The following is a 60,948-nucleotide window of genomic DNA, read 5'->3' as shown; positions in this document are numbered from 1 at the left end:
GAATAAGGCTCTGGTGGAACTTAAGGATGGCTTTGGCTCTGCAGTTGGTGGTCACCAGCTGGTCTCCAGCATGGATAGGACTTCATAGAATCATGGAATGGGTTGGGTTGGAAGGGACCTTAAAGCCCACCCAGTGCCAGCCCTGCCATGGGCAGGGACACCTTCCACTGTCCCAGGCTGCTCCCAGCCCCAATGTCCAGCCTGGCCTTGGGCACTGCCAGGGATCCAGGGGCAGCCCCAGCTGCTCTGGGCACCCTGTGCCAGGGCCTGCCCACCCTGCCAGGGAACAATTCCTGCCCAATATCCCATCTAACCCCAGTGGTTTGAAGCCATTCCCCAGAGGGAACAATTCCTTCCTAATATCCAAGCCAAATCTACCTTCTTCTGGGTTAAAGCCATTCCCCTTCTTTCTGTCCCTCCATCTCTTCTTCCAAGTCTATCTCCAGCTCTCCTGGAGCTCCTTTAGGCACTGGAAAGGTCTCTAAGATCTCCCTGGAGCCTTCTCTTCTCCAGGCTGAACAATCCCAGTTCCATCACTTGTCATCACCCAGATCCCATGCAGAGATTTCCTCCATGACCACCATGTGCAGCTGAGGGACAAATTCCCATGCAGCCTGTGAAACCATTGAGGACCATGTTTTAGAGAGTGACATCCAAAGGTTTGCAATATAAGCCTGGATAAGTGTCTTTAATCTGAATTTGGTTAATTATTTTGTACATTCCAGCTTGGTGTTCGCACCCACTTAGACAAATCTTTCTGTGGTTTCAGTGTTTCAAGCAATTCCAAGAGGATGGTAGAGGGGGGAAGGGTAATTCCACCACCAACGTGGAGCTGCTAATGGGCTAAAATTATACTATCTGGAAAAAAGTCTTTTGCTTCAGGACAAAAAGTATCTGAAGAAAAAATGCTTAAAGTAGCAAGACTGAGGCTTGGACTTTGTACAAAAGAAAGAATAAAATACGTATAAAAAGCAAAATCCAAGTAAAAAGAAATATTCTGCATAGTCATGTTAAAAGGGAGGTGAGTAAGGTCAAGGATAAGTTTTGTTTTGAGAACTGTGCAGCTGAGGAGTGCAAAAAATAACAAATAAGAAAAATGTGCCTTTTTTTCTATCTCCTCCTGAATGAAACACGGCATTTTGTGGGAAGTCAGTCACTGGGAACTGATCGGGGATGACAGAGGCAGGTCCAGGCTCGGCTGTACAGATAATTTCGGTCCCTTTCTGTATGAGCAGTGGGAATGAGGCTGTCCCAGCTTTATCTCCGGGTGCATTTCCATCTCACCCGGCGCTGCCGTGTCTGGCGTGGGAGAGCTCATCAAGCGCGTTGTGTTAGTGCAGGGAAAGGGGGGAAGCAGCAGCCTGGCCAGCGGGGCACTCCCAGGCATTCAGAGCAGCCCAGCCACCCTCAGCTGAGACTGATCAACTGCAAGAAGTGGGAAATGGCATTTTTTCCTTCCTAGGAAAAGCTTTTATCCGTGTGTGTGTGTGTGTGTGAGGCCGTGAGGGGGGAAAGGAAGCACAGCCAGAGCTCTTCCACCTGCCTGGGGCAGTATGGCCATGGATCCTCTGCTCTGAAACTCTCCTTGTCACCTCCCAGGGACATCTGCTTGGTCTGCAAAAGATGGAACTGGTGTCTCCACACTGCAATAGACTGGGAGCAAGGTGGGTAACACAGGAGGTGTAATTAGAAATGACTTCTGAGTCATTTCTCCTTCTCCAAGAGGAGTGTGGAAAGGCTGCTTGGGGGGGGCTGCTGTGGGAATAAATAGCATTGTGTAGATGATGGTATGGAAAGTAAGCAAAGAGTAAGATGGAAAATGGAGTTGTCTGGAACTGGATGATCAGAAAAGTTGCAGTACTAGAAATGAAATTGCAGAATCACAGGCTGGTTTGGGTTGGAAGGGACCTTAAAAACCACCTCATTCCAACCCCTGCCACAGGCAGGGAAGATGGGAGGCAACTGCAGAGCTCTGGATATCTGCTGATGCTTACTTGAAAGAGAGACAAGGGAAAAAAAATTAAAGAAATCAAAAGATATGATTCTCATTGTGAAAGTCAGACCAGTCCCAAAGTGCTTAACTCAGACTTCAAGTCCCTCAACCCCTCTTGAGGGCAGGAGGAAGGAGCTTCCCACGTATTTTGGGAAGGACAGGACCACGGGAGCTGTGTCTGTTTGCCAGGCCTGTAGTGAGCACCTTGCCTGACATTAAGCAGAGGCAATAACTTTGTGATGACCTAAATTCATTTTAAAAAGAATTACTGATGTATATATTCAGGTCAATAGCACTTTCCCCAGGTTTCAATAATCGGATCAATTATCTGAATCCAATAAAATCTTATTAAAGAAATTCAGAATTATCTTTAGAATAGCTGGCCTTGTAGTCCCTGAGTAGGTTACAAAAACTGCTAAGAATTACTGTGACCTACTTTCTGGGTGGTACAGATATCATTATCATATCAGAGGTGCAGGCTGATAAGGCTACATGACTTCCATCTCTTATTGAAGAGAGTTTGGCAAAGAACTCACACATAACTTCAATCTAGGTCTCCAAATTATTTTATTTTCCTAAATATTAACTGAAATTTGAAAAGTCAAAGCATTGCATGTGAAGAAGCACCAAGTGAACGAAGTGCACAAGGTAAAGCCAACAGGGTGATCAATGTTTGAAGCACCTGGGGTGGGGACAAATTGTTGTTGTTGCAGGTCACAAATGCTTGATCAGCTCAGGCAGAGCCACACTGACCCAGGGGCACTTTGCACCTCCTTCCACAAGGTCAATGAGGACTTGAATCCTGAGGCAGAGGAGGAATTACAATGTTTTATTGCAAAACACAATGGAAAACCTTCCAGCCTTCTCTCTGCCAGGTGAGATGTTTGGTTATTTTATTGCTCCTGAGACAACCGCTTTGTTAAAATGTGGCTGGAAACTTCCCTGTGTTTCTAAGCTGTTCTCTGACAGGGCAGCATGTGCAGATCTGGGCAGGGGAATGAGGTTGTGCTGGGCAGGATTGTCCCAAGGGTGGTTCTGCAAAAGCAGCCCATTGGTGTCTGGTACCTCTGAAGTAAATCTGAACTCTGTGCTGGTTGTTTCCTTAAAAAATACCCTGAGATGTGTCAGGGGTGGAGTTTGGAGCTGTGAAAGACAGTGGGGGTTTAACTGGGATTGCAGTGGGCTCAAGTGGTCTTTGCACTGCTGTTTCTGCCATGGCACCCCTCTCTCAGGCAAAGGAGCCAGTGGAAGGAAGGGTAGGAGGTACCTGGCCAGCTGGTTTTACCTCAGCTCTGCCCTGTGCCCATCCAGCTGGAGGTGTGGAAGATGCTGTGCTCCTGTGAGAAGCACCACTGTTCCCACCACAAGTGGTAAGGAGCTTCTCCGAGCTGTGCAAACACAGAATCCCCCTTTCGTGAGGTTACAAGAGAGGTGATACCAGCGTGTGAGGTTGGAACTGCCTTGTGCAAACCAATGGGGTGGCCTTGGGAGCACTGTCAGGGGTGTTCACGTCCCCTCCTGTGCCACTCAGGCCACTCTCAACCACCTGGTAAAGACGGGCATCCCTCACCAACCACCCACAGCTTCAGGGGCGATCACAGCAAAGGCGGGAGAGGCAGCTGTGGGACCCCCACACCACTGGATCCGTGTGGGCAGCGAGTGTGGCCAGGACGATTTTCCATGAGTTAATGAGGGAGCCGAGGCACTGGGAGCCTGTTGGAGAGCGAAGAGCAATCCCAGCTGCTCCGCGGGCCCCGCTGGCGCGGAGCAGCCGGCAGAGCCAGGCCCTCCTCCCTCCCAGCCGCAGGCTTTGATCTCGCCCGTATCAAACCAGTTGGGCCCCAGTAGGGTGGTGGGAGGCAGCGGGAGCCAGTGGTGGCGTGTGGCTCAGGGCAGCCACCTTCCCTCCACACAGGCCCGCCGGCCCCCAATCGGCGGTGGGACTTCAAGGCAGGGCCGACTGACGAGCGCATTAATTAGGAGGCTGAAATTATAATGTTATGTTAAAGAACAAAGAGTCTCCAAAGGAAAAATATGTGCCGCATATCTGACAAAGATAAATTGGATTATTCAAAATATTCCTGATGAAATGCTACATTTTGCAACTAATTATCAATCTGTTTTATCTCTGGACCAGCTGGGCATTTTTGTGCATGCAAGACCTGCCTTACCAATGATCTTAAGATGTCAGTGTAGCGTTTACATCTTTTATTTCAAGATTTAAATAACTAGGAAGTAGCTAATGTAATTCACTGCTGAGAAGAAAGGCTAGTTAGTTGAATGCTTTCCAAAGTGATCTTCTCCTAATGAACTTCTCTGGACTGTGAGTAATGAGACTTTATTCAAATAATGTTTAAGAAAGGTTTTTATAATGTAATTTTTTAAAGAAAGAGCAACATTTAATGCATTTAAAATATCTTTATTAATCCTATACTGTCTCATGTAGCATTAAAGGATTGTGAATGCTTGGTTTTGTTCCTTCTGAATGTTCCCTTAGTGATGAACTGGTTGTAGTAGCAATGGAGCTATAGAAATGGGGCAATTATCTTGTAAATGTTCAGTGATATCTTACAAATTGAAGTCTGACATGATTACAGAGCCATTTTGCTGTAAAAGCATTTGTTGTTTAAGTATCTTTATATACCACAGTGGTCTGTAGCTCCCCTGGTCCCTACTCCGATTCTACTCCTACGTGCAAACACTGAGCTTTGCTACCTCTGCTATAGCTCAGCTTTGGGACAGCTGTGCTGAGATTAATCTGCCAGAGGTGTCATAAAAATTTTGAGTGTGATTTTGTGGTACTTTTAAACTGGAATAGGAGAAGATATCTCGTAGGTTCCCTTCAATAGCAGTGCTCTGCAATATTTTGGATTCTTTGAATGGTTATGAAGTTCTCCTGGAAGTGTTCTGGCAGATTTTGCTTTTGTGGGACTCAACTAACAGGGTGGCCAAAAAAAAAAAAAAAATTAAGAAATTAAATTCTTTGACATAAGGTTGCTTGGCCAATTTCTAGGAAGAGACAACAATAAATGTATTTGAGAAAACCTCCCTGTTTTTGATTAACAAATGAAGTGGCGTCACTGAGTATGGGCTGACCTCATCCTCCCGAAAGGTTGACTCCCACTGCTTATGGGACCTGACTGATACACTCTGTGATTACACATTTGTGAAGTTGCCTTTATTTATAATACAGGATCAGGTCAAAAGGACTTCACTCTAGAACTTGAATTTTTCTTCTTCTATCTCCCAGTAGTTAAATTTTAAACACTATATCCAGCCTATATTCAAAGTTTTCCCAGAGAATAGGAACTGAACGTGGAGACTTCAGCCTGTGGTACATGGAATAAAACAAAGTAGTTTGCTCAGCCCATCATTTATTCCTCCCCCATCTACAGAGTAAATTTTGTCCCAATTAGTGATAATTTTAACTGTTCAGGGCAGGTTCTGCTTCATTGTAGAAACGAATTCTTTCTGCCTTTCTAATCAGGATCTTCCCAAAGCTGATCAGTGCATCCTCTGTCTCTCTATGCACTCTCAAGGCCCAATCCTGCAAAGAGCAGGAGGTGCTTGGCGCACTGACCTCCTCCCAGAATTCCTGCCAGTTAGGAGTGGTCAGCACGTGGCAGGATTTGGCCCTTGCTTTGCTCGGAAACCTCCCTCAGCCTGAATGTTTCATAACGTGTGTTTAAATAGTCGCGGCTAGCAAAGAACTTTGATGAGGCAAAGGGGTAATTGGATTTTCTTGTTCTATAATTAAAAAGGTATATATTACATCCACATTAATACCAAAAGAGTTCATCATGATCAGTGTTATTACAATGAATACCAAAGGATTTAACAGTGATTGGCCACTTAGTTTAAAAGGGTACCTGAAATCATTAAATTGTTTGCTGGAGGGCTTTTGAAGGCCTGTTGGATCGCCTGCCACTCCATTTTTTTTTAACTCCTGGCCTGCAATGTGAGGTTTACTTTTACAAAATAGGAGCAACAGGGTGATCATTTTCCTTTATTATTCCCTTATTGACTTCCAGTTAATTTTAATCTTTGCATTAACTGACCTCTATTAAGCTTGCCAGGTATCTGATTACACTGCCAAGGTTGAGACCAAAAGGCGACCTATTGCACCACGTCAATTGTCCTTCACAGAAGCCCTTACTGTTAATCAAGAGAGGAAGATTAAAGGAGATCAGAACTATCAGCCTGGAGTGCGTTTTGCATTTGAATACACCTTTCTACCAGGGTGTGTGTGTTGTCCTAGAAAGAAACAAATATGAGCTCTTAGGAGTAGCTTCTGCTCAAATCTCCACCGAGAGAAGTTCTCAAGACAACGTGGTATCTGCAACCTTAGCTCTGCTCGTAAACACTTTGATATGTTTGTAGAGTTCTAAATTAGATGCATTTTAATTTATCTATAAAACCCCTAATTAAGTTTTCTCATATTTGGACGAACACAACTTTTTTTTCTGCGATCCTAAAATGCTCACACTTAATTTTGTTCAGTTCTACCCAGATATAAATGAGCTTAATTAACTCGCATCATGACTTAGAATCATGGAATAATTTAGGTTGGAAAAGTTCTCTAAGATTGTCAAGTCCAACCATTAGCCCTGCCCATTTTGGGTTGTTGGATAGGTTAGAGTTTACTCCTCATCAGCACATGAATGTTCACACTTTGAGGCAGCTATTTGGGCGTGGTTGGTCTTTGTAGAATTCCCTTTGCAGAATTCAGAATTTAGGGTTTGTAGAATCCCTACATTTGTATCAGTCTGTGCATTTCAATGAGCTTTTAGCCTTCCCACATAAGTGAAAGTCAGAGTGGGGTGAGTTATACATTCCTGATGTGGGAATGTGTGAATTTTTACAGATGTGACTTAGGTGAAATCCAGCCAAACTTTTTGTCATGGTGTTCAGTCAGAGGTTGTTTGGCCGGATGTTATTTTCCTGCTGTATTTCACCTCACTACTGCTAGCCTTTTCAGTGCTAGAGCAATTCCAGAAGAACTTTTTCCTGTCATGAAGAAAAGGTACAGTATGACCAAAAAAACCAATATTGTTACCTCAGCTCGTTGGAGTCACACTCAAATTAATAGCCGTAAGTGAAACTTTAAATAACACTGCTTTTTGTAATATTTTCATCTGACTTCATCTATTTCTTGGCTTAGCTCACTGCCAGTCCACTTCCAAAAGTATCTTTGCGAGGTGAAATAATTTTACTGACGAAATCTGTGGAAGCAGAAGGCAAAACGGATGGAAGAAGACATGAAAATATATTAGTTCTAAAGTCTTCTCCATGAAAATAAGATACTGAATAATTAATTGTCAGGTCTTCAGTAGAAAGGTAATCTGTCAATAACCATGGAATTATAGAGCTTGGAATTATAGAGGTTGGAATTTAAGGTTGGAAAAGACCTCTAAGATCCCTGAGTCCCACCATTCCCCAGCACCGCCAAGGTCACCACTCACCCATGTCCCCAAGTGCCACATCCACATGAATTTTGAATGCTCCCAGAGATGAAGGCTCTACCAGTTCCCTGAGCAGCCTGTTCCAATGCTTGGCAACCCTTTCAATGAAGAAATTTTTTCTAATATTCAACCTAAATGCCTTCATTTACTTTTTTATTAACTTTGAGCTATTGTTCTGAGGGTTTTTAGAAAAGGCTCTAAAACTCGTGCAGAAATCCATGGTTTTAGCTCTTCTGAAAGGTTTTGCATCCATAATAATGAAATTTATTACTCTCTAGCTCTTTGGAAACACTTCCTAGATCACAGGCACAGGTAGATGCTTTTGCTGCCTCTCTTGGAGGTGAGAGCAGGATTTTCTGGATGGAACTGGGAAATGTTCCTGAGCACTGGAACCTGGCAGGATAATAAACAGCCGTGTCAGTATTTAACACTAACCAAAAGCATTGGAGACCAGACTGAACTAATTTTACCAGTAGTTACTGCAATTAAACATTTTCACCAGGATGGAAAGTCATGGTTTGGTTTTGAAGTCATTTGCTTGACAAATATCAGATGTTAAAATAATTAAAGCTTGGCCATTTCTATTTAATCTCAAGTGGATCCATGAAAACAAGCAAATTATATCAGATCCACCTATTAATTGACTCCTGGATTTGAAGACCAATAGGGACTATTATGGTCATCCAGCCTGGCCTTTGCATAAGCAGTTATGGCATTCCACCAAGTAATTCATGCATCCAACAACTATTTTTAGGAGAAATCCATACAAATTGAAAAGCTTAAGGTGACTTCATGGCTGTTGTAATCTTGTTATATAAAAAATCTGTAGAAATATGGAAGCTGTTGGTGAGCACAGAATGGGTTGCACAGGTACAGCTGTTAGGGAGTTATTGCCCAAATTTTTCCAGTCTTCTCGAAGTGATTTTTAGTATTTCTAAAAGGGAAAGCATCAAATTTGCTCCATTTTACTAAATAATTTTACTAAATTACAATGCATAGTTATAAAACACAGTAATGTGAATTTATTCTTTTGATTATCCCCCCCCCCCCCCCCCCGTTTTTCATGTGGTAAATCCCAGCGACTGCAATTAATTAAACCATAAATGGATTTGTACAGGAAAAATTTTGGTCAAAAATGAATTTTCTTGTATTTGATTCTCTTAATATATTCTGGAACTTTGTCTGAAATTGTCAGGGACAAAAATTCTGAAATTATTGTTGAAGGCTACAGTGTGGGTCTAGAAAACATATTATAAATGTATGCAAAAATAAATATATTGATTGATCCCTGATGAAAATTGTTATTATACATTAAAATCATATTTTAAAAATTTAATCTTTTCTCTTCAAATGATCTCATGTATATGACTTCACCTTTGATCATCTACAGAAGAAAAAAACCACCTTGAAATTAAAAAAGAAGGTAAGTTGGTGTTAAAATCAGAGTTTTAGTGCAATCAAGTACTTGCAAGGTCAACTACTGCAGTCTAAAATACTCTGAACTAGGTCTGAATATATCAAATTAAGAAATCTATTCATAGAGGGGAAAAAACGTGAAAATAAACCTCTTTCTAGCTAAGGAATTCCACAGGTGCTTTAAGAGCTGATCTTTTTGGAAGATATTTTTCAAAACCTAAAAATCCTCTTCTCCCTTTTTCCCAGCATCCCTATCCTGCACAAAGCCTCCCAAGCTTGGACAGTTTGTTTAGCTTTTCTAGGAGCTTGTGGAGCTTAATGTCAGCGCAGGGGATCCCAAGAGCTTTTCTCTTTTATAATCAATTCTACCTGCACAAACTTATTCTTAATAAAAAAATGACTGCTTGGAACATGAGAATGTCATTTTATTGGGATTCAGGTCAATAATGATATTTATTTTCTTGACAGAAGAGTCACCTCCAAACCACTCCAACATCCAGGAATTTGGTCATTGTGCTTAATTCATAGCAAAATCAGACTAACCCAACTCAGAAATGCTTTTGTTCCATGGTTAATTCCTGTTTTTAAATAGTTTTATCGTATGAAGGCTTCTATTTCCTCCAATTAGACAGAAAAGTTTCCCAGCTCTTCAGGTCTCCAAGGGAAATTGGGAATGATTAAAAAAAATACGTGTAGATGCATCTTTATGACTTAAACCACAGCAAAGGTATTTATAACTTTTAAGGCATCGAGCATCTGTTCTTCCGCTTGCAGGCTGTGTAAACAAGAGTGCTTTGGCTTCCCCTAAAATATCCTTTTTTTTTTTTTTGCAAGTCCAACAGATGCACCGTGGTCATGACAAGGCATCCTGGAGCCCGGCAGCTCAGCTCGTTCCAATCCGCTTCTGCTGGAGCGGGATCGCCAAGGGATCGGCGGGAGTCGGGAACAGCGTTTAGCACTTTGCTGACCTTGAGTCCACCTTTTCAAAACTCCTTCTGGAACCAAGATTTTTTCCAGCCATTTTCAAGTGATTTCTTCCACTTTCTCCAGAGACTGAAACACTTGATTGACCCGTGATGTTCAGTGAAATTCTTGCATGGGAAAAGAAAAAATGTTGGTAGTCGCAGACATGAAAACATTGGTGAACTTTTTTAATTAGGGGTTTGAATTAAAATCTTCAAAAAGTTTTCCACATGTCTGTCCAGAGTGTTTAACAACAGGTATTTGGGATTTCTTTTCATTGTGAAGGAAGATATAGAAGCAAACATGAAAAATAGATCTTTAATTTTAAATATATGATTTTTACCTGTATTATACCCTTGTAGGTACCACTTTGTCTCATTTGAGAGCTGCTAATAACCGGGAAATGATGACTGAGAACTTCTGAAATGACATCAAGTAAAAAATTAAAGGATGTGAGGAGACTTTTTTTAAGAATTAAAAGCTTTTAGAGCTGAGATCATGATAAATTATTTCTCAGCATTCCTTAGAAAGAATAATGGAGCTGAAGTTTGTACTGTGTGGATTGTGTTACTTGATAAATCTCTGGCTCACAGTACCTACATGAAAACAGGATTTCCCAAAGACTTGCCAGGACTCTATGCTAAAGAAGTTCACACAGGGAAAGAGGTTGTTTTTATTTCTAACTCACTGTTACGTCTTGTATTTTTTGCTTAAACTTGGTAGACTTTTTGTGGCATCAAAAATAAAAAGGTCTTCCAGCTTTAAATTTTGAATCAGTCCATGCTGAATCAACTGAATGGTAAAAATGAGTCATGACTGACCAGTTTTCTCTGTTAGAAAACCAAGGAAAAGGAAAAAAAAATCATTTTTTTAAACTAAATTACTCAAAAGTACTTTTTAAATGTCTAAAGTTTAACCCTACTTTGAGGACTTTACCTATTAATTATTTTCCAAATGGCATCAGCAACAAATATGGAAGATAAATACACAAAATAAGAAATTCTACAGCAGTAAAAGTTTCAGTAGTTGTATCATGGGTAAACATTTTGATCTTACCCTGCAAATTTGCTCTCTCAGCTCTTTAGACAGAAAGTTTCTCTGTTGAAATATACCAAACCAACATCCAAAAATGCAACTTAAAAGCACAATTTTCTAAAATTCTGCATTGTGAAAGCCTAAACTCTGTAAGTTTCCTCATATTTCTCTTTATAATCATCCCCAGGATAAGAGTTAGGTTTTGCTTTATTTTTTGTGTAAAAAAAGTGGGACCAAACACTGAATTAATGAAAGTTGAAGATGAACATTTGGAAGGTAGGTATGTAGGGCTTCATTTCTTTTAAAAATTATATTTGGGGCTCCATTTGTTTATTCTGGCTATTTATCCTGGCTGGATGAATTATTGTTTCCTAGGGATCCATCCAAGCCCTGTGGGTTGCCATTGGCCTCTGGGCACTAGTGAATTCCAGTGTTAATTTTATTGAGCCTTGGGATTTCCTCCTCCTGGTCACTTTTCCCTGGAAATAAAAGTGTGGAACATGTAGGACCCAGCTCAGCCCTCAGCTGCACAAGATCTCTCCTGCAGCACATGGAGCAGGGCATGGCATCTATAATTTAATTGTACAGCCTGAGTGTTATTCTGTAATCCCCTCGCTCTGCTGTGCCAGAAAGCAGGACTTGATGGTCTGGCTGAGTTTCTGTGTTCCAGAGGTGATACTGGGTCAGTTCTTAAAAAAACACATGAAAAAAAGGAAGCTGTGCTGTTGCAGAATAGTTCTGTGCTACAGGCAAGTTCAGGGTGGTGGAGAGAAAGAGGAGTTTTATAGCTCAGGAGAAAATCCTATATCCATCCCAGCCTCAGAATAGGATTCCAGTTTAAGACCTCGTGGTACAAAAGGCTGTGCAGCCTTTGGTTTGCTGTTTAATCTTGTTGCCCATCTATCAAATGAAGATATCAATTCCGATCTCTCACCACCTCCAGCAAGATTTTTAAGGGTATATATGAAGAACCTATAGATCAGTGAGCTCACAGAGATGCTTTAGAGTGCAAAGTGCTTTTAAATGGTGCAGCTGTCTGCTGTGCTGGGCTGTGTTGGAGGGTTGACTCACCTAACGCTGCTCCCTGTTTTGGGCAGAGGTGCTGGGGGCTGGCCAGGCTGCCTTGCAACAGAGCTGGCAGAGCCTGCTGGAAAACAGAGCTGGAAAAGTCAATGCAGCTCTTGCTCAGGTTAAAGGGAAGATTGCATTGTTATACCTTTCGTTGTAATTCCGAGGACCACTCCAGTTCAATGCAGGCTGTATTAATGTGCATCACTTATCCATACACTGAGTCAGTCAATGACTGCATTGATCCAGCGCGGTGTTTTCTTTCAGAGGATGCTACAATGAGGCAATAGAAATCATTAGGGCTTGTGATATTGAAATCCTCTTGGTGCTGGCAGACCTGGAGCTCGCATTTCATATACTGTTGCAGCAGCACAAGAGCAGTCATGCCTGGAATTTCGAGTGAAAGTTTCTATTTTTTTGTTGAGCGAATCTGCTCTGTTTTGTTCCTTTCTTTTGCACTCAGGTTATTTTACTGAGATATGTTGTGTACCTGACAAGCTGCTCTAGGGCAAGGTGTCCCTGCCCAAGGCAAGGGGTGGGACTAGAAGGTCTTGAAGGTCCCTTCCAAGCTAAACCATTCTGTGATTTGATGATTTTATGTACAGAATGCCATCTTTTCTTCATGTGTTGAACATGATCCTGGGAATGGCATGGCTTGGGTCAGAAGGGGCCTTAGAGATCACCTTGTTCCAACCTCTTCCATGGGCAGGAACATCTTCCACTAGACCAGGTTGCTCAGAGTTCTGGAGCTTCCTGATAAACCCCTCTGAAGGTCTCAAACAGCTTTTCCAAAACCTCAACAATATTCAGCATCCTCTTCTTGAGGACTCTCACCCTTTTAGTTTTCATCACAAACATTTTTGGGTGAGCCATGGTTTTTGAACCTTCACTTTTCCCAAGCTTCTGCAAATGGCTGGATGTTTAACAGACTTCCAAAGTTGATACCTTGTTCATTAATAACAGAAATTTGGTCATTGCAAAAATGGTTTTGAGCTCTACAGAGGGACAGCGCAGAGGCACAAAGAGGAAAACAGTTCTGGTTGCAATCTAAGTAAAAAGAGCCTGTTACAAGCAGAAAACAGAAGGAAATAATGTGACCCTGGTTAACATTATACAGGGCAGTTCCAGCAATCTGCAGGCTCATTATTGTCACGTTCCTTAGGATATTCATACAGGGAGAAGGGGGATAATGACCTACACTCAGAGGCATGAATAAGACAACATTCAAAAAGCTGCAAGTTTCATTTGGACAACATGGCCAGGGAAGAAATGGCAGCAAGGAAAACAGAGAAGAAATTTGGAGAACACCCTGCCAGCCACCCAAGTAACCCCCCACTAAATACACCCAGTAACCTGCGCTCATAAATCCGTGTGCAGGAAGGGCAGTTTTCAACAGGTCGTTCCAATTTTCAAATAAGGTTTGTCCTTGCAGGTTTTCTTCACACCTCTCCTGATGGCTGCAGGATTAAGACTATAAAAAAACCCAGGTCATGGAAACAAATTGGAAAATGCCAACCCTCCCTTCAGCTCCAAGTTTCCTTTTGAAATACTGTTCTTAAAAAAATTCTCCCAAGGAGATCGTTGGTGACTTGAGGGATGGAAAGATTGGAGTACGGATGCTTTAGGAAATGTGTCAGGCTTTTGGGAGGTTGTGGAGCTGATTCAGCTAATCTGGATGTATTAGGGGAAATCTCCCTGGTCTACCCCACCTGAGCATGGCAAATATTCATTTCCTGCAGCAAACCTGAAGACGTGTTATGAGGTGGCTTTTTCTAGATGATGCTGAGATAAACAGAAACTTTATAGGCAAAGCTGTTCTTCATGGAAACCCCACTGCAATCCTTTTGGATAAAGTTTTGATAACACTGGTAAGGAGCAAAATGTTACTGAGGGCAGCACCATTCAGGTGGAACCCTAACCCCAAATCTTGATCATTTGTTACTATTAAAGACCTCTTGGCACTTTTCACAAGAGCAGAGGTGTGAGCCCTGGTGTCCTGGCTAAATTCCAGCTTGGGTAATTAAATTCTGCTCTCCTAAAATCCCCCCTGTTGTTTCAGCCGAGTCCAGGATTCCTCATTTCCTCCACGAAAGAGAGGCACAGAATTGCTTTGTGCTGGTAAACAGCTGCCACAGCTCACCCCAGAGGAATTGCTGCAGTTCACTCCTGAAGCTCTCTCTGTCTCTCTCTCACAACACGTTGGGCACAGCATTGCCCCAGAGCACCCACGAGCATCCCTCCTCCCTGGCAGTGTGGGATGCAGGAACTGTGCAAAGCACAACCAAACTGCAAAGCAACTCTGGACCCCATTCCCCTCTCTCAGTCGAATATTATTAAACCCTGCTCAACTTTAGGAGTCCAGCCTAAAAACACCTTGCTATTTCTGAAGAGCTGGGGAGATAAAGTGTTGCTGCTGCTGCTCCCCTTGATTTCTGGATATTGGTCATACCTGGTAAATGGTTTCATTTTCTTTGCTGAGGAAGAAATCTTGAGTCCACTTCTACTGGGGCTTGTTAAGCTGTTGCCTTGGGGGCCAGTTGATCAGTTGTTAAGTAGTAAGCAGCTTTGGCAGGCAACAGGCGTAGGATCCCCTGCAGCTACTCCAGCCTGCCCATCCTATCATTCTTTAGAGAGGGAGCAGGGTATTGTCTTAGAAGTGCAATAATGATAAAATACGGACAGAATCTCTTCATTCCACTTTGCATGCGCAGGTATTTTAGTAAACTCCGTGACATCTGTAGGGACAAATATATAGATAAATATTTACTTGTCAACAGTGGTTGTGAAAGTCCAGCTGAGGGTTTTTTACGGATTTTTTTTTTATGATAAATCAGGGGCTCTGAGTGAAAAGGCTGAGAATTGGGGCAGCTGTACTGAGAGCTCATCAGCTGTTTGTTCTGGCTGTTATCAGCTTCAATTCCTATGAAAAATTATGGGAAAATATGACAGAAATCCTGGCCAGGCCACAGAGAGCGAGGCTTGGTGTGGGGTAATCCTGCCACACTTCTATCTGACAGCAAGGGAGTTCTTCAGTTGTAATTCTTTTGAATATTGCTATCAAATACTTTATTCTTATTTACTGCCTTAATTGCAGTGAAATGTTTGCCTGAAAGGTGTGATACTTTCTAAGCATTGTGACAAAAAAATCCAGCTTGGTCATTTCTCTATCTCAGAAACATTTCAGTGCTAGCAGAAATATCTATTTTCCAATCTTTGTGCACACTGAGAAATTTCGTCCATCTGAATTTCCTTAGCTAAGTACACCGGGAATGATTCAAAGCAAGCCCGACAGATTCCTGCTTTTCACATGCCAGTAGGGTTTTTTAAAATGTATTTTATGCTGGGCTTATTTTGTTTGGTTTTTTGGTTGACTGAATTACCTATATTCCTTGAAATGGTGTTTAGTAATTCTCAGCAACTGCAGGGATGCCTACTGGGAAGTGGTCAGCAGATCACAACAAACCCCACTGACTCTGGGCTCTCCTACTGCTTTAACTCAATTGCACTTTCTTATCCAAAGCCACATCTCTTAGGAAAATCCCAGAAATGCTGTTTGCCGTGAAGCATGGTTTTAATATTATCACAGCTATTTGAAAAGACAAAAGATTAGAAAGACTGTTTGGTGCTGAAGGAAGAAATAGTTTCAAGGGATGGATTTACCACAAACAAGATTCACATTTGCTGCTAATGTTTGCTCCAGAGTGTGTCTTCAGCTAAATCATTTCCCCCTTGATGCTGGATGTAACTTCTATGGATATGAAAGGGGGTGGCCATTCTTCATCCCAATCTCGATCTCCTACAGGCCATAAATAATTACAGGGAAAATTGTAGCTTGGGATTTATTTATTTATTTATTTGTTTATTTTGGCCTGTATTGATAATGTATCATTGGGATTCTCAGCTTGGTAAAAAGTCAGATGGGGAAGTATGGACCAGATAATTAAAATATAGATGGATTTTAAAGCACGCTGGATGCTAAAGTCCAAGTCCATGGAGTTGTCCCGTAAGAAAACCACTGGCATCCTCTGGAAGAACTATGATCCAGTTATGGTTTTGCAGCAAGAGATGGGATACGAGTCGGTCATTTAGTCTAAACAGCTGCTATTTGACACCTCTGTCATGACATAAAATAAAAAATGTGTTGTTATCCATGTTTGCCAGAAGGAGATTGGAGAAAACTTTCAGAAGTGGCGGGTAACCACCAGAGTGCAGCTTCTGCATGGCCAGAAGTCCAGAGGAATGATGGATTAAGCCCAGTTCATCCCACAGAGGAATGGACAGGGCTTTATTGACAAGCATCACCTCCAGCAGGATGGCAAACGCCCCAGGCTCCTGAGTCTCTGCACGCTTTTGTGTATTTGCTGCTGGCTTCTCCAAAAATGACCTCTCCTGCCCCTTCTCTTCAGCCAGCTTCTCTACAAAAACACCTTTATCAGCTGGGTAGGGAGGGAAGGGCAGGGAGCAGATGGAAATGCCTTAGTAAATAGAGTCTACAATTAAAATAGTTGTTGACTTTATAGGCAGAGATCTTAATTTCTAAAATAGGATTGTTAGCAGTGCTTTGCCTTCCTCTGCAGTGACTTTCTCCTGGAGCTGAGTGTTTGTTAGTCAAAACACCACAGCAGTTTGTTCCTTGCCCCACAGGAGACCTCCAGCAGATCTATCAATTCTCTGCAGCCAAAACATTCACATTCCCTGTCTTAGGTCAGCACAGAATCTTACAGTGGTTTGGGCTAGAAAAGATTTAAAGATCACCTCAGTCCAACTGTGGGGTTGGAACTGTGCATCTTCTTTCTTTGTTTGCTTCTTCCTCTGAGAAAAAACCTTCTCTTTTTCATATTTAACACAAAATCAAGCAAAGAAGATTCTCTGGTTCTGTGGCTTTATCCCCACTGATGGCAGGGATCACAGTCCAGAAAGCAGCATCCTCTGCAGGTTGGATCTTCAATACATCAAACGCCAACGTTGGCATTGTTTTGAGAGGGTTAACTAAGATTAATGAGAAAAGAAACATGAAGCCATGGAGGATCAACATTACAAATCAATGACTGAATAAATTTAATGTGTATTCCAGCTGTACTTTACCTGGCATGATCCTGATTCTTATGAGTGTATCTTTTATGCTTCTAAATAACCCAGTAGGACAGGAACACTGCGTCCACTTTAATAATGCTTTATTTAAGCTTTATACAGTAGTCAATTCATTGATTTAGGAGGAATTTGTAGAATAAAAAAAGAATGCTTAATAAGGTACAAATAAACTCCTCCAGCCTTCTGCATTCCTCGTCCTTAACATTTGCAAACGGTAACTCCAGTATTTTAATTCTGGAAAACAAAGTCATTAGAAAATAAACCTGGACTTGCTGGAGAGAACTTTAGTCTGGATGAAGTAACTTCCCTGAAAGATGGACTCTTTAAATTCTATCACTTTATCTACAACTTCGGAGAGCACCCCTTCTAGCAGCAGATGAAAAGAGAATGAGCATTTTATTAATTTGTACCTAATTAACGCTCAGAGCTGGGAAATGGCACCTGTGTCTCTGCGACTTTGTTGTTAAACTTCACGACGGTCTCGGCTCGCTTTGTTTCCTTAATCAAACCCTTGTTATCCTTAACCTGCCTCCCAAAATTGCCATTTGTGCCGCGGATCCACCAGAGCCGCGCCCGCGCCGCTAATTACGCGTATGGCGGCAGCGACAAAGGGAGACCTTCTCCATGAAAACGCTTGTGCCGGCCAGCCTCCTAATCAGATTCCAAGGAATTGAACTTGCAGAAAGTTTGTGCTAGCCTTGTGGATTTTCATTTCAGATGTTGTCAACTCAAGGGCATTTGGACCAATCAATATCTGTCTGTCTTCTCGCACAGAGAAAGTTGGCTATTAGAAAAGAGAGGCTTAGAGCAGGCTCAGCCAATACCATTAGCCCTTGCCTAAGGGCAGTTGTGGCCGTGTGCCGGGGTAGGCACCTGCCCCCTCCCCTCCCCCACCATTAAGAAGGCCACTGGGGATGTCATTTGGACATAGCGGGCAAAGAGCACTTCTTTATTCTTTCTCTTTTTTACACCCAGACTTCACCAAAAATCAATAAATCTGTTCTTTGCTTATTTTCAGAACTTTACTTCAATATAAGCAAGGACTTTCCTTCCAGCTACAAACTCCAGTAGCACCAAGTCAGAGATTTTTTTTTTTTTGGTGTGTGTGTATTTTTTATTTTCCTTTCTCTGTTCCAATTTGAGAAATAATTGGAAATAATATCCACTGTTTCTTCTTTTCCCTGCTAAAGATTTTTTAGAGGAAAGACCTTGATCTGCTGACTCTTTTCATGATTCAGCACTTGATTTTTCTCTCCTTGCTCTCCTTTTATTTCTAATGATTTTACATGATCAGGGAGGGAAATGATACATTTATTTGTTTTCCAGTCAATGAAGTTTTTACCACATTGAATTAGATTTTGCTGTTTTCTGTGTCAAGGCACTATTAGTGACACTGCTCTTGATAATTCTTTAAATATGAAAAATCTCCTTTCAATTTTAGGCAGCATTTCCACACATGGGAACCAGGAATATATTCTGGGGAGGCATCAAGCCCATGCATGAATGCTGTGAGACGTTTTTTAAGGACATTTGTGAGTCTACTCTTTCTCTGAAATAAGTAAAAAACAAGGTAAATTAAAGATGATTGAACCCAGTAGTTCAGTGACCAAACCAAGTGGCAGTGGGCTTAAGTATGGAGCCTTCAGATCTTTGAGGATGATAAAAAACCTGCAAGAAATGCCAGTAAATTGTCACTGGAGGGATATTCATTGAGAAGCTGATGGCAGAGGACAAAAGGAGAAGGGAAAAGCAGAAATGAGGTTGATGCGCATGGAGAGAAAAGCACTCTAGAGAAGGTCCACCAAAAAAAAAAACCCCAAACCAACCAACCCCCCATCAAAACCAACCGAACAAAAAAAACCCAGATGAAACAGTTTGGAAGAAAAAATTTAAGAAAAAATCTTGAAGACTGAAAGTTGTTGGTCAAACCTAACGGAGGGAACCAGTGGTAATAATTTCAGTTAACAGATGTTACCAGAGGTCTTCACGCTGAGCTTTAACAGAGGCACAAACGTTGTCCTTTTGGCTATGAGGAGTGAGAATGGACAAAGTCCCTGAAAACAGGACTATCCCATCCTCTGCCAAACAGTCTGCTCACGTAATGCACGTGAAGGCCAGATTCCATGCCTTCTACTGTGGGATTATATGTATCTCAAAAAATGAAGGACCATTGCTTAGACAAGACTAAGATTTACCTCAAATAATTTAGTGAAGTGGGTTGAGACCCACTGCAGACCTGGCCTGAAACCATCACCTTGCTGAATTCCTATCAATATAGAATTGGGAATTCAGGGAATACCACAGGATGAAGATTCTTTTTATTTGGGTTTGAATCACAGAAATGCGAAGAATTAAAAGGAAAGAGAATCAAACCGCATAAAGCCATGGAGTGGAAAAAGGTTGGTTGTGTCATGTTCCACTGAGAAATTTGGCATTTTTTGGTTGTTTCACTCAAATAGCAACCAAAGAATGTTGTTATTAAATACTCTTCAAATGACTTGTCAGATCTTCTTAAGGTTCAAAGATTTCCATCATCCAAAGATGTCACAGATAGTTTTGTGAACAGGCTGAAAGTTCAGCCAAGATCCTCTGGAGGTAGGTGATAAAACATCTTGGCCACTAAGCCGTGGCCAGTTGTGCTGGTTTGAGTTTGTACAGTTTAATTGGCACTTTACCTGTTTTAAATCACCAGCAAGATCCAACAGGACGGTCAGGACCAGGAAACCTCCTTCCTCCAAGGGTGAGCTGGAATGTGGATGCATTTCCATGAGGAAAGGGAAGATCCTTGCAGCTGGATTCTCCCAGAAGATGCCAGGATTCAAGGACCAGAGCCAATGTTATCCAAGAGAAGGTCGATGAGTAAGTAGGAAAGGGGCATTTTCCTGAAGATTTCTATGTGGTTCCTAGCTATAAAAAGACTTCATGATAATACAGACTAATTTTTGGAGTGCCTTTGCATTAGCACAATTTTGGGGTTTGGAACTCTTTTCCTCTCTTTTTTTCCTTCTCTTTTTTTCCTGTAAAATTCACAAGGTTCAAGTTTTGGGTTCCTTTCCCAACCTGGCAGAACTCCTGCATTTCCAGGTGCTCGTGCTCATCCATTTCCAAGTGCTCCTGCTTGCTGCTTCATTGAAAATAATATTTCTGTGCTAAACAGCATCATCTTGGGATCTCTTACGGGATTTAGTGGTGTTTAAGGGGTGAAGGCCAGGATACTTCAGTGAAAACCTCCAGTGCAAAGCAAATGTGGTGCATTTCTTATGAACCCCTGAAACAGCTGCACTTCTTTCAAGAAATACATACGGGAAAAAATACTCAGGCAAAATTTTATTTACTACTGAAGTTATAATGACTTGGTGGGATTTTTTGAGACTGATGGGTCCAGGGTTAGATTTTGTGGCTACTTAATCTCAAGAGCTGAAAATATTTCTTCATTTAAGTGAGGAAATTTGTTATGGCACCGAGTGGTTATTCATTGTATGGATTATCGTTTGGGGCTAGAGCAAGATCTTTTCTTTTTGATATTTAAATTGAAAGAAAAAATAAATAGCATGTCCTTTTCAAAACAAACAGTTCAAAATGACTGGTCAATACCAACTATTAAAAAATCCCAGATAGGTTCCTTAGCTGGATTCCTACATCATTAAACTCTGAGGGACTTTGGTTGGGGAATTTTGGAGTGAAGATTCATGAGCTGGGTAAATATGACAAGGTCCCAAATATGGACCCACTGTCCTGCCAGTGCTGTGATGTGCATTTCCACCACACTCTTTTAAATCCAAGACATTAATCTGTCCAAATCTGCAGCACGTGGAACAACAGGTACGAAATAAATTAAATAACGCATTAAAAAAACATAAAGTCTCCTTAAGAAAAAAGTCATCACCGAACAGCTCTTGTTCTGTTAGTCACATTATCCTTTCTCATAATCATTTCACCAGATTCTTTCAATTAGGTGCATAGAGCTCTTTCGAAAATATATTTTTTCATATACATATATTTTTATATGTATCCTTCTGTACTACGGAAATAGCCGCTCATGAGTTAGGAATTTGATTGTTACCTCTGTCATTAGAAAAGTAAAGGCATCTGAAAGTTAATCTATGACCTTCTTAAGCTCAAGAATGTCCAAAACTGAAATAACAAAGAGTACAGAAGAGTTTTAGAGTACTAGAAAAGTTCATGAATGAATATGGTTGTCTTCTGCTCATACTTCACATCCCATGGCAACTGAGTATTTACGACTGGAAGAAATCTCAATGATTGTGTCAATTAAATAATGCAAGCTACCTATGATCTCGAATTGGAGAAGAGAAATGCCATGAATTTGCCACAGTCTGCTCACCGGCTCATGTTGTGAAGAAGCAGCTTGGCCTTGCCTAAACCAATTGGAATTTAAGCTACAGCAAGAAATGCACAAATACTTTCCAGGACACACTTTAAAAATAACGCGGGTTATTTTTTTCTTAGGATACTCAGAAATTTCTGCATTCACAAGGCACAAGAATGGGGACAGATGAAGCGTTGGGGATGCAAACTCCCTCAGTCCGTTTTGCCAGACTGGTTCCCTTTTTAACCGTGCAGCAGCCAGGGGATGAACACATTTTCCTGTGGGTTCCCCAGTGTCAGCAGTGGAGCACATTAGTGTCACTTGTGGCTGCAGCATCCCTGGTGCGGGCGCCTGTCTAATGGACGGTGGTGGGAGCTGCAGACATCAAACCCCTGAGCTGGAGCCCATCAGGCAGCGAGCGTTGGATGTGTCAACTCCGGCTTCTTTGCGGAAAATGTTTCTCCTCGGCTCCAGCCCCATTGCTCCCACTGAGTGTGCATGCCAGCTTTAGTGCCTGCTTCACTTATTTCAGATATTTTCATGTCAACAGCCCGATAACAGTCTAAAACCTTCTCATTTTTGCTGACAGTTGTAGGAAATAGTCTTCTTTGACCAAATTCTGACTCGCTTCCTTCTTGTTCAGGTTGGAAAATCTCTGACTGGTAAAAAGAAGTGCTCCATGTTAACACTGAAAAAAAATTAAAGCTGTGAAGATTTTTTTAATAATCTGGCCCATCACTGGTCTCTAAGGAACAAGAGGAATCCATGTCTTAGAATTTTTAAAGACCTAATAAATAATTTGCCATAACCACAGGGTGCCATGGCAAAATGGAGCTAAGGTAATATTTAATTTGCTTATTTACAACATTAAGTAAAATATTCCATATCTGATTTTTTAAAAAAAATATATGTTGCTGTTTATTGTGACAAATATTTGAAATCTCAGTGCTTGGTTCTCAGCAGAGCTTCTTGGTGTGTTTCAGAGCCTCACACAGTTAAAATTATTCCATTAGGCTATTAAAGCATGGAATGTGCAACATGCCATCCACCTCAAGGCATTTCTCTGCTCATTTTTATCTTTTTGAATACCTGTAGCTTCCTTTCTGCACAAACATTTTACTGCGAGCGTTCTCTCGGATCTGCCAGTTAACTTCCCCTTGATGCCCGGTGGCCTTCTCTGCTCTGGTGGTCACTCATCTTGGTCCTCTCAGATCTCGGAAGGGGGTGGCAGCAGCACACTGAATGGAATATCAAGCAAATTCCCATCAAATGGCAGTGTGACCCCCCCAGGTAACAAACAGGCGTCAGGTGTAAAACCGTTCTGCCCTGTAACTCGTCCTTCTCTGCGCGAATCCCTCGCGCGGATGGCGCCGAGGTGCATATTCCAACCCAATTCACAGCGGTTTGGTGCCATCCCTCCCCAGATCCCTGGGTTAGGGTTCTTAATTAGCAATGCAGTGCTAGGTAGGTGATGGGAAAGGAGAGGGGAAGAAACAGCCGGCAGAGAGGAACTGTTTTATTGATGCCGGTAGTCTGGGCTAAAGCACAGCTCCTGCTGCATTTCTTCCAGCAGCGCGAGCTGAATCTTTTCCCTCATTTGATACAGTGACCTCTCAAGTGCATCATTGCCCTGAGGGCTGAGGGCAGTCCAGCAACTGTTAAACCCCTTGGGTTGATAATCTTCTCCCACATTTGCCCTTAACACCAGACATACCACCATTAGCTACAGCTCCACTGGTGCTCATTAGAGCCGATCAATATAGACTAACATAAAGAATGCTGCTGCGCCTTCTGTTATTTTTCAGTTACTGCAAATTTACAGACTTTTCACCTACAATATGAGGCTTTGCTGCTGTACTATGTAAAAAAGGGGATTTGAGACAAAAAAACCAACCCCAGCAGTTTTTATTAGATGCCTAAGTGTTATTTATCTTGCTGCTCAAAATATCTCATTACTAGAGAGCGGACGGGAGATGTTCTGGACAAAATTCTCTTTGGATTAAGTTGCCATAAAATCACAACTTTTATAAATCACAGCAGCTGGATTGGCAAACAAAACCAGGCACATTTTAATATGAGAGAGTATTTGAGCCTGCAAAGCCTGTGCAAGTGTTTTCATGAACTTGGGCTGATATTTTTAAGCCCACTGAGTGTGTCCATGCTCTGTGCAGGTGGACAGGGATTGTGTGGCCCCTTGAAGGTCTTTCTATATGTTGAAGGCATATATGTAGAGTGGCTCCAGCACTGCAGAGTACCACCAGCAGGTGTTGCCAAAGATCATAGCAAGAACGGCAACAATTAACAAATATATCATTCTTTTCCCACATTTTAACCCAAAGAGTCTTTCACTGGTCATGATAGGAAACAACAAACAAACTACAGATACAAAAAAGGGCACAAAAATCACCTAACATCTATTAGGCATTTCACAGGGAATAATACACAAGTGCTCAATTTGTTGGGAATAATAAATATTTTTAGTTTTCGTTTGCATTTGGCAAAAGGAAGATCAAAAACCTTCATTGGATTTTCCAAATGGCAACACCATGCAAATATAAAAGTTGGGATTTCTCCTGCTTTTTTTTAGTCCTTTTGATGCTTCAAATTTCATAGTTCTGCTTGGGATGTAAAGCAAGGAAAATACAACAGCCGACCAATTCAGGAAAACATTAATAAGATAGAAAAGAAACATTTTACTCAGTGTAAAGGCAGGTATCCCTTATGGATAAGCTCAGCCATCCCATCAAATAGGATCGTTAAATGGATATAGGGAACATTAAAAATACTGGCAGCACCCTGAATTCCAGTGAATCAAGGGTGATAAAGGCTCATCCATACCAAGTCTTTCCATACTCCCAGGACTTAAGGCCTCCTGTATCTTGCTCAAAATGGCAGCTTAAAGAGTTCAACGTCAATTACTGAATGCAAAGGAATTCTGAGCTCTCCATTTGAGCTGAAAAAGCAGTAAATGCTACATTTTACCTCTTTTCTTCAGGCACCTCTTTCAACAGCTTAACTTTTGTCATAGTTCTCTGGAGTTTGAGGGATTAAACACTTCTGTTGAATGACTTATTTAGTCAGGACCTTTCTGAAGAGCTGGAAGGGTACGAGGATTTCACTCGTGGAAAGAGAGATTTCTCAAAGTCCATTAAAGCACCTTTACTCAGAGAACGACACAACTTCTCCAGATGCCTCCTTTGCTTTAGTGGACCTATTTGCATCTTAGGTATTACTTAGTGTGAGTAATGTGGTAGGACTGAGCCCTTGATGAGAGGCTGATTAATGAAATCCGTTCTGCTGGCTGAACATAATGGAAAATGTGATTCTGTTGGCTTCTAAGGGCTGAAATTCATCTCCATGCAAACGACACCCATTTTATGGATGTCATAAGCCTCCTACTATCCTTCTGCTTAGATGGGGATTTGATCTGGTGAATGGAAGGGTGGTTGTTACATCCATTAATGTCGCTGAAATGTACCCAGTAAACCCATTGCTTATGACTTTGCCTCAAGTTTGAGTCTTCCCTTCAGGAAGAACTTGAATAAACTTGAGGAAAAATCATCAGTGGATGAAACCTAAAAAAGAAACCCCAAGCTTTTTGTAACAGCACAATATTTAGAAAAAAAAAACCCAAATAACTTGATTTTTAAACTTTTAGTGAAAGAAAAGTGGCAAAATCTCTTGGTGTATAACTTTATCAGTTAAATAATGGCAGATGAGTTCTAATTTGTATCGTTCTCACTCAGCTTGCTGTTGTCAGTGCTCCTTATTCATCCTCTGCTAAATTAACGGGCTGTATGATCCCGGTTCTCCTGTTTATTTCCCTGTAAATTTTGTCCCTAAACTTCTGGTCAATTGGCTTTGAGTTTCTTACTTCTCCCACAATGAGGACAGGAAAGAGCCATATTTTCCAAAGTTCTTTTGCAAATTCCCTCCAACTTTTCCAGCATTCACTTTTCCAGGCGTAGGATCCAGGGGGGAGCAGATATCTCAGCACTGGGTTCACAAATCTGGCTGACAGCAGCAATAACTCCTCACCACGCCTCTTGACAATCCATAATTTTCAATAATATCACAGCACGGAACCAAGAGCCACTGTCCAATTGAGAGTAATATATTGTATGTTTAGATCAACAGGGAAAGGTTTTTAGGAATTTTCTCTTGTCAGATCTGGATATATATTCCAAACCTTAATTATTGACCAAATTGGCACTTCAAGCAACAATGTCTTTGGCTGTAAATTAGCTGGTTTTAATGGTCTGCAGCAAGGCTTTCAATATCCTCTTTAGTGCCAAGTTTGAATGATGGAACTCACTATATGTGCTGACACTTTTTATTCTTAAACACCTAATGTGCAATCCGTTCCCGGGAGTTTTAAAGGGTAAGATAAAATGTCAAAATTGTTCAAAAGTATCATGTATATTTTTTACTCAGAAAGTTACATACTCAAAACTCTAATCAGTCCACCTGGATTTATGAAATCCCTTGTTATTGTAGCGGTGTGAAAACTGGACTAGAGATAAAGAAAATGGTATTTTTATAGAATGGTCCTTGGAGATGGGGCTGCTCCTCTGTTGTCAATGTAGGCCAAAGTGCCAGTGGGAAGTGCAGTACATGACCTTAGTCAATTAGCAGGGTCTCCTTAATCTCTTGGGATTACTTTGATCTGCAATATCAAGTCTAACACCTTAATGAAATTTTACAGATAGTCACAGAAGACATCCATGTAGTGAAAAAACAATTTCATTTTATACCTAAACTCCTAACACATGCTTAATAAATCCCCAGAAGGGAAATAATAACTATAACCATATTCAACATAAATTTATCTTTTTTTTTTTTTTCACACTGTGTTTATGGCTGAGGAAAACAAGATTATAATAGACAGGACTTTGCTTGTGAAAACAGGGAACAGATCAAGCTGCTGATTCACATTTTTCTTGCGGAAAACATGTTCTTTGTTGCTGTTACATTTTAAATCTCCTGAAATAAGGGCGGCGTGCCAAGTCAACTGTATTTTTTCGTGTGTGAATGTATTTCTGACTTATTCACAGATTCATGAGACTTCAGATATATTCAGATAGTCCTGATTTGTGTATTCAACCCTACTTATTTTAAAATTTATACTCATTCAAATCTTGTCACAGGTCTGAACCATTTTGGTGGAGTTAATTGGACAACCTGGCCCAATTTTGATATAATTATTAAGTAACCACGTGACAAACAATTTTTGATCATGTGTTGATTTTGTTTGTTTCTGTCTTCTCTGCTTGCTCAGACCATTTCACCTGCAGGTCTTTCAGGACTCAGCTTGCAGATACACAGAAATGCTGTAGTGGGAATTTTATTTTCTGGGAAAAAGCTCCAGGATTCCCTGCCCGGAGGTGAAAATGTTGCACGATTCACACTGTCTTGAGAAGAAGGGAGGGAGCAAAGGATGGGGTTTATTTAGGCCACAGCTTTATTAACTCAGTTTATCCTGGAATTACACAGTGATAACTCACTGTGGTCACTTCTTTCCTTCCTGGTGGTTTGTGCCACCACCAATCCCACCCTTCTGGGTGACCCTTGGGGGTGGGTGGAGAATGCCAAGGTTTGACCTTCTCCTAGCTGCTGCTTCTTGCCTTTTCCAGCCATGAAGACCCAGCAGGTTCCTCTCTGCTGTCTTCAGTGCATCCTGCAGCAGCTGGGGACAAGGTCCTGCCTCCACCATCATCTCCAGCTTCCTTGCAAAATCCAAACAGTCTCCATCTGGGAATTACATGATCTTTTTGGATACCTGGTGGTGAGAAAGCAGAGAAGAAACCACTCCAGCTGCTGTGGGACACCTTGGCTGTGATTTTGGGAGGTATCCAGAGGTGCTGTGGGGGCAGTGGGGTGGTGGTGGCAGCTCTTCTCTGCCCTTTTCCACATGGGAAAGGGCTTGGGCAGAAGAGGGAGGCTTTCTACATTCCCTGTAGACATGCAGGAACTCTTTGGAGCTGGTTGGATGTTTCCTAGGAGGAGAGCAAAGTGGATGAGGTCATTCCTGCTGTAACCACAACTTGAAAATTGCAGCATTTCATTCTCTGCTGTTGGTGCTCCCAGGACAATCCCTCTGTTTATCCAAGGCATTTCACCAAGATCACATTTTCCTTGGGATCTGACCTGCAGTCCCGAGGCAAAACACGGGCTGGATTTAAAGTGGGATTTTGTGGGAGTGAGGGCTCCAGGATTCATCACAGCAGCTTAGGAATACACATAATCATGGAAAAATGGAATTCCAGACTGGTTTGGATCAGGAGGGACCTTAAAACTCACCTGTCATGGGCAGGGAACCTTCCACTAGACCAGGTCTCTCCAAGCCCCATCCAAGCTGGCCTTGGACACGCCAGGTTTCTGATGTTTCACATACAGAACTTACCAATCCACAATTGGATTTGATTAGAGGAACCAGAGATGTTCAAGGGAGCTCTCTTATAAATTGCCTTTTGCAGTCAAATTAAGGTGTATTGCTGAGTGTCTTGTGGTTTGCACCAGCTCTGATTTGCGGTTTTATCCCTTGTTTTGCCCCTTGTCCTCCTATGGTCAAATAGCAAAACTAAATCATATCTCCCTGGAGGCCCCACGAGTGAGATTTCAGTGTGCAGGATTCAAGGGACAATGCCCACAACATTTCCTGGGTTTTAATGCATTCCGTAAGTGTAAAAACCTCCTAAAATGGAGCAAGGATATAAAACTTGGCTCTGTACCGATTGCCCCAATTAACACATGACAGATACTCGCAGCCGCTCCGCTGTGCTCTCCTCTGGAATCTGCTGCACACAACCATAAAACGACTTCCACGAGGCAGAGCAGGCACCAGCTTTGTCTTCACACACATCTGTTGCATTTTTTAAAGGTAAAAATAAAGTTTGAATTTTTAAAATCTCAATTTTAATAATGCATGAAAAAGTGGAGCAGCTCTGCTTTATTTCCATCCAGGTCTCATCTTGCATCTCTTTCACCACTGCCAAATATTCCTAAAGTACTTTGTGTCCCCTCTGTCATTCCAACCGCAGGGATGTGCTCCTGGAGACCAAGGTGAGCTGTGCCAAGTCCTGGCATCAATCTCAGAATGCTGATTTGGGTTGGAAGAGGCCTTAAAAACCATCTCATTCCACCCCTGCCATGGGCAGGGACACCTTCCACTGTCCTGGCGTACTCCAAGCCCCAATGTCCAACCTGGCCTTGGACACTTCCAGGGATGGGGCAGACTTTTTTGGTCTTCATTTTCCACAAATATCCCTGTGAAGGAAACCTCTAAGAGGAATTCTCATCAAAAATGTGGATTTGAAACCGGTGTGTGAAAAAGCAAATAGTGAATATTTCAGTAATAATTTTGTTATTTTTAGCTAATTTAGCAATTACAGCTTGAAAATTTAAATTGTTTTAATCAGTCTATATTTTTTAATCAAGTGATTAATGAATCTATCTTATTAATATTATTTGCCTTGTATTTCTAGCCTTTAAATGAGAGTTTAAATGAGTGAGGTTTCATCAACATAAAGATTGAGGAGGTTCTTCCTCAGGATTTTTACATTTGAACAAGGAGTGAAGGGAAAGGGTGGGAGAGGGAGGAAACAACACCATCCCTGTTTTGCCAGCAGAGAACTGAGTGTTTTAGAGATGAATTTAGGCCAAAAAGAAATCAACCCAGATTTTTGAACCCCTGTTCACAGTTTTAAACTTAAGATTACACTTCAGAAGTGATTTTGCTGATACAGATAAATAAAAATATGGCTCTCCCCCTGCCCAGAGAGCTGCTGGAGCTTTATTTCCTCTTCCAGGGCATGTGATGAGACCCAGATGGGAGAAGGCAAAACTCTCCTTAATGACAGCTGATGTTTTCCTGGATGGAGCCAAATCGGAGCAGACAGCAAAGATCTTTATCTTAGCATGGGAAGCCTGACAGCAAAATATTTCTCTTGATGTCAGGATTATTTTGTTATAGACCCCAAAACCACACTCCAAAAATAACTCCGATTCATGTGTTTGCTGATGCCTGTGTGCTCCTCCACCCTCCTTGCACAGGTAAGTCCCAAATGCATTTTTAATTTAAAACTGTCTCATATAACAATGAGAAAGCTTTCAAATCTAAATATGTGACAGTGCTGCATATACGATTAAAAAAAAAAAAAATCTATATTCATTGTGGAGGGGGAGGAAAAAAAGGAAAATATTACAAAAGACCAAAAGCTCTAGGGTTCAAGCTAATTTTTCATCTTTTCCATGGGGAAAAACACTGGTAAATGTTAAGAAACACCCTTCAAGAACCTTTAATTTGTTTTTCACTCTCCGAGATATAGATTTTCTCCTTCCCATTTAAGTAAAAAAAAAAAATTTCCTGTGGGTTTTTAGAGTCATTTGAGAAAATATATATATATATTTGTATATTATTCCATGCTTTCCAGCACAGCTTTGATTATGCTGTCAGAGCAGACTAAGCAGAATCTGAGTTGTAGCCAGGTCCACTCATTTTTTTAATCTGCTGAGGAGGATTTTCCTGTAGATCACACAAATCACTTGCAGGATCAGCTCCTCACTCCAAAATCTGGGTTTCATTGGTCAGTGGCAAATGGATCAGGATGGCCCAGCATGGATCAGGATGTTGCCACAAATATCCAATCTTTTGAAGTTATTGGCAAAAGGATTAGGTCATTTTGTTTTTATTTTACCCTGTGGTGTTGCACTTCATCAATTGGTTTTGCTGTGGTTGAGTTCAAGCAGATACAGATGGATCCAGCCCTGTTTATCAGCAAAATGCAGGAAAAAACATTGGATTTGGAGCTTTACCCTGTGTTTATGTGTGGTCCTACATTAATAACAGTCTGAATATGCTTTTACAGGCAAACAAATATATATTTATAATGTCCATAAAAACATATAAATATGCATGTGATGGTATGTGTGTGCATAAGCTCCCTGTAATGAGGGATTTTATGAAAAATACCAAGGATTTAAGTAAATTTATAATACCTTGCCTTTACTAAAGTGATCATTTTGTAGTCATTAATTACATTTATTAATATAAATTAATCAAATGCATGTTCAGAAAGGTAGAGGTCTTGGCCTCCACATTAACAAATTCCCCTTGGATATCTGGAAGTTGACTTGGCTTTGTTCTCCTGGACTTACCCAAGCAAGTATTTGCAGGGGTGTGAGAAAAATCAGCTTTACATTTATTATTCTCATCTGTCCGTGGCTGTTTCTGGAAATTCACCCCCGAAATTCTGGGATGTTGAGTGGGAATTACCCTGGGTGACAGTGGGGCCAGCACAAAGTCCAGTGGTCACTTCCAAGGGTAATGCAGGGCATAAAGAGGATTTGAGCAGAACAAAAGGCTTGTGTGGGCATCCTATCCCATGGCTGGTGTGGGCTGCAGTGAGCTAGGAAGGCAAGACCTTAATCTGCAGTAGGATAATCTTCCAGCAGGGCTGTTCATATCCATGACTCTGGATGTCTCACCCTGTCAAGAGCAGCTAAAAACACTCAAGAATATAAAGTTGTTGCAAGAGTTCACTCAGTGGTTCCAAGCTATGCTGTAAACTCTGAGCATGACCTGACAAAGCCAGGCCTGGATATGTTTCCCTTCGCTTCCTTTGATGCATTTTTTAGACAGTTGGGGTTTGAGTTGGGAGAGCCATTTTTATAAATGCTCATTATAATTTTTATAGACATTTTTGGGGAGGGTTTTAGAACTACAGGGAAAAAAACCCTCAACCAAGAACTTGGTCTTCATGCCTGAAATGATGCCATCAGTGAAGTCAGTGGCAAAACTACGGATGTCAAAACTATGGATGTAGGATTTGACCTCTGGGCTTTGGAGCTGAGTTGGCAAGGAAGAATAAATAAATCCTGCAAAATGATATATGAACTTTACAATCTGTGCCTCCCGTCTTTAGGCAGGCTATGCAATAAAAAATCCTAAAAATCTAGTCCTGGCTTTTTCTATCGAGCTAATTTGTAGTCAAGACAGCTTAGTTCATGTTCTTGAACATGCTGAATAAGCTGAGAGGTAAAAAATTATCAGCAGTGTGTGTTTTAAGGACTTGGACCAAACCATTTCAATGTCAAACTGCACTGGATCAAACCCCAATATGGTCATCAATTAAAACCCAGGTTTCTTCAAAATTTGGCCTTATTTTGCTTTTTGCGTTTGGTTTGAGTAATACCAAATTTGAGTAATACCAAATCTTTCAGAAGATCTTTCAGAATGCATCGTTTGGTTTTATTATCAAAAATAACCTTTAAAAAATATTTTCTTCTTCTCTGTACCCACAGAAAAATTAACAAGATTGGCTTGATGAAAACTGAAGTCAGAATATAGAAAAAATTGAGGCTAAATCGGCTTGGTTGAAAAAGCTCAGTGAGTGACAAGGGGTGATAATGCCCCAAACCATTGCAAACCATCCCTGCAGCCTCCCCTATAAACAGCCTTGTTAAAATTGATCCTTTCCATCCAGGGCAGTTTGTGGAAACCCTTTTCCCAAGCAGCCGTTTCATCTGCTTGTTTATCCCGAGCCTCCCTGGGTGTGAGTGTTCTGTGGAAGGCTGGCTCCCAGCGCTCTTCCCACATTTAATTCCCCGCTGGCAGGTATTAGAAACTCTCCTGTCCTCTCTCCTCTCTCAAATTTTGTGTATTCTGCTCAGAGGAGCTGTCTGCTAACGGGGCAGCGAGGGACCAACCCCATCCATGTCTGGAGGGCTCATTTTGCCATCACTGAATTCCACCAGCATTCCCAATGAAGTCACTGTGGGAGCAGCTGAGCTCCTGTGGCTGTGTGTGGTTCATCTGCTTTGCTCTTCCTTCATGTACTCAACAACAAAACATGGGGGAAGGTTTGTATCCAGCTTGGAAAGAGTAATTGGTTGTGGGAAAAGAAAAATGCTGATGTTGGGTTAACCCCCAAATTACTGTAGAGGGAAAAGTGCCAAAAGCTGCATCCCCTGGATCTTGGAGATGGATGTGCTGGAGGGCCCTTGGGATTATCAAAGAATCTTGGAATGGGTTTGGTTGGAAGCCTTGGATGCAGAACAAGTGCTGGGTTTGCACCAGAGACTGGAGGGAAGGAGAGGGAATTGCTGCCCTCAGAGAAACAGGAGCAGCCTTTAAGTGTCCGGCAGATGATGGAATCATGGAATGGTTTGGGTTGGAAGAGACCTCAAAGGCCATGGGCAGGGACACCTCCCACTGTGCCAGGTTGCTCCCAGCCCCAATGTCCAGCCTGGCCTTGGGCACTGCCAGGGATCCAGGGGCAGCCCCAGCTGCTCTGGGAATTCCATCGCATCCCTTCTCCACCCTTCCAGGGAACAATTCCTTCACAATATCCCATCCATCCCTGCCCTCTGGCAGTGGGAAGCCATTCCCTGTGTCCTGGCACTCCAGGCCCTTGGCTGATATGAGACCTTTTTATCCTGAGAAAGTTTCACTCATAACTAATTTTTGGTGGATGCTGTAATTCAAACAGGTACTGACTCAGCAAAACCCTTAATCTTTGGTACGCACAGGGTCAGACCTGATGATCATTCTTGGCCTTAAACCCTATGAAATGTCCTCTCCTGCTGGAACATCCTGGTTTGCAGCACTATTTCTTCATGGCAGGAAGGTTCTTCCTTCCCCTGAGCCCAAGCAGCAGCAGCAGCAGCTCCAGTGTCCCACGCAGGGTAGCTCTGTACCAAGCCCTGCAAGTGCACCTTGGAAAGCCGAGCCAGAGTTGAAATGTGAGAGTGAAAAGGAAGTTTTTTGGCAGGCAGCCTCCCCACATGAAAGGATTTGGGATGGCTTGGGAGGCATGCTGTGTAGTGGGAGGCGAGTTGCTGCAAGGCCAGGGGCTGTGCCAGGCCCAGCATTCCCCCAGTAGCTGCCCAGTTTAAATTCTCCAGCCCAACCAGCTGACAAAGCCCTTGGGCTGCAGCAGCATCGCAGCCCTGCTGTGTGACAACCAGAGAAGGTTTCCTGGAATTCATCTTTTTTATTCAGCTGGCCACTATTTTTTTACCCCCAGAAGCAAAACTGGCCCCCAGACAAATCCATGGCTGGGTACATTACAAAGCCAGGAACATTAAAAGGAGCAAAAGGAAAGCCAAATTGCTTGTGGAAATCAAGATTGCTTGGATTTTTTTTGCCATGGGAAGGCAGAGCTCTCTGTGCTGTGAGTGATTCTTGGTTTTTTGCACAAACAGTGCAAAGATTGCCAGAAATAGGGCTGTGGACAGGAATTTTTATTTTATTGTCGTATTTTTAAATAGCTCTGATTGTAAAACTGCATCCCTGGAAAGTGAAGAAAGGCTTCCAAAGTTCACTGACTTCCCAACCCTGACAGGGATTCTCCTGATAATGGCACAGCAGGTCCACAGTGGCAAAGCCTAATTGACAAAGATCAAAATCTAATTTGGATAACACCAGGAGCCGAGGGGGTCATGCTCCAAATAGTGCTTGAGCCACAACCAGCCGTGTTTGTCATTTCATGGGGAAAATGCAAAAAAGTTCATTCCAGATCCCCAAATGAGGGAGATGCCAATAATATTGAAAAGCAGACGCAGGAAGAAGCCCTGCTCCTGGGGGTGCAATTACCAGGGCTGTGATGTGAAATGATAAAAAAATATTAAGTAGATTTTAATGTTGTAACAAAGGGTGGCCCTGCACTGGGCATAGGAATAGGGGAGGAAGATCCTTGGGGCACCCAGATGAAAAATAATACAAGTGTAGCTATTAGCAGAGCATTTCATGCCAGTGTCTGTCCCTCGCTGGGAGGAATATTTCCTTACCTGGAATATAGGTCACTTTTCCTCGGAAGAAGCAATTGTTACTATTATCTATTAATTCCTTGAAAGGAACTCGACTAACCTGGTCCACGGCTCGAAATTAAAAGAACCCCAAAAACATCTGCTGGGGGATTCTGTAGGATTTTTCCATGTTTTCTGGGGCCCAGGGTACTTCGGTAGCTGTGCTGTGTGCTCTGGATCCCAACTGTGATAAATCAGGTTAGGATAACTGAGGAAAGGAAAGCCTGATATTCACACAGAATTCCTGAGGTGTTTTTATGTGTATTTGCCCCCCCCCCCCCCCCAAATTAAAAATCTAGCACAAAATCCTACAGGATTCCTTTTTATATTCAGTGTCGTTTGCTGGCAATAAAAAGGAATTTTAGGTAAATTTTGCACTCCTCCTTTCAATTTCCAAAAAGTCAGTGCCATATTTGACTTGTCCATCTACTCTCTTGCAGCTTCTGTGGGATTTTACTCACTCCTCGCTTCTGCCTGGGAGTCGTATTTCACTTTCCCATTTAGAATTTGCAAATTACAGCAGAAGAGAAATAATTTCAAGACCTTCCTCTTCATCGGGACTGAATTCATGTAGGTGCAAGTCAGCCAAGGTTCTGCTGGCCTTTGGGACTGTGGTAGTTGCTGGAAAATGTACAGTAAAAAGCTTTTATAAAAGAGATTTTAATGAAATCTGAATTGATGAGGAGGTGTTAGGCCACAGGTTGGACTTGATGATCTCAAAGGTCTTTTCCAACCTAGTTCATTCTGTGATTCTGTGAAAAAAGGAAAATTATTCTGTAATGGACAGTGAGAAGGAGGGTGCTTGGAGGAAAATTGGGGCTGAGCTGAGAGGTAGCTTGGAGTCAGGGTGGTGATCTGTTTGTGCTCCAATTTAAGTTTATGAGGATTCAGTGTGGTTCATGAAAGTGATTTAAGTGACTTAGGAGCATGAGCACCATTGACTCAGCTTCTCAAACACAAAGAGGAGCTCAAAGCCCAAATCTTGGTGCTTTGTCCTCCTGAGCAACCCAGGTGCTTCAAAAAACACAATCTCATTCTAAGTCATGGTAGGAAAAATAAATACTAATCCTATAAAGTTCCTGCACCTACTCTGGCAGCCCAGAACGATTTAGAGGAGGGCTAAAAGGGCTGTGATGAGCTGATTCCTGCCCCTGGCTGGCACTGCCAGTTTTGGTGCTGCTTCAGCTCCGCAGCCATTTGGCAAAGCTCTTGTAAAGGCTCCAATGCCACTCCAGAGAGGCCTTTGGAGAGCAACAATTGCTCAGCACATGGGTTTGGCATGTTCAGCAGCCCAGGTCTAGCACAGAGGGAGCATAAAAAGCTTCTCACACTGCCTGTTCCTGGGCAGGGGTTAAAGCTGCTGACAGGCACTGATGGAAACATGGCAACACAGCTGCCTGGGCACCAGCCCATTCAAGGGATGGCTTTTCCTCATGCTGGCCAAGCCCAGCACAAAAAAGCAAGGAAAAGCAGAGTTTTAGCTCTGAATTTTCATGATCTCTTCATTTTTTCCTTGCTAGTTTCTCACAAACTGGAGGGTGATGGTCTGCATGGCACAGGTTAGTGAGAGATGGGAGGTGGATTCTCAGTGTGATCTACAGCTTGTCGTGCTTGTCAGGGCACTGGTGAGACATAAAGATCCTTTTCATGACAAAAAAAATGAATGATTTTTATATCCTCAGAGGTGAAATCAAACCAATCCCGTTAATTTCAATTAAAATGTTACCTGTCTCCAGCTATCTCTTTTTTTTTCTCACCCTCGAAGACTGTTTAGGGATGGGAAAAATGAAATATTAATGCATTCTATAAATAATATGTGTGAGGTCCACGGGGACACAGAACCCCCACATCATTAGTTAAATTAATCTTCCTCTTAGATTTTGCGGGAAATCGGGGCGTTGTGTGGCTTAGTTTTCAGGAAAAGTGGTCAAACCTGGCTCTGGACTGCAGCAAAACCTGAGGTTTCTCCTGCCACTCCTTTTGTCTGGTGATTTTAGACATTGGACGAGGTCAGAAGTTTCAGGAGAGGTGCCAGTAACCTGTACTCATGCAATGAATTCTGCTGTGGAGTTTCCAGGAGTAAGGAAAAGCAGGATTGGGACCTTTAAGAAGGAATAAGTGTCAGAACGCAATTTTTTTCTGCTGCAGATAATTCCCTGCTTATCGGGATTGCAAGGAGCTTCCTGTAATTCATAGAACCACAGAATCACAGAATGGTTTGGGTTGGAAGGGACCTTAAGATCTTCCAGTTCCAACCTCTTTCCACAGGGTTTGTTCTCCAAAGGCAATTTCTCGGGGAATTCTGACAGGCGTTGTAAACACCTGTGACCATCCCATGGTGACAGCAGCTTGGAACAAAGCAGGAGCTTCACCTGCTGCAGCTCCCTCTTGGAAATAAAGCACAGTGTGGTTCCTTCCTCCTTCCCTGGAACGCAGCAGAGGAGTTTTTTCCTTGTATTTTTATTTTTGTGTGCGTGTAACAACGCAAAGTCACTGCATGAGCAGCCAGCAATGTTTATTAATAGAGATCTCCAATTTTGGAGTCCTTGGTAAATTGAGAACACACTGAGAAAGAGTCTTATCGCTGGAATCGTAGGAAATCCATTTCCAAGTTGTCTGTTTTTCATCAAATTAAAATTAGTTTCATGGGAATATGAGGAGGTTTTTATAATTAGATAATGGAAATTTGCCTAGGTTATCTTCCACTTTTTTGGATGGAACATAAATAACAGGAATGTCACGTCAAGCCAGTGTTTACTCATCTAACTCAGCACAAATCCTGGGTCAAGCAAAAAAAGATTTGGAAACATTTCCATGCTTGTTGCTTAGAGAACGTTTTTAACCACTGGCAGGATTTCACGTAAATCCACGGCTGCAGAGCAAAAAATGTAAAAATTGCCAATTTTCAGAAGGGACCTCAAGAACCATCTTGTTCCAACTCCCCAGCCATGAGCAGGGGCATTGTCCACTAGACCAGCTTGATCCAAGCCCTCAGGTGAAACATTCCCAAGAGTTATCCATCAGTTGGGAGTGGTGTTCCCACAGAGAGATGGGATGGGGGATTATTTGGACACATTTCTCCTTTTCAACCAAACCTAGTCAGTAATCACTACATTTTGCTTTTGAAATTTTTTTTATTTTAATCATTATATTCCTCTCTGCTGTCTCCCCTCTCCATGCCTGTACTGAGTATTGGATCCACATGGTTTAGGTGAAAATTCCTAAGGTTTGGAGCCAATTCAAGTGGGGCATTGGCAACGACTGGTGCTGTTGACCCTTCCATTGCAGGATATGGAGAGAAAATATGACATCACATCCCTTCCAGACAACTGTGATGTCACATCCCAATTATCCCAACTGTTTTCCTCCTCAGGCATTCAAAGGTACATTTTTCAGTCATCCCATTTCTCTTGTGCATGAAATCTAAATCAATTAAAAGCAAACTTCCAGCTGGCTAGAATGGGTTTGCACAAGTTCCCATCAGGCATTATCTCTCCAAGGGTGTTTGTGTGACCATTTCTTTCCAGGTGCATGAGATTCATTGCCTGAAAACTAGGAAATATCCCAATAGTATCCCACAAAACTGCCACAGGAAGGATTTCATCCTGAAAAGGGCTGAGAGCTGGAACTCACATAGTGAAATCTTGCAGTTCACAACCAGCCCTTTCACCTCTTTGAATAGAGGGGGGAAATTCTGCATCAGTGACTGAAGAGACACTAAAATTAAAGAAATCAGGGAAAGAGCATGTCCTGCATCATCATTTTCAGAGGAGCTTGGAATAAACAAGTATAACCAGATTTTAGGGAATATTCAACATCAGCCTGTTCATTCTGGGAAGACTGAAGAGCTTCCCCACAGGTTTTGCATAGTGGGAGCTGTAATTTCTTTTTTATCCCTATATAGAGTGTCAGGCTTTTATATATTAATCGCTGATTGGTTTTGTCTTCCTTTAAGAAATGCAATCCCTGCGAACACATCATCGCTCGGAGCTCTCTGCACATGGAGAATGCAAAACCATCTTGATAAAGCATTGCTGCACTGGTGAAATCAGCTGGGGTACAGCTCTCACTCGCCCTCTGTGAATCTCAAAAATGAATATATTCCTAAGCTTCCCTCTCTCCCTTTCTCCACGTTATCTTTTTTTTTTTTTTCCTCCTTGCCCTAAATTCCACACGCCTACCCTCTGGATATGGGATTAGTGAGAGCAGTTTGAAATGAGCACCTACAGGCAAAGGATGACCCCCCCCCCATGTCCGTGTGATGTTCCTAAGGATCCCAGCCAGGAGATGCTGCAGGGAGCTGGTGGTTGCTGCTGGATTTTGACATCTGATTGTGTCCTAGTCCTTGGCACCAGCTTGAAGATCACAGAATCACAGAGTATCCCGAACTGGAAGGGACCCACAGGATCATCCATTCCAGCCCCTGGCCCTGCCCAGACACCCCAACAACCCCACCCTGGGCATCCCTGGCAGCGCTGTCCCAATGCTCCTGGAGCTCTGGCAGCCTCGGGGTCGTGCCCATTCCCTGGGGAGCCTCTGGGGGAAGAACCTTTCCCTGATCTCCATCCCAAACCTCCCTGACACAGTTCCAGGCCATGCCCTTGGGTCACTGGTCACAGGGAGCAGAGATCAGTGTCCTCCCCTCGTCTTCCCCTCAGGAGAAATAGTGACTGTAACGAGGTCTCCCCTCAGTCTCCTCCTGGCTGAACATTCCAAGTGCCCTCAGCTGCTCCTCACACGGCTTCCCCTCAAGGCCCTTCCCCATCCTCGTGGCTCCTTTGGGCACTCTATAAGAGTTTAATGTCTTTTTTATATTGTGGCACACAAAACTACCCCAACACTGCAGGTGAGGCCACCCCAGCGCAGAGCAGAGCAGGACAATCCCTCCCTGGCCTGGCCAGCTGGTCCTGATCCCTCCAGGACAGGCATGTTCCCCCTGGCTCCAAGGCACTGCTGACTCACATCCAACTGGCCACAGACCAGGACCCCCATTCCCTTTCCCTGGCACTGCTTTCCAGCCTCTCATTCCCCAATCTGTCCATAAATCCAGGGGTGTCCCATCCCTGATGCAGGATCGGGCACTCATGTGGTCACTGATTTTTCATCCCTCTGATTTGTCGAGGTCTCTCTGCAGGGCATCCCTGCCCTCGAGGGAGTCAACATCTCCTCCCAGGTTTGTACCATCCTCTTTCTTGCCAAAATCACCCTGGAAAACTGCTCCTTTGGAACGAGCCTGTGCTCCCCTTGTACACCTGTTTTGTGGCTTCCCGACTTTTCCCTGGGAGAGCATGAGCAGGATTGTTTGCAGCCAGTGCAGAAAGATGCTTTTCGGGTGTTATAACACAGCTGTCATCTCCCAAGAAATTACAATTATCTCTTTCATAATTAGGACAAGTTTGGCTGAGATTCTGAGTCGCTGGGAAGTTCAGTTCTGTCGTTTGCCCCAGAATAGCTCTGTAGTTCCATAAATGTTTTCCCTACAGACTAAACCTCGAATTTATGATGAAGGTTCAATCATTCCCACTCCTGAAGGCACGGAGGAGGTGGGAGGGTTTTACTGGGCAGTTTTCCACGGACTGGACACCAAAACATCTGGCAAATGACCAGGTGAAAGAGGAATATGTGTGAACCAAAAAAAATGATATGAGGAATAAAAATCTCATCATGCAAAAAATAGTGAAGTGTGGGATGAAATCCCGGTGGGAGCTTCCAAAGCATATATTAATAAATAAATTCATTTAACCTCAGGTGTATTTTCTTTGGAATTTTATTACAGAGACCAGAAATTCTTGCAGGTGACCTGGTGGGAAATACTGATAACATATCAGACATGCCAGGCCGGGATGTCACCATATTAAAAACAAACGAAAGAAATCAGGATTTTAAACTGCTGAAAAGTCTCACTGATGCACTGCTCTGTGAGCAGAGGGCTAGAACCTGCTCATTACCTTAACTGATTAGAAGTGTGAAGTAGAATCGGTCTTAATTAGTGGCAACAAGTCCTTAAATAGAGGAAAACATGCCCAAGTATGAGGTGTGAAGTGTTGTTGTCAGGACGAGTCCTCCACGCCAAAGGTAAGGCAGGCAATGTTTGCTGTTTCTCTTGCTCCTTTCGTTGGCTGACAGCTCAAACAGAGCATTTCAGTGGGAGAGAGTGTGGGATTTCCACCAAAATTCACTGTTGGGCTAAATGGCTTTGCAAAATAGGTGACAACTGAAGTTCAATTTTTGCTTCCTTGGGAGTCACAGGGGCCTCCTGCACTTGTGTGTTGGATTTTGAGTCAACTGGCTGTAAGTTTTTTATTTGTTTTTCCATCTTGAAGCTATTTTAAGTGCTCTATAGAATACTAAGTGGGAAAAATCGGTTAAAATTCTGATGTCTCCTCCTTTTTCTCCTGTTTACAGCTAAAAGAAAAAGTTTTATCGGTTTGGACATCTTTAAAAATTGTTTCAGTTAGTTTTTCTGGTAAATCTGAAGGTTTATTTGGTCATGGAGAAAATCTAAAATAGGTTTTTGGCTGGAGAGAGGGAACAATTCACTATGAAAGATGACCAAGGTGTGGTTTGTGTACATTCCTATGGAGAAATGCCTTTCCAGAACACACCTGGCTCTTTTGTTTTGGTTCAAAACTTCCCCCTGCTACAGCTTAGCTTGTTTTAGGAGCTGTTGGTGTAGGGAAAATTTGACTTGGAAAAAAAATAATGGAAGCTATGGGAAGTTTATGATGGTTCATGTGCTCAGTGTGATGAACAATGAAAGACCGGGCGAATTTTCCTTGGCAAAGAGAGAAACAAAGTCACAAATTATACCATAACTCAAAGAGAAATCTGTATTGTTTATAGTGCTTGATGTCATTCCAGACACATAGAGAGACAGCTTTAAAAAATAAGCTTCTAAAAAAAAGGAATTAACACCTCTCCGAAAATTTGTTACATCACATCTGAGCTCTTCCTATTCCTGGTGTGCCATTCACCAGTGAAGAACACAGGAAAGGCACTGGAAGGGAGGCACTGTTTGAACAGATCTCATCGTCAATAAGTAATTGTGTTTTAATTAAAATGTGTCATGTCATTCTGAGGGTCCTATATTACATGAGTATGAAAATGTATGACCGCATAATGCGGTAATAATTGGAATTGTAGTTTCCTAACTCTTAAATTAAAATGCTTGGCAATTAACTGCCTGATAAATCTCACTTTTCCGTGTGCGTTTTTTCCCCTTTCTATCCGGGTGTATTAAATAGTCCTAATTGCTGATTGACATTCCTGGGCTGCTGGTGGTTTTCTGTTGCGTCTATCAACTACAACTTCTCCAAGTGTTGCTTAATTTTTGCACATGAGTCAAAGGTATTGCATGCAACTTTTACTAGTTGGGGAGCTCATGAAGTCCTAAAGCCTCAGAGATGTATCCATAAGATCAGGGTGGACAAGGACTCGGTGTAGGGATGTGTAATCCAGACACAGTTTGGAAGTTGTTGCATGCAATGCTTGTACCTTTTAGGCAAAATCCAATGATGGAGATTTTCTGAATTTTATTGGTTTAGTGAATTCAGAAATAAACTCTGTCTCGTTTTCATAGCTTGGTGTAGTGGCACTCCTTGTTTTAGAAGACAGAATCCCAGAATCACTGAGGTTGAAAAAGCCCTCCCAAACTGAGTCCAACCATTCCCCGGCACTGCCAAGGCCACCACTGCCCCACGTCCCCAAGTGCCACATCCACAAAGCTTTGAAATCCCTCCAGGGACAGGGACTCCATCACTGCCCTGGGCAGCTCTGCCAGGCCTGGACAAACCTTTTCCATGAGGAAATTCCTCCCGATACTCACCCTGAGCCTCCCCTGGCCCAGCCTGAGGCCGTTCCCTCTCCTCCTGTCCCTGTTCCCTGGCAGCAGAGCCCGACCCCCCCGGCTGCCCCCTCCTGTCAGGGACTTGTGCAGAGCCACAAGGTCCCCCCTGAGCCTCCTTTGCTCCAGCCTGAGCCCCTTTCCCAGCTCCCTCAGGAGTTCTCCAGACCCTTCCCAGCTCCATTCCCTTCCCTGCACTCGCTCCAGCCCCTCTATGTCCCTCTTGTCATGAATTAATGAATCGCAGACTGGTTTGGGTTGGAAGGGACTTTACAACTCATCCCATTCCACCCCCTGCCATGGGCAGGAACAACTTCCACCACCCCAAGTTGCTCCAAGCCCTGTCCAGCCCCGTCTGGATGAGTATTTTGGTACTTTTAGACGAATGCTGCTGCTCCTAAGGCCTTCTCTGGCTGAACAATGAACAAATGAGCAGTAGGATGGCACAGCACTGGCTGTGTGCTCTCCGACTGGCTCCGTGTGACAGCTCTGTGCGATGTGGCTTCTTGAGGACACACAGGTCACCCCAATGTGCTCTCACTGGTTCAGATCATGCTTTTAGTGTTCCCATAAATGCCCTGCTCTGCCTAACAATGAGGAGCCCAACACAAATGCATCTGGAAGAGGTAAAAGCTGCAAAAGGCATCTCCAGAAAGACTCTTCCATTTGCATTTTGAATGGGGTCATTGGCATAAATTGAATTGGAAAGAAAGGCACTTGCTAAAGATGTTTTCTGTGTTTGCTGCTGAGGAGCAGGGAAAGAAGGTTGGAAGGGTTTCAAGGAACTCACAAGGCAGCGTGGCCCCGACTCGGGGGTGGGTAAACACGGGAAGATCACCCAGAACCCCACAAATTCATTGAGACAACTGAGTCTGGGAGATGACAAACTCCACGGCAAAATCCGAGCGAGATCTTAATTTTATGGGGAAGAGCAGGGTCTTGAGAGCAGTTGTTTCCTTAAACATTTATTAAACTCCTTCCCTGCAGATGTAACATTTCCCGTGGTTTCCCCTGCACTTCACGTCTCGGTGCTCATGGCGTGAACTTTACTGGGACTGATTCTTTAGTGGCTGACTGGAGGTGAGCCAGGAGCAAAGACTTCCAGGCATCTCCCCCGAGATTCCTGCAGCCCATCCCACCCCCAGCAAGTGCCTGTGCCAGGGATGGGCTGCCAGGGCTCGCTCCGAGCACTCCTGTCACGAGGGTCTTGAAAATTCCTATCACCTCTGGACTTTTTGAGCTGAAAAAGATGAGGTTATAGGGGGAAAAAAAGGGGAAGACATTTAAAATCTGTCATTGGAGTCGTCCCAGCTATGCACAGTGCTGTGTACATGGAAATTGCCTGAAGAACGAATTTAGGGGATTTTTCTCCCTATTGATTATTTCAGTTTAATTGTGCATCTCCATCCCAACTCAGTGGTTGCTGCCTGTGCCTTTGATTATTTAAACTGCGACTTCTCAGGACCAGATTGAACAGTTTGATCCTTGTGCATTGTGCCAGGTGATGCTGAGGCCTGGTCTCTACAGCTGGGATTTGGGAAGTTGGGAATTGGAGATGGGATTTCAGCTTCTCCTGCAGTCAGTGGGGAAAAGGAAAGAAGCAGCTTTAGGCAGAAGCTTCTCCTTCCAATGGTGCCGTGGTTCTCCCTCTGGAGAAATCCCTCTCCCCACTGACAGTGGCAGCCCCAAGACAAACCTTGTACACAGAAGAAGAAACCAGAGGATGTAAATCCCTTATTTCTGGTGCTTGTGGAAAATCTTCTTCACTGAGAAACTCTCTGGCATGATTATTAATAATTTTTTTTAATGTTCATATGTGCAGACTGCAAACAAACCCAAAAATTCTTTAAAAAAATGAAGTGGAAAAGCTGCCAACAATAACTTCTAAAAAAATCATTTTACTTAACCCCACAACCTAATTTTTTATTATTTTCTTGTGTTTGTTTATCTATTTATTTTTTTAAGGTTGGCCTTTTATTTCTGCGTCTCTGTTGCCACTGGAACACATTTGCAAGAATTTTTGCAACTTTGGGGACTTGTGATTTTCTCACTTATCTGAAGGAAGGCTCCGGTTCTCATTCCATCGCTGCCTGTGAAAGCTGAGGCTTGAAGAAAATCTCCAGCCCCAGCCACACTCTCTGGAACATCAGGAAAATTGGCAACTATTAAAATATTTGCAAATATTTTTCTTGCCAGTTTTTTTTCCTCAGTTCTGCTTGCAGCCATCAGCAGGGGACCTTTTGAGGGATAACTGCTCCCTACACGGAATCTCCCCGAGCCCAGTTCAGAGCTGGTGCGTGCAAACAAAACTGCCCTGGCTTCACAAATTAAAGGAGAACACTCAAAAACTCCACTGATTTTTGGTTTGTGCTATTGAAGCTTTTTATTTACCTGTTTCCCCCCCCCCCCCCCACACACACACTTTTTAAGTGGGAAAAATGCCATTTTTGAAGCTCCTGGCTGCATGAAAAAGGAATATGAAATTTTTCAAAAATTTATTTTTTATGAAAACCTTGCCTTGTATTTCTGAAAACACCTCCCAGCCTCTGTTCTTCTGTCTCCTCCTCCTGCAATTGGTGCAAATATGACATTGGGAGGCTTTGGAGACAACTTGGGAATGGGATAGAAATTGCTCCTTGTTCCCTGCTGGTGGCTTTGGTGGAAGGGAGCAGACCCCACACATGGAAGGAGGGGAATGGCACCAGGGCAGTGCAATCCAAGGATTTCCTTCTTCATGAATATAGGAAAACTCACACAGATTCCTTATTGCTTGCCTGGTGAGGCCTCAATTAAGTTTTGTGTTATTTTGAGCCTTGTTTTAAGGATTTAAAATCCTTTTGGATGCATCCTAGCAGTGATTTGCTGATGACCTTGCTTTACCCAGCTCTGGGGAATTTAATTCCTCAGTATACAGGGAGAAATCAGCTGAAATGGTCTTGTGGCAGATCAGACCAGAATTTATCTTGGGCAGTGGCAGCATCCAGGTTGATGTGTGTGGTGGAAGTTAACCCATACAAAGGCTTGCTAAGGGTATCCCAAAAATCTGGAGGAGCAGCCAGCAGGGAGTTGTGGGGCAGTGACAAGAAAATCCTTTTCCCCCAAACTTTTTGGCAAATTGTTGCTTTGTATTGTGAGGCAAAAAGGGGGTTTTCCTCTCCTTTTCCTTTTTTTCCTGTTCAGCATCGAAAGTATATCAGGGAGCAGAGGAGTTTTGAGGAATTGCTATCTTCTCACTGACTGGATTTCTCTAGGAGCTGTTAAACCTCTGGATGAGGTGGGGGGATGCTGAAAATCTCCTGTTTGGGAAAGGAACGCTGGAAAAAGCAGGGGGTGGTGACAGGTTGGACTCACTTTAGAATCATGGGATAGTCTGGGGGGGAAGGGACCTTGAAGCCAATCTCATTCCATGGGCAGGGACACCTTCCACAGACCAGGTTGCTCTAAGCCCTGTCCATCCCTTTTATCTTTATTTTCTGCCTTTTCCTTTGCTCAGCCACTGCTCAGGGAAGTCCAGTGTTGGTGTTTAACCAACAATTTGGTACCAGCTGAAGCCCTGATTTAATTGCTGTTAATTTGATGTCATTTATCAGTGAATGGTGGAGCAGTGGCTGTTCCTATGTCCAAGAACCCCGTTTAGTGCTAGGAAAACACTGAATATCGAATTGCCTAAAAATCACAGCTCGTTTTTGCATCACAAAAATGTTTTTTCTGGGGAACGAAAGGCTGTGCCTGGATGAGATGGAGTTGCAAGTGGGATATTGGCAGGAATGAGCTGGATACAACAAAGCAAGAGGAGAACTGGGGGTTTATTAAGCATCCACAGTTGTTTTTTGGGCAGTGTTTTCAGACATGAATAAAGGGGAAGATAATGGGAAATGCACAATCGTAGCCCTTGCTTGGACATGGTTTTTCTGTATCTTTGTCTCATGTGAACCCTTCACATCCATTACATCAATTTTCCAGGATAAAGGATGCCTCAGGATTACAGGGTAATTACTGACTTCCAGGAGACACCTTTCCTTCCACCTGCATTGCTCTCAATTTGGGGAAAAACACTATTTTGGTGGGGTTTTTTTCTTTCCTTTTTCCACTGGCATGAAGGTGATGATGGGAACAAGGTCCTGCAGCGTCCCTGTGCTGTAGGGACTTAATCTCTGGGTGAAAAAGGAGATGTCCAAAAATTATGGTGTTTAAAAGTATCTTCTATGGCCTAATTGAATGGGAGTTGGTGCAAAGAGGAAGGAGGGGTTTCCCTGCTGGGTGTGGGTGGTGGGTGGAAGTGAGGGTGACTGTTGGTAAACAAGACAATTAAATAAAATTTAGGTTAAAGGAGACACTGTAAAACAAGGAATGTTGGCTTTTTTTATGTATCCCTGCAAAGAGAAACTTAGAGCAGGTCAGAAGTTGATCCTCTGAGGGGCCAATTCCACCTCAAGGATGCTGGAAACACGTGAGGAGTTGAAGTGCATCTTCTCTTTCTGACTCCTTCACCAACCACAGAGATTTTATATTAAAACAACAACAAAAAAAACCCCCAAACCCGTAACTGGAATTAGGCAGACGAGAAAATGCAAATTCATGGCACAGAAAAGAAAAGCAAAGCATGAAAGAGAAAAACATCCTGATTGCTCACAAGGGGAGGGATGGCTCAAGGGCTTGCGCTTTTTTTTTTAAATAGAAATATTATTGCAGTTTATTTCTCTTCTTTGCGATGGGAGATGGAGGTTGGCTGATGTCCAGGCCAATGTGGGGTTTGTTTTATTTATTTTATAGGGTGAGGCTGCTCAGCCCACCCTGTCTGCTCTGTGGCATCCTTCAGGCCCACGTGGGCAACTCTTGCTGGATGGACACAGGTCTGGGATTGTGGCCTGGAATTACCTTTCTCTGTTGGTTTTGGGCCATTCCACCTCCCCTTTCTCCCTGGAGATTTAGTGTATTAAATTTTCAGGGTTTTTTTTTCTAAAGGCTCGGAACAAAGGGAGATTTGCAGAAGATTTGTATGAGGAGAGGGCTCGTATTTGGTCTATATTTCAGAGAGGTAAAATAAAATGCTGAACCTCCTGCAGATAAACCTCTGGGAGTTCTCCTGGGTACCAGTGGCATATTTCTTCTGTGATCCTTCAGGAGGTTAAGGGTGAAGCTGGAGCTATATGGAGAACAATTTGTTTGCTCTTTACAGAGGCAAAGGCAGATGAAGTGGGTGAGCACAATTTGGGGGTCTTGGAGTCATTTCTCTTCAGGGGTCAGCACGTGCCTGTCCTGTAGCCCTTGCTCAGGTCCCCTTCACTGTTCTCATGATGCTCTTGTGCTTCCCAGACTTTTCCCTGTCTGCAGATCACGAAAACTCCCTAAAAAAAATGAATGCACTGGTGATGTGTGTATTCCAAACATAACCCCTTGGTGATTGTTTACTCTTTACTTTCAGATGTCTAAAAAGTGTAGGATGAATTAATTTTAGTGGACAAACTGCCCTTGAAAAAGTTAATTACTGGAAGAAATTTTTTGTCGTTGTTTTGTCTTACAAAACACCACACAGCAAGATTAAACAGCAGCCTTAGTTTATATTTATAGGGGTTTTTACCTTGAATGTGCAATACAATGGACAAGGATTTCATCAACAGATGCAGAGGACCAAAGAATCCTGGAATGTTTTGGGTGGGAAGGGATCTGAAACTCATCCAGTGCCACCCCTGCCATGGGCAGGGACACCTTCCACTGTCCCAGGCTGCTCCCAGCCCCAGTGTCCAGCCTGGCCTTGGGCACTGCCAGGGACGGGACATGGTGGAAGATGCCTGAATCATCGGGATGAAATCTCTGTCCCCAGGTGAGTTTTCACACCAGCATCTCCTTAAAACTGCACCAGCCAAAAATCTTAAAATATTGCAGAACAGGAAATTAGAAAAAATCATAAAAATCAATTAGCATCACTAATTAACTATAATAATACCATTTAATTCACTGCCTGGAAATACAGTGCCTTTGGCCCCATGCCATGATAAAATCTGCGTGGTGGAGTCTTTCATGTGGTCACACATCCATTCTGAGACCTGACAATGATGAGCAGTTTTTAAACATTTAAGTGCTGTCATTGTTTTACTGAAGGAATTTTATTGCCTTGCTCAGGCAGTTAATATCTCACAGCAGCTGGTATTGATTGCAGTGATTTGGGTATTTAAAAAAGAAAGGGAGAAAAACTCTGTAACTTCTATTTTGTATTGTTATATGTCACTGCTTGCTGTTGGAAGGGTTTAGAAGAAGTTGGACCATCACCATAGACGTATCCATATCAGTAATCAAATATAATCCATATTTTGCCAAGTTTCCTGGGCTGTCGCATCTGCCATCACCACCTGTGATAATTTTCCTCCTTTTCTTTTTTGCACTAAATAATCAATTATAATATTCTGCTTTTTTTTCCCCCCTCTACACACTGCCTTATTACAACTGGCTCTGATTAGAGATTTTTTCTTTAATGTCAGTGAGGAGGTGTGGGTAACTTTGTGCAGGCGTTTTGAGCACAGGAATGGGCATTGTGGAGTTCTGTGCTCCCAATTTCAGGACCTGCTTGCCATGAACATTGAAAACAGATGACCCCACGTGTGTAAATGAGGATTTACTGAGCAAAGAGATGTCAGACTTTGCAATTTTCTGTCACAAACTGAAGCCCTGGGTGTTGGTAACATGCAAGGAGCATCTTTGAAAAATCCAAACAAGGCCCATCCTGATTTGTACATCCCAGCTCGAGTTTTGTGGGAAAAGCCAAGGGGGGAACATTTTGGTGGCAGCTGAGCAAATTTGGTCAAAGGTGGCAAGAGGAGAGAAATGTGGTGCTACATTTTCCAGGTTAACTTTAGAAAATAGCTGCACTTTGAAAAGCAGGGAATGTAACCAATGGTTTTATTGTTTAAAGACCATTCTGGGCGTTCTAGGTGTGTCTGTGGGATGTGCCAGTGCTGCCTGGGTGGTTTGGGGTGGTTATGACACGCTGAGTATCTCTTCAGTGGGTCCATAGGGATGATTTAAGACCTGACTTAGGGAGGCCTGAGCAGGGTTTTAGCCTGAACCCCTGCAGTAACCCCTGGGCCCTGGTTTGTCCCGTGGGGCCGTGCCAGCACCGGCACAAGCAGCTGTTAAACCAGCCTTATTTCCAGGGAAAAGGGAAAATATCAGCACTGGGGACTTTTAAAGGCAAAAAGGGCAGGGGTGAGAGTGGAGCAGCCATTTACACTCCTGGGGTTTATGGCACTGCCGTCACAGACTCCTCTCACAGGAATATCTCAAAAATAGCCATCTTTTGATGTGCCATTGGCTAAGAGGTGCTGGGGGATAAAAGGGTGGTCCTAACCCAGCCTATTGGTGAGAGAAGGTTTTTCTTGTCAGTTTGTGGGGAATTTACCCCAGCAATGTCTGGAAATCCCATTTCCAAAGCCCTCATCCTGTCTGCTCCCTCTCAGAGCTGCACCGACGTTCTTCAGCGCCCACCAAAATGAAAAGGTGGTGTTTGCACTCAAAGAGCTGCTGTGTCCCTTCAACCTGGGTCAGATACTTATCTTTAGCAAGCAGATGAATTCATTGCAGCTCAGTTGGATTTAAAACCAGGTTTTATGTTTTCCTTTCTAATTTTATTCTTAGGATGGGGACTGTGTGTAGGAACCTGATGAAAAAAATGTGCACTTTCTCAGCTCCTTTTAGAGCCAGGTTTAGCTTTCAGTGATGCTCTCTTTTTGCTATAAAAAGGGAATTTTATTATTGTTCTTGGTCCAGTAAAATTCATTAGCATCTCTACTTATTTGCTTTTTGGAGATGGTAGCTGAAGGGGTACAAAAACTGGGCATTGTGATAAATTTTTGATCACAGGAAACAGAAAACCAGACAGGAAATTATGTTTTTAAAGGGACACTTTAAAATACAAAGCCCAAAATGTGCCTTGGTTGAGCTTTTTTAAAATATGACACATCCCCTAAATATGTCACGTTTATTTTTATAATACTATAAATAAAAAAGTTGAGTGAGAAAATAATCTCTTGGCTGTTCTTGGGAACGCAGCCCCTGCCAGGAAAGGTCTCTGTAAATAGCAGAGGTCAGAACTGCTTGGGATCTCTCCCCCACCCCTCTAAAACCAAGGAACACATCTTTGTGTACATTCCATAAAACATGGATAGCTGTTCCTCCTTGGATTGTAAATCCTAGTGACCAGGAGATGCCAAACAGGTGCCAAAAAATTTAGGGGGAAGGAAAATCTATCCTTAGCTACTGTTTCTTAGTGCTGACTTAGTGCTTTAAGTATTTTGGCCAGGGAATTTTCTAACAAACACTTTTGGACCGAAACCCTGTAGTTTACTGAAGTGGGTTTTTCATGAGAAAAGGCCACTTTTGGTCTATCTGTTTGAGGTGGGGAGTACCAGGCAGTTCAGAGTACTCAGCTGTATTTTGCTTTCTCTGTGCTGATTTTTATTTCTTTTTTTCCCACGGGGATTTTACACCCGATAATCTTGGTGGTGGTTGCTGCTCTAAAGAGTTTGGTTTGAAATTTGTTTTACTCTGTGTAAAGAGATTTGTAAGGGATTTTTTTTTTTCCTTGCATGACCATGATTTAGGTGAGTTCTGGTTTAGATGCTGATGCTGCAGTAGGAGCAGCAGAAATGAAATGCTTTGGGAAGGGCAGAGGTGGAAGGAAGTTGATCCTTTCCAGCTTCTCCAGTGTAGTTTTCATCTTTCAATCCATTTTAAGAGATTAATTCTAATTTATGCCCCTTCAGGGGCAGCTGGGGATTGTCACAGGTTTGCTCTGGGACTGTCAGCATGCAGGGGATTATCCTAGGCCTGGAGCACCCACTTGGCTCAGGGTGCTGGGAATGCCCTGGGTGCTCCCTGAGAGGCTGAGCAGCCTCCTCTGCTCTGCCCATGGAGAGGAAAGTGATGTTTATCCCACAGAATTCTCATGGATTTGTTTTAATTTTCCAATTCCACGGGGAAACATCAGTTTGACCTTTGGAGGAAGGGCTGCAAGGTCTAGTGCTGGCCTTGGCCATGGCTGGATTCGATCTTGGAGGTCTTTTCCACCCTCAATGATCTGGTGATCCCTGAGCCACTTGATTTTGAAAATAATTTCAAATTAGAGCAGTATTCATGGGGAGAAGAGGGAATTGATGCTTTCAGGAACTGGCTCCCCATCTTAGAGGCACAAAGGTGAGGCCAAACAATTTTGGTATAAGCAGCTCTCTGCTGTCCTGGGGTCCCAGCATGGCTGGCAGGAAGGGTGCTCCTTGCACATCGTGTGAGGAAAGGAATCTTCAATTGCTCCACTGTTTTCTTGGGAAGTGCTTGGAGAAAGGTCTAAGGGCAGGGAGTGAGGGCCCATTCCCAAACCCCACTTTCCCCCCATCACTGTCCTCTCTACCTGTAATTTTCCTCCTGAATAAATTTCTTTTACTATTCCACTTCCCTCACCTCCCCAAACCCAGGCCTGCTGTGTTTGCTTTCATTAGAATAAAATAATTCCTTTTAGTGCCTTTTGCCCTGGCTAAACCTTCAGCTTTTTCCAAGTCCTTCGGCTCCTTAGGAAATTTCTTATCAATACAGGCTGGATATATGGAATCAGTGAGTGTTTTGTGGGAGGGGTGAGACTCTGAGCTTATTCATAGAAAATATAGGGAAGAGGGAGAGGATGAGTGAGCTTCACTGATTCCTGAAGAAAGGGGTGCTGCAGCGCACAGAAATCTTCTCTAAAAGGCATTTTTCCTGCTCTTTTGTGTTTTTAATTTAAAAAATAAGCTTTATTGCACCAAGTGACTGTGATCATCTCTCTCATGCTCATGGGAGAGAATCCTGCACGTGGTCCTTGCTCTTCCTTATCTTGAATTACACAAATGATTTTAAAACATATGTCAATAGGCTTTTAAGCATGCAGATTCTGTTCTGATTAATTAATCATACAGTTTCTCAGCTTCAAATGAACTTTTTCAATGACAAGTATTCATGTTTTAATTTTTTGGGGGCTGTTTGTTTTTAAACATCTGCATACTGCTTAGTTTGAACTTATTAATCAGAATAAATAAAAAATAAGAAAAGCAGCAGGTGTTCTCTTATGTTTTCTACAAAGAATTTTATTCTTTAAATTTCACCAGATTATTTTATTCCTGCTGCTTCACACTGCAGGATTCACAACAGAAATATTTTTTTTTATTCACATGAGACTTTTTGGGGTTTTTTTGTTGGCAATTTGAAGGCTGTCATGGTTTGTGGAGAAGAAAACATTCTTATAATGTCTTCTTGCTGCTCCATGACTGATTTTACACGGACTCAGGAGTGAGTTTTAAATAAGAGGATTAGCCCATAATATTTTGGGGAAGGTACAAAGGGAAATGTGTTTTTTTCCTCCCAATGTCACTTACAGGGACCATGTTTGCAAGTGGTTGTTTGTATTAGGCTGGATTTTTTTTTTGGAGGAGGAGAATGGGTGAATTGTGTGTCTGTCTGTCACAATTTTTATTTTTAAGGCTGAAGGGCTCAATCTTCTGAGCCCTTGAATATGTGAGAGAAAGGATGAGAGGCTATTATTATTATTATTATTAATTGACTTTTAAGGAAATTTTCTAAGGCTCTCCAGGACTCCAGAACCTGGGGCATGTGGAGCAGCCACTGTGGCTGAGTGGTGCAGTGAGGATGGGGTTTGGGGGTGCAAGAAGATTCCCTATTTCTTGTCTCTGACCTCCTGGGGAAGAGAAATCCCTGGGTGGCTCCTGAGAGGGAGCACAAAAAATCCAGCCAAAGTCATTAAATATCAATTTCCAGCCCATGAGTTATCACATCCTAAAAACGAGGAATATCCGTATTTAAGCACCTGGGTGTGGGCTCAGGCTGTGGCCAGGGATCACCTGCATGAAGTCGTTCCCCCTCCCACTTTCATTTCGCTTTTCAATTTTTTAAAAATAAATTTCAAATTGACAAATTAGAAATTCCAGCCAACAGAGTTAAAAAAGAAGAATAGACATCACCTTTTACTGCATCCCGCCTGAAAACTCTCCTCCTTTTTTTTATTGTCCTCCCTATTTTATTTTTAATTAAAAGCCAGCCTGGACGCGAGTGACTGGCGTGGAAAGCTAAAAAGCAACTTGAAAGTTTGGGGGAATTATTTTCGCGCGGCTCAAACGCGAGGCGAGGATTAGAAACAGTTTAAAAGCTTTCCCATTCCAACGTTATCCATCAGAGGCCCCTCGGAATGCCCAGATGAATATGGGAGTGGACAAGGTTCTGGTTCCTTTCAGAGAGCTGCCTCGACCTTCTGGGTTTTTCCTCGGGCATTGATGTTTGGTGCGTATGAAAGGATTTCTCCAGGGGTTTCTCCAAGGGTTTTGTGGGAAGTGAAGCAGATTGGGTGAAGTCAGAATACAGACTTAAGTTCTCTCTGTGTTTTTGGTGGGAGAGAACTGACTCCTGCATTATCTCACAAACACATAGGAAACATAAAAAGGGGAAATTATGCAGAAAAACATAAATTATGTAGATGCTGGAAAGCCTATGCAAAACATGATATGTGCACATAATAGCATATTTCCCTAGGGTCTAATTGCATCCTTTGGGTACCTTTTGAAGCATCTGAATATTCAGAAGAAAGCAAATTTATTGTAATTTACAAAATATCACAAAAAATAAGGTTGATACAATGATGGATGTTGTAATGGAAACTCACTCTTCAGTTGTTGTCTCAAAGTTGACCGAAGACTAAAATGTAATAAATTAGTGCAGCTGCTATGTGGGGATAGAGCTGCTTCCCTCAGCCCATCAGCCCCTTTTCCTTGCAATCCTGATGCTTTTCCAGATGTTTTTTTCGGCAGGTCCTCGGCACCAACCCATACGAGGGGAACTGTGGGTGATAAAGGGCTCGTGTTTATTTTCTCCTCAGGAGCTGGGATTTAGTCAGGGGAGAGGAGCTCTGTGACAGTGGAGTGGCCCTAAGTGGGCGTGAAGGGAGAGCTCTGGTGTCAGAAAGGATCCTCAGGAATTCTGGGCTCCCACCAAAATTCCTACTGAGCCCCACTGAGCAAACTGGCAGAGACTTCTCTGCATCAAGAAATGGGATGTGCAGATAATCCAAACTCCCCTGGACCAGTTACAGCTGCCCTCAGTGATCCCTCTCCCGTTCGGAGCTTTTGGGAAACCTGAGATCAGTCACCAAAATCTAAATTTATTCCTCTGTCTTTGAAACGGCTTCACTGCTTTGAACTCCAGAGTCAGGAGGCAAAGGGAAACAATGGGAAATTCTTGCTGAGCCACGTTTTAACATTTTTCCAGAGGCAGGAGGTCATTGTAGCTCTTCTCTGGGAGCTGTTCCCTCATCAAAGGCCGAGTCAGATGCCCCAACCACCTCTCCCTGGGCTCCCCTTCCAAGGATTCTCATCAGCTCCTGGCGCAGCCGCTGGGGATTACGGACTGCTCCTCCTGCAGTGCCTCCATTGGATGGAGGCACGAGGAATTTCTTCGGATCACTGGGATCTATATATAGCTGCTCATATTTCAGGTCAGACAGGTGTAGGCATTTGCTTTGGAGAACAAACTCCTTGGGAGAGGGAGCTATCAGTAGGTTTAAGAGTTTTCTCAGGAAATCTGAAGGAGGGTTTGCATTTGCCATCAGCATTTGTGACTGATCTGGTGTTGTCTCTGGACAAGGTCCTGAGTAGTGTCCTCTAGAGGTGACCCTGCTTGAGTGAAGGGTTGGATTAGATGACCTCCAGTGGTTTTCCAACCTTAACCATTCTATGATTCTGACTCATTGTTACGATGGCACAAGAAAGAACGTCAGATTCTGAACAGGTTTTACTGCGCAAACCTTGCTCTGTTAAAAACACCTAAATTGGTCATTTTGGCCACAAAATACTGAGTCCCAAACACAAACAGTGACAGAATGATTGGGACCCAGCACATCTGCAGAGCCTGTTTATGGGAATTTGGCTGCTGACACTAATGCAGAGAAATGTGGGGGCTCTGTGACAAGTAGGGAGTTGTGCTTGATTTAAGAATCAGGATTTTAACCTTTGTCCTTGTTCAAAACATCCACACCCTGTGGAAAGAACAAGCAGGGGGCTTGAGGCTTCAGGTGATGACATTGTAAAAGGATCTCTGGAAGCAAGGTGTAGATCAGGAAGATACTATGTAAAATCAGGGAAGTTTTTGGTACCCAATTTTTAACTGTATTTGAGAAGTTTTCCTCCTCCCATGGTTACTCAGACCATGGGAAGGGCTATGTTTTATTCCTCTGATGTGCCATGTGATGTGTAGATCCTGAGACTCTTCCTGTCTCCCAGGGAATCCTGGAAGTTTTTCGATGGGGTCACTGGGGTTTGTCAGCTCTTGTTTGTTTTACTTTCCTGCACAAACCCGTGAGCGTTGGGCTGCCTTTGGGCACCTTGGAGTGCTGTCATCCTGGGGTGTGCAGGTCCCATCCTGGTGGCACAGCCCTGTGGGATGCAGGGTAAACACCCCAATCCCAATCCATGCTCTGCCATTCCCTGCTTTGTCTTGCCTCACTGCAGCATCCCCATATTCAAGGAATGTGTCCAAGCTTCCCCACGCCTGGAATTTAAATACATAAATGTCCTGCACAGATCTGTTGTTGGTTGGTAATGTATTGTCAGCTGTCCTGCCAGCCTTTTTATCTTCTGATTAGCTTTGAAATCATTGGAGCCGGTGAAGATTCGTTTGTTATCCCAGTCCTCTGAGGACCAGAAATCCAGTGATGGTGTGGATGTGCTCTGAGGCAAGTTCCCATTTGTAAGATGGATGATGATTGCTTGTCGATACTAAGAAAAAGAGCTTTGTCAAATCTGAAGTTGTCTCCTTTCTTAATGTAAAATATTATTTTTATTTTCATGCTCGGGGAAAATTGTGATGCTGCGAGCAGTAGGCAAAGGAAGAAACAACCACCACCCCAAAACCCAAGGTGATTCAGATGTTTGTTTATTTGTCTGCTTTTGAGGAGTGCAAGATGTTATTTTTATTTTTATTTTTTTCAGAACAAAAGCTATCAAGGGAAGGAAAATACTTCTTTTATGATAAGCTCATGCAGGTTTACAGGAATTTTCTTTCTTTAATGAGTAAAGATGTAATCTACCTCATTGCCTGCTTTCTCTAATCATCTCCCTGAGATGTTCTGGCTCCCATGCTTTCAACAGAGCACTCCAAGATTTAGTGGGATGTGGCTTAGTGTTGGAAAGACTTTGGGAGCTGGGAACCTTGGTCACAACCTACAGGTGCATACCCAGAGCCACCTGTGGTTGTTGTGGATCTCTGCAGAGGTGTTTCCTTCAGAGAGTCCTGGGACGGGGTTAAAGCACTCCCAGCTCAGAAAGGAGGGGGCTGCAGATATTTCAGAGAATCCCAGAATGGTTTGGGTGAGAAGGGGCCTTAGGGCTCATCCAGTGCCACCCCTGCCATGGGCAGGGACACCTCCCACTGTCCCAGGCTGCTCCCAGCCGCAATGTCCAGCCTGGCCTTGGGCACTGCCAGGGATCCAGGGGCAGCCCCAGCTGCTCTGGGCACCCTGTGCCAGGGCCTGCCCACCCTGCCAGGGAGGAATTCCTTCTCAATATCCCAGCTACACTTACCTTCTTCTGTCTAAAGCCATTTCCCCTGTGTCCTGTCCCTCCATGCCTTGTCCCCAGTCCCTCTGCAGCTCTCCTGGAGCTCCTTTAGGCCCTGGCAGGGGCTCTGAGGTCTCCCCTGAGCCCTCTCTTCCCCAGCTGAGCACCCCCAGCTCTCCCAACCTGGCTTCATAATAGAAGTTGTTCCAGTCTTTGGAAAATCTTTGTGGCCTCCTGTGGGTTTGCTCCAGCAGCTCCACATCCTTCTGATGTTGTGGACCCCAGAGCTGGATCAGGAGGGGTCTCATCAGAGCGCCATAGAGGGGGAAATCACTTTCAAGTAATTTCTAATGAAAACTTCCTCAGAGTGAAGTTGGCTACTAAAGCTGGGACTTGTCAAGACACATTTAGTGAGTCTTTGCTCAGAGCAGGCCCTTCTTTGGTTCCCCCTCTGTGGCTCTGGGGGAATAATGGGAATTTGTACAGCTTCATTCCTGCCACCAGTGGGGCCGTGTTTCCTTCGATGCTCAGTGGAGCAGAGCTCAGTCCAAAAGTCCTTGAGCTGGAGCCTGGGCGCAGCAAGGCTGCAGTGGGAGATGGATTTGGTCCTCATGGAGCAGGCGATGCTTTGGTCTTCAGCTGCCTTTATGTACCTGAGGGTGATGGTCTCCAGATTAATCTGTGCTTTTCCCCCATTCCATCCAGCAAAAAAACTGAGCTGGGTGTGAAACCACACACTGCACCCCTGAAAATCCGTGTTTTCCTGGAGGCCCTGGGAAGTGGGAACCAAGAGAGGGTAACTGCCTACGTGAGCTTGTACCCTTACATTTTCTCATGGTCTGACTTTGTCTCCATCACCCCCTGTTCCTTTCAGCCCTCCCCTCCTCTCCCCCTCCTCTCCCCGGGTTTTTCCATGCCATAAAAACAGGAGCCAGGCTCTTTACGACCCAGCAGGAGCTGGGTCTTTCCGCTTGTTTGCTCTGCAAAGCCTTAACAGACTTTTGGCCACTGTGAAATAACTCAGACTAACCTGGGGCTGGCTCTGTGCAGCTCTCACTCTGCACTTCCCGTTCCAAAACTTCACTGGGAGAATCTTTCTTCTCTAAGTCCTGTAAGAGGACAAGGAACAAAGTTTTTTGTGTTTTCTTTTTTTCAAGAGTTTTTAAGTTGTAAGGGCTGTGCAGAGAGCTTGGAGTTTAAAATGAAGATTGTTTGAGTAATGTGGGTTTTGTTTAAGAGGAAAAATAGGCCTAAATCCTACTCCTTGGTCACCTTTGACCTTTCCTCCCTGGGAGGGAAGAGATAAGCAAATGGGAAAACTGGGGGTGTGGGAAGGAGGATAAGGAAGGTATTGGCTTTAAGCAAAACTCTGTCGTAAGAGTCTGTGGATGTGTTGTGAATATATCTGTGAATATACTGGAATTATTAATATATAAGTGATCTCATGGCTTCTTGGCAGCAGCACGGAGCCCTTGGGACACCTCTGGAGTGAGTCAGAGGAAGTAGCAGTGGCTGTGAACATATCTAGGGATGCCTTTGGCTCGCTGGGTGTCAGGTTTTTGGTGCCAAAGTGTGGAGGGGCAAGAGCACAGGGGGTGAGCACAGAGCTGCCAGGGAGGTGAGGCTGGCTCTGTGCTCCAGGGAACACTGAGCACAGGGGCCAAAAGCTCCTAACTGGAAAAGCACATGGTCCCTCTGAACCCCTTCCAATGCCGCCGCCAGCCAAGGAGCCTCGGGTTTATAGTTTCACACGTCTTCATTTCTGGGGATTTAAGTGGACCAGCAGCGTTGTTGAGGATTAACCCGGAGCTAAAAAAGCATTTATGAGGTGGAAGGATATGGAGTGAAATACTCCTCGTGTCTCCAGGGGCTGGCTTAACAGCCTGTCCCTGCAGACCTGGCACTCGTGCCCTGAGGGTGCCAACAGCACCAGATCCCAGAAGAATTGTACAGCAGCTCTTCCCTTTGCTTGGACATCCCACGGCACTCGGTGAGGATCCTTAATCCAGGACATTTACAGTGGCTTTTTGTCCCAAAAAGCAGGGCCCTGGGCTGACCTTCTCCATGCTGGGAGGACGGGACAGTGCTGGGCTGTCCTGGAGGAGCCCCCTCGTGTCCAGGGATCTGCTCCATCCCTGTGCACGTTGTGAGGCAGCCATGTGAGGGAACGAAGCACGACTCAAACCTGCTGTAAGGATGAGACCTTTCACTGATGGCCAAATGGTTCTGATGAGCAAATAGGAATTCTTTTTATTTGCAAGGTGGAGGGAAAGGGTGCAAAACGCGGCCTTGGGATGTTTTCTACACGGATATAGACAACCAGTCTGATTCGACAAGCCTGGCAATATTTCTCCTTATGAAAAATCAGTGTTAACTTTGTTCAGTGCTGCCTCGTGGAGGAGAGGGAACAGGGCAGGAAAATTAAACATGCAGGTATGAATCCTATCCTGGATGCATCCACGCTTGAAACTCATCATAACAAGGCACAGGGATTCCAACTGAATGAATTTCTGTCTCTATTCTACAGCAGCAGAACAGGGAATCTTCTCATCAGTGACACATATTAGAGACTGAAAAAAAGCCCTGCTGCACCCGTGCCCATATGCACAAGATTAATGCAAAGGAAAAGCTCCCTCTCCAAGCCCACCACCCCCACATCTGCTGACCACCCTCCCCTGCTCCGGCTCTGTGGCTCCACACGTGGTGAGAGGATGGAGATGATTAATCAGGGACTGCAGGAGATGCTGGATGTTTGTGGCCCTGCAGAGCCTGGGGTTGCTGCTGTCTGCAGCGAGGATTTGGAGGAAGGCTCTCAGTTGCCAGATAGGGATAGAAGATAAAGAACCCCACCAAACTGGAAAAAAAAGGGTGCTTCTGTGAAACTCGTAGGACGTAAAAAAATCAGTGCCTTTGCAGAGCTCTGCTCCCAGTATTACTCTTTGTGATTAGCCTAATGAGCGCTGACTCTTACAGGTACAGTGTGCTGTGATACCCACAGGGGTTGGGATCTTCATCACACAATTAGGTCTCTCCCTCTGTGCAGGCATTTGATAATCAGTAGTCTTAATATGGTTTTGAAGCTGGTCAGCGCAGTCATTACCCTGCACAGCTCCCAAGTCCAGCTAAAATTCACTTACTCGGACTTGTTTGCAATGTCTCGCCTGGTAATGAATGTAAATGTTTTATTAAAGTAAATATTTAGATTTCTTGAATGCTTTTAGCTGATGGGGTTTTTTTTTCAAGTGGAAAGAAGATAGCCATGCCTTGATGCAGGAAGATTGCCTTATTTGGGTTCTTGTGCCATGTTCTGCCATGGGATATTGGCTCATGTCTGGCTGGGTTTGGTATTTGCCATGGTGAGGAGGACTTGGTCCCCAGTGGTGTCTCCCTTAGCAGGGCTGTTGCCCTTTCCCCCACAGGAATGTGCAAAAAAAAAAAGGCCCAAAGAGGAGCATGGCCATATCCTACATGGCAAAAATAAAATGCAAACCCTCCAGATTTATTTCTGAGGCTTTTTGAAGATTTCCATGTGGTTTAGCAGCAATTTGAGTGTGGCCTCTTGCTGTGCTGGGCCCAGCTGGCCCGGCCTGCCTCGTCCCAGTGATGTACAGTGCAGGGTGGTGGCCCCATAACCCACCCTGCCAAGCTCAGGAGGCATCTGGCCAGGTCTCAGCCCTGCAATATTCCTGATGATTTCTTACTCCCTGTTAAATTCGTAGGAAGCATTTCAAACCTCATCTGTCAGAGGCATCAGCACTGCTCAGATAAGTGTTTTAATTTTATTTAATCACTTCTAGCTGCACATCTCAGATGATTGAGCGTGGACTCTTTGTGGCAGAGTGCTTGGGAGAAGGGACGAAAATCAGCCTAAATGATAGTGTTGGCCAAACCCTCAGACTGCCATGAAGCCAGTTCCTGACTCCCAAAACTGATTTGCCAAGGATAAATTCCCTTTCAGTTAAAAAGCCAGGCTGAACAGATGTCTTGCACGGTGCCCTGTAAATAAACACCCTGGAGCTCTGGAGCTCACAAAGAGCTACAGACTGCAAAAGCTGTTCCTGGATGTGACAAATGCAGAGTGTTCCCTCCCTGAGTTATAGCTGGCATCACACAATCAGATTTGGGATATGGGAAACTTGGGCCCACTCTGGATAAGAGGGGTCATTGGTCCCTTGTCAGACAGAATGTGCAGCGTTCAGACCCTGCAACTTTGGGCATTTCAAATTGGTGGCTCAGTGAAGCACTTCGGTTCCTGGTTTGTCAGAAGAGAGGATTAATTTAGGTACCTATCATACACCACTAATTAAAAACAGAGGCTGGGGGCAGCAGGGACACCTGTGGCTCATCCCTGGAAGTGTCCA

General features: G+C 43.4%; 1 long non-coding RNA gene across 1 annotated transcript; it reads left to right on the top strand.

The window, feature by feature from the left end:
* Positions 1–1,271: 1,271 nt before the first annotated feature.
* LOC125329074 lies at positions 1,272–10,600 on the top strand. The gene is made up of 2 exons (XR_007205035.1): positions 1,272–1,664; positions 9,706–10,600. It is a non-coding gene; the product is annotated as an uncharacterized LOC125329074 (long non-coding RNA).
* Positions 10,601–60,948: the final 50,348 nt, after the last annotated feature.

The sequence above is a fragment of the Corvus hawaiiensis genome, chromosome 8 (genome assembly GCF_020740725.1).
Source record: "Corvus hawaiiensis isolate bCorHaw1 chromosome 8, bCorHaw1.pri.cur, whole genome shotgun sequence".
NCBI lineage: Eukaryota > Metazoa > Chordata > Aves > Passeriformes > Corvidae > Corvus > Corvus hawaiiensis.
Note: the sequence above shows the minus strand (reverse complement) of the source record. Positions and strands in the feature narration are given on the sequence as shown.